The 71,467-nt window shown below is 44.0% G+C and overlaps 3 protein-coding genes across 5 annotated transcripts; 2 read left to right on the plus strand and 1 right to left on the minus strand.

The window, feature by feature from the left end:
• Positions 1-857: 857 nt before the first annotated feature.
• On the minus strand, positions 858-16,687 carry tmod2 (tropomodulin 2). Its single transcript, XM_070964342.1, has 10 exons — positions 16,576-16,687; positions 11,359-11,576; positions 10,096-10,252; positions 5,869-5,991; positions 5,461-5,535; positions 5,244-5,374; positions 5,047-5,154; positions 4,807-4,950; positions 3,620-3,764; positions 858-3,029 (listed from the first exon to the last, which is right to left on the minus strand). The coding sequence occupies exons 2-10, from the start codon at positions 11,482-11,484 to the stop codon at positions 2,998-3,000; spliced, it is 1,041 nt and encodes a 346-aa protein (XP_070820443.1). The 5' UTR covers positions 11,485-11,576; positions 16,576-16,687; the 3' UTR covers positions 858-2,997.
• Positions 16,688-18,712: 2,025 nt separating this feature from the next.
• On the plus strand, positions 18,713-29,011 carry leo1 (LEO1 homolog, Paf1/RNA polymerase II complex component). Its single transcript, XM_070969664.1, has 14 exons — positions 18,713-18,806; positions 20,167-20,315; positions 20,774-21,063; positions 22,504-22,712; positions 23,060-23,164; positions 23,288-23,379; positions 23,589-23,737; positions 23,983-24,067; positions 24,207-24,301; positions 24,408-24,542; positions 25,986-26,121; positions 27,755-27,947; positions 28,084-28,181; positions 28,470-29,011. Exons 1-14 carry the CDS (start codon positions 18,749-18,751, stop codon positions 28,581-28,583), a joined length of 1,908 nt encoding a protein of 635 aa, XP_070825765.1. The 5' UTR covers positions 18,713-18,748; the 3' UTR covers positions 28,584-29,011.
• A 21,111-nt stretch (positions 29,012-50,122) lies between these two features.
• Positions 50,123-65,178, plus strand: mapk6 (mitogen-activated protein kinase 6). 3 transcript variants are annotated; one of them, XM_070974960.1, is made up of 8 exons: positions 50,123-50,325; positions 54,343-55,240; positions 55,338-55,655; positions 60,985-61,129; positions 61,526-61,690; positions 61,826-62,021; positions 62,233-62,350; positions 62,743-65,178. In XM_070974960.1, exons 2-8 carry the CDS (start codon positions 55,004-55,006, stop codon positions 63,841-63,843), a joined length of 2,280 nt encoding a protein of 759 aa, XP_070831061.1. In that variant the 5' UTR covers positions 50,123-50,325; positions 54,343-55,003; the 3' UTR covers positions 63,844-65,178. The 3 variants fall into 3 exon arrangements, with proteins under 3 accessions (XP_070831061.1, XP_070831144.1, XP_070830978.1); XM_070975043.1 differs by lacking the exon at positions 50,123-50,325 and adding an exon at positions 51,768-52,374; XM_070974877.1 differs by lacking the exon at positions 50,123-50,325 and adding an exon at positions 53,415-53,534.
• The last annotated feature ends 6,289 nt before the right edge of the window (positions 65,179-71,467 follow it).

The following is a 71,467-nucleotide window of genomic DNA, read 5'->3' on the forward strand; positions in this document are numbered from 1 at the left end:
TTGCAGAGTCTGTCCTAGTCCAGCTCCACCTCTAGGTCCAGCCGCACCCCCAACCTTTACCCTAACCCTATGGGGGTTAGCTGGACCACACATCTGGCTCTGCAGGGAGCACTACTTGAAGTGTTTTGAACTAATGCTAGCAGCATGGTTCAGGCTGTCAGTCAGTCGACCACTTTGGTCCTAACTGAAACATCCGTGTCTGTGCAGACATTCGTTGTCCTCAGAAGACCAATCAGGTTGACATCGGTGTTTTCTAGCGCAACTACTGGATGGACTGCAGTGAAGTTTTGTAAATTCATGGTATGCAGGGGGTGCAGCCTGCTGATTTTGGTTATCCTCTGACTTTTCCTCCCCCGATACCAGCACAACTAATGGCATCCCTGTCAGCTCAGCTGTACTTTATGTTTATTGCTACTAGAAAATGTGACCATGCTAACATGCTAAGTAAGATAGCAAACGTTAAACATGCCATATATTAGTGTGTCATTGTTAGCATGCTGACATTAGCATTTAGCTGGGCTGCAGACTCAAGTCCAGTCTTGCTTTAAACGCTCTTCCCCTGCTGAACCCTCTGAGAGGGATCGAATTCTGAACGTTTATTACGCAGACAAGCACAGTTCAAATCTCTCATAATGTCAGAGACACAAAGGGCAAGATTTACTAATGCTTCTGAGCCTGTTTTTCCAGGTAACACATACTGCTCAAACATAGCCTCAGGTGCACCTCCATTCATTGCATATGCAATTAAAAGAATATAGTGGACAGATGGTGTGGTTTGTGTTCATCAAACTTGAATTTGAACTCCATGTTTACAATTATACATTTTTTAAAAAAGACAAAATGCAGAGAATAGTACATAGAGTATGTAAAAACATTTATTGTTGATGTTTTATATTAAGCAGTGCGTTTTGTGGTCTTGTGGTTGTATAATAGTACATATCCTGAAGTGGAGTACACGCCTGGGTTTTGATTTAAGGTACAAAAAAAAATCAGCAATGACTTGTGTAGATTTATGTGGCACACACATGAAAGAGTGTGTCGGAGTACATGTGTGCACTTTCAATTTGAGATGGCATCTTACAATTAAAACACATACAGTATTATGAATCACAGAATATTCCTAACGAGCCCGAGCAAAGAAGCAGTTTTCCAATTCAGCTGACCAGTAAAGCAAAGCAAAGGTTCAAGGAGAAATACCAGCAGATATGATCGTGGCAGAAGTACACAGATATAAAAAACGCCAAAGTACTGAACTCAGCCATCCAGCTCTTGTCCAAGGAATGTAGGGCTGTTAAGGTGAAAGAGCATTTTTGGTCGACAGAAGCATGATGTTCACAAATGATGACTTCATGCCAGTATATTGTTCCTATTACACATAAACAGTATATACAAGTTTCAAGTAACTCCTGATTTTGTCCTGTTACACTCATCTCGAGCAGGTCAGTGTACCTATGGAAGTCCAGTTTGAGGCACACGTCGGATTACGTCAGCTGTTACACAATGAATGACATGCTACTGCTGAGAGCCGAGTGAAAGGGCGTGAGGGAATGAAGGAAAGTTACGTTTCTACGATCTGTACAAGACCTTCGAGCTGGGAGATGTAGTTCATAGAAGCATTTCACGACCAGCTGCAACCTGAGGAGTTTCACACAAACTGTCTGCCAACTCTTCCTCGCATCTCCCTGAACGCCTCGCTGAACATTTTGCTATAAATGGTGCCCAAAAAATGCAAGAAAAAAACATAACGGCGAAAGCTAAAAAGGTCTAGATCAGTGTTGTTAACCCACAGGATGCTTTCCCAGACCTGTACACGAGGAAGCTGACAAACAATAACCATTATGTTCAATATTGATACTTGTTAGTCTTTGGCATGGTTACGCATCAGAAGAAACCCAGTACGTTCAGCCGAATTTTACAGCATGACATGTGAGAGCAGATCAAAGCCTCTTCAGTCTAGACTGGGGTTCATATCCTGTTCCTTTTACACTACAATCCCACTTTCACTTGAAACCCAGTTATAATTTCCTGTTAAGGGATAAAAGTGATAAGAATAACCAACATGAGATTTTGAACCGTAAGAAAACAAGATCTTTAGTTAGAATAAGACAGCAAAGTAATACAAAACATGATGCACTGATACTTAACAGTATTAAATTTATATAAGGGCCAGCATGAGCCAGCGTCTGTGCTTAGGCTGACTGCAGCATGAGGTCAGCACACACTTCACCGTTACACACACACCAGCCAGACACTCAAGCTGGCTTTACAAGGCAACTCCAATAAACAACACCTGCAAACCACCACGCAGATGGGATGCAAAACAACGTTACAACCAAGAGTTAGCTGGTTACAACTTATGTTACCTTAAGATAACTTCAGTTATCTCACAGTCAGACGCATTTTGCAGGCTAGCAGTCGTGGCTAAGTTATAGTCGTTCTGTACGCTGAATCCATCTTTCTAACCACAAATTCTGCTGGTTCGATACAGGAATACATCTGGAAGCTTAGACCTCAACTGTCTATGACAATAGAGGATACAGGTGTTTCTCGATGTTAGTTATTGTTTTTACGAAGCTGTTATTGTTGTTTCTGTCACTTGGTAATGTTCATTTTTTATTTCACAGGATTATAGCATAGTATAAAAGGAAAAAAGCAAGTAAAAAGTCTGGACAGATCATATAAAGGCTCAACAACAACAACAAAAAAAAAAAAAAAAAGAGGAGCAGCTGAAATGAAACGACTAAAAACTAATCAGATTTACACCTTCAACAACAACATAATAATAAACATAAGTATCCACATGTGAATGGGAGAGGGCAATTCCAGTTACTTCCCTTCTTCTCAGATGTATGTTCTGGTTGAGCGCGCCTTGCCCCACAGTTTGGCACAAGACTAAAGTTTCCACACAGTGAGATGAGACCAGGACATTGGCTGAAATTATTCCACACGGTGAGATGAAACAACAGGATTGGCTGGGAGTCGTGCTGGGCTCCGTCCCTACAGGTCGCCTTCCACTCGCTTCCTGCGGACTATAGGAAAAGGAGAATGACCGAAAAAACAAAGGACCCACAATCAATTGACTGACAAAGAATATTATAACTGCAAACATGCTTCACCACCTTCAACCTGCACAGGCCTGTTAGTTTATCATGAAAACACAAAGTGAGTCATCATGAGCTATGCGGTCAAGGTTGAGACTTGTTCCAACAGCGTGTGTCAGTGTGTGCAGAAAACAGGAAGTGAGATGTCGTCACTCTCAAAGCCGTACAGTCACACCGTGTCCGTCCCCACACTGTTAATGCGGTGAGTGCTCCATTCATACACTCTGATCAACACACGGACACACTTATAGCCACACGCATGCGTCACACCTGTGCTACCGCGACTCTGACAGGGCGAGGAGCTAAAAGAGAGGAGAGGTCGTCACTGTGGACTGACGGATTACGGAAAAAGGAACACACTGTCCAGGCAGGTGAACTGCTGAGACTGTCATGATTCAGAGAGAAACGTACCAGATGGAAGGTAACATGATGGGCGACAACTCCGCCAGCTTTAGCAAGTTTTAAGAAATCACAATTTAGCGTGTGTGTGCGTGCGTGCGTGCGTGTGCATATCATACCCAGGTCGTTGTTCTTGGTGATAGCTGCGGCGGCTCTGGAGCGCGGTCCTTGATGGGCGAAGTGATAGCCAAACTTCACTATGTTGTTGTTCTCTTCCAACATTTTAGCTATCTCCATCTCTACAGTAGTACCCAGCTGCTGCCTCTGAAACACACAGAGAAATATGCAGAGGTCAAGGTCTAACCATCAGGGTCACTTTGCTTTCACTTTGGTTCGTTTCAACTGGAAACTCAGGTCCTCTATGTCAGTGTTTCCCAACCACTGTGCCGCGGCACATAAGTGTGCTGTGAGAAATCATCAGGTGTGCCGTGGAAGATTATCCAATTTCACCTGATTGGTGCTCTAAGGCTTAGAGCACCAATCAGGTGAAATCTTCCTGTGTGTCTTTCTTCAATTCCTGCAAGAATATCAGCTTTGTGTTCAACTAAACAGACCCAGGTTTCACACTGAGTAAGTAAATTGAGACTAGATTTTCATTATATTTCAATAAATATACCTTTTATGACATTGCTGTTTGGTGGTGTGCCTTGTGATTTTTCTAATGTAAAATATGTGCCGTGGTTCAAAAAGGTTGGGAAACACTGCTCTATGTTTTATTCAGGCAGTGGTTTGTACTGGTTGGCATTTTCTTCAGCTGATGACAGGATTTTAAAAAAAAGTAGGACAACACATATCGGGCCAACAAAGTGTTGGCTGGTAATGTGGAATTTATATTATGAATTATTCTGATAAAGGAATTAATGCTGATACACAGAGCCGATAACACAAAGCCAAATTGTTCTCGTTGACCTTATAAAGGCAGCATCCACACGCTCCGGTTCAGCAGGTGGCGGTATTCGACCTTTAAAGTTGGTTTGTGATTCGCCAGAAGAGAAGAACAAGCGCAGCACGGTGTTGTCGCGCTCATGATGTCAAACTGCTTCACCTGGGTAGAGCCATGCAGTGTGGGCTAGAGAGCCAAACACGGCGATGGAGCGCTGAATCATCTCATCACCACATCCGAGTCTTTCTTACACTCAGGTGTGCAGAAACTACAGGTTCTGAACTTCTTTTTAAAATATAAAAATACTCTTTACCACTTTGATCTTTCATATCACTGGATTTGTCCTGAACTGTAGCCTCTGATCATGTCAGATCCTGTGTGTGCGTTTGCATGCATGTGCGTGTGTCACAAAGCATCCGGTACCTGGTTGTCTATCTTGACCTCTGTGATTGTGTCATTGTCCCGCAGCGCATCAACCAAAGCCTGTACCCCGGCCCCGGTGATGAAGTTGGACTCCAGGTTCAAACTTCGCAGCGTCTTGTTCTCCCGCAGCATGTCGCTGAACGCCTGCGAGGAGGAAAAACCGGGGAAATAAAGCAAAGATGTGACAGCGTGAAGACGTAAGGTGTGAACAAAGCCGTTAAAAAGCCGACTCCCTCTCACCAAAGCTACCGGGTCGTTGCTCCGTGTTGCTGCCATGCTGAACTTCTTGACGTGAGTGTTCTTCTCCATGGCTTTGGCGATGTCCTTCAGCGTGGGGATGGGAATGTTCTGAAAAACCAACAAAGAGACGCCGCCGTTGGTCTGGAGATATAAAACAGCACATACTGTACTGGGTACACACTCATGTTTGTGTTTACCTTAATGTTGTTGAGGTTGACCTCTGTTAGAGAGCTGTCATTGCTTTTTATCCTCTGCAGAGTTTCTTCTACGTTAGTTGGATTGGGAGGCTCATCAAACACTGGGTTCATCTTCTCCCCTTTGATCACATCTGGAAAAGACACACAGGCAGACGTCAACATGTTGAGCCCTCTGGGACCTTTGAATTAACAGACTGAATTATGTGATCCTACTTACTGTTGTAACCCTCTTTACTTCCAGTCCCATCATATGTCTGACTACTGGTGACCAGTGTGTGAACGCCCAGGATGGCTGCAAACAAAAGCAAACCTCAGACTCAGTGGCTGAAAGCACCAGGAAGTGAATGAACGGTAATCAAATCCAGGGGTCATAGCAGACATGCGGTGATGTTTCGCTCAGTGAGCTCTTTTATTCACCGCCCCCCATCCATCATCACACACAGAAAAGGAAAAACAGTCATGTGAAAGGAGCTTGTGTCTTACTGTCCCAGCAGAGAGGGGATCAGGCAGACTCAAAGTTACTCACAACCACAACACTGCATGTACAGCACACAAAGAAACCCTCATGCAGAGTAATGTTTTCACAGCCCTTCAGCTTCCCCAAAAGGTATTTATTCATTCTGACCTGCTAGATCACACAGCTCTGTATCTGTGGCGCTGGACAGGGCTTCCTCTAGCTCTGGGTCCAGGGTTGTGACTTCTTCCTGGCGTGTTTCTATTGGTTTCTGCTTGGGAATGAATATTTTACCTATGGAGACAGAAGGAAAGGACAGTGAGGAAAGGAGAGAAGGAGGCGAATCAGCATTCATAAAAATGGGCAGGCATGACTAAAACCCAGACGGAAGAAACAGGTACATGCAAGCCGTGTGGAGGTTTTATGAGATCTTACACAACCTCCAGTTTCTATAAAAAAATGTCCAACTGTTAACTGTTAATGTGGTTCATTATTCTCCTACAGCCATTCCTATCCTCTTCCCTTGTGCCTCAGTCATAAGACTGCATGACTGCCAAGTGCTGTGTGTGTGTGTGTGTGTGTGTGTGTGTGTGTGTGTGTGTGTGTGTGTGTGTGTGCGCGTGCGTGTGTATGTGTGCCTACAATCAATGGACACATTCCAAGATTTAAAAACAAAACGTATAATTAATATGCACAAATAAGTTTCTTTTCTTGGACATCAGACAGCACATTTCGCAGCAGGACCTATAAATGATCATCGCCCTTCTTTGCTCTTGAGCTTAAATCTCTCTTTTCAAGTTATTTCCACACCAGGCCTCGCTGTGTGTTACCCGGCTTGCTTACTTAAACCATTAAATGTTTTATTGTGTTTTCCGAGGCAACAGGAATCACCGCAGAACAAGTTGAAGAGATTTATTTTCACTTTTAGCGTATTTGTTTCTGTCAGAGTCGCACAGTCCTAATTAGATCAACTGTGAATGAGTGTTGTTAATGATAGAAAATGAAATTCTTATCTAGTAATAATCATAATGTTTCTGACGAGGAGTTGAAGTCTGAACAGAAACGTGCCGTTTCAATAAGGCCTGGCCTCCTGCTGTTTTACACAACTCTCTCCAACCAGCAGCGTTTCAGACAAGCTGAACTCAGTCCAGCCGTGAGTGTCTGACAACTACGGCATTTCCATGGTTACCAATCTAAAGGAAGAAACGGAAAGAGCGAAAGGAAGTCATGGAACAATGACTGGAGTCTAATCTAAACTGCACTGCTGAGGCAACCAACACTTACACTGGACAGGGAGACCATCCAGTGGGTGCCACTCGCTGCCTCGCCTTTCTGCATGCCTGTCGCCTTAAACAAAAACACCCCAAGAGCAGACCCTCCCCCTTCCCCTCCTTCTAGCTCAGGCAGGCAAGTCAAAATTGTTCAAGCTGGTCTCTAGTGGGGGGGCTCTGGCACTTCCTGAGAGCCAGTAAACAGTAAATACAGTCATGAGGCAGCATCCTGTGCCAGTCCCTCTGGAGCGACACTGAGCCCCTCAGCAAGCAAAAAGAAGACATGGCCAAAGTCCTGTCATCTGTATGATCCCACAGGAGCGTATATCATGGACTAAATGAGGAAAACACAACACTGTACAAACGCTGAAGGAAAATAGGCACGCCAATAACGCAGCATCTGCCTATAACGGGAGTATCAGATTGAGAAAATGCTTAGTCTCAAGGGCTTAAACTTGACACTCATGATCCATGAGGACGACTATGGATTCCATCAAAAAGATGGCATTTTTTCCAGTCGAGGCAACAGATTTCATCACTCACGGAAGCAACGCCTTAAGCATATTTAAATTTGATGTGACGAGTCATTCATCACCAGTTAGACACATAATACATCATCATGACGCTGTGCATGATTACTCGACAAAGTAGCGTCTGGGGTCTGGAAATGCTGCGATATATTTATGACCGATTCAGATGAGACAAGAAATATGAGCAACTCAAGACAGAATCATGTAAATGATCCCTCACTGCACAGGATAACTGTTCACATACAACTACAGCAAGGGAGTCTGTGAACTGTCACTGATGTTAACAATTAACTGTTGGCTTTTGTTTACTCTTACAAATAAGTTTGGCTAACCTGTGAGCTAATGCACCGCATGACCACATCACAGGAACTTACTTGTTGAGGTAATGATAGAAATGACGCCAAAACAAGAGCATCATGATGCAATAAACCAAGAAAAACCCTGTAAAATGAACTATTATTACATCTGGAACTGTAAAACTGAAGTGCACATTTACTGCTTTTGCGGTACCGGCCGTCTGTTAATGGCGGCTGCTTAATTGCGAATGCTTCAACACTGAAAGCAACTCATAAGAAAAAGTGAATAATGAAAGTGTGTGGTGCAGATCTGCTGTGTGTTTATTTGTGTTCATTGGTGCAACAGCCACACCCTTCACAGTAACCTCATCAAACAAGTTGTTTATCACACTTAAACAGCAGCATACCTTGAATGCTCCAATTAGTTTAACACCACATCTTCCTCTGCTCTGACACGTGATTTCTAAGCCACCTGTGCCCACTTTAAACCTTATACTGACAACGTGCACCTCTCAAAATACAATCACACCACACGTCTGCCTTTTCCGCAGGTAACTTCAACCACCGTCTAACCAGAACCTCTCGATGTTAATAATGAAAAAACCCCAAAGGAAATCTAGTTTGAACAGAGGGAATGAATAACGAAAACAGATGGATTACAGAAAAGCAATAAGAAGGGCTGACCCAATATAATAACATTTAAGTGGTTAAAAAAGGCTACAATGGTACTTAAGCCGGTTGTTTTCCTCTGAAATCATTTGCCACACGCACACTCATGACCACATTATCTATCAGCAGGGGGTGAGCAGAACAACGGGGAGAGAATCAGCTACATTCCACAGAACCACCGCAGTGATGTGAGTTTTCCATGTTGTCATAGGGCGCGCGCACGCACACGCACACACACACACACACACACACACACACACACACACACACACACACACACACACACACACACACACACACACACACACACACACACACACACACACACACACACACACACACACACACACACACACACACACACACACACACACACACACACACACAGCATAATTTGTAACAGGCCAGGGTTGGGTCAGAGGAAAGCTGTCAGTTCCATATATCTTCCTAGCGTCCAGATCTCTGGAGTTCCCAACCAAAGGAATTCCTCTGGATAAGGATTTATACGCAGAAATGTTTCTACTCTACTGTCTCTTTTCTCTTTTTTTTTCCATGTCATGCTATCACATAAACCATCTCCCTCTTCTCTCTTCCAGAAAGTGATTACGATAACCACAAGTGTGTCTTGAAGCGTGTTTGAAGAGAACTGGTTTCTCCTGAGAGATCAGGTTATTTTGGTTTTCGCAGCCACACTGATCCCATCTGGAGCAGCAGTGGGTGTTTATTTCATGTCGAAGTGAAAGGTGCCGCAGACATCTACAGTGTTGTGACAAGAATCCTCTGATTTATTCCCCATATCACAGACTGTTGTAATGATGCATCCCACATTCAGTGCCCTGTGTCTTTTCACTCCTTCAATGCCAATACTACTGGCACAGCTGCTCAAAAAGCCTTATTATATAACTGTGTGAGTATCACACACAGCCACATTCAACTGCTGTGTGTGTAAAGATTATTTTTATGGCATTAGGACTTTTTTTTGTACACCTGACAAACATCCACAGTTAGACCCACGGTATGCATCTTGAAATGCCAAACAAACACCTCAAAGTCAACTTCAGGAATCACTTGCATTCAAATAAGGCTTTAGGCCTGATTTGCAAAGTTTTGATAGGGAAAACCCTCAGACGTTTCACTGCATTAAATTATCAGCAAGATGAAACCTTGCCTCCCGCTTTGACACTCCCTTCCTCCTACCCCCGGTACAAACACACCTCCCCCTCACTGCTGTGTGTTGCATAAGAGCAGCCATGCATTAATAATACCTGCACAGACAGCTGAACGGTAATTACTGCTGTGTGTCTGTACTGCGGACACACCTCTGCTCTTTATCCCCCGAAAAATGCTTTACTGACACGCAAGAGGTGCTACTAATGTTACTGATGAGGCATGACACACTACACGTGTGACATTATGACCTCCATATTGGAATTTATTTCACTTGTCACAATCTCTTTGTCACATGTCTGTGTTGATCAGTAGAGGTTCGTTAAAAAACAGGATACCATACAACAATCAAAACAGCACCTGCAATCAACACTGCTACCAGTAAACCCAGGCTAATTTTAAGTTGACAAAACAGTCAATATTCATGTTAGAAGGCTGAACACACGCAGACAAACACACACACACCTTTTTTCTCCCCAGTGAAGGGCACTACATCATCTCTGTCCTTGTACTCCATGGCTTCCTTCTCCAGGTATTTGAGGAGGCTCTCCCTGTTGAATGATCCCGTCGCTTTCTTAGTCGTCTGGTCCTTCTGACGTAAGCCTGCTGGGAGAAGAGCATTCTAAGGAGAAAGAGACAAGGGGACACTTTAGACCTGACAGCTGATGAAGACTTAAACAAACTCACTATAGACTTGGATAAAGGGTAAATGCTAGATTAAGTTTTTGAAGCTGTATCTGTACCTGTCAGGGTGTCATGCAGCACAAAATACAGGTGGAGCAGTTGTCGGCCTCTCTTTGAAGGTACATGTACTGTGACATCACTTTTCCATCAATTTTCTCTAAGAAGGCTGTTCTGCTATGAACAATTACTCATAATTGTGTACTAGACAGAGATGGATTGCCTGTCTACTCCAAATGCTGGAGTGTTCCCAAACTAGTTTAACTTGATGAATGTCAACCGAGACAGCAGCAGCTTAAAAGACCAAAAATTAAAATTCAGCCAACAGTGGATCATTTGTTGGAGGTGAGAGAAAACCTGGAGAAGGTGAACGAACACATGTGAAAGGCTCGTCTGGCCGGCCTGTGTGCACCGCAGAAGCCAAATGCAATGGAATGAATCAAATTCTACTTTATCTATTTAATGACATGAGATCAACAGCTTAATATTTGGCCCACTGTCGCTGCCTGCTTCCTGTGAGCCTTTCCTGCGCGCCACCATGTAGGGTGATTTGTCTCACTCGGTTTGGATGGAATTTGAATAAAATGCCCAGGCGCCTGAGAGGGGGGGTTTCATTATACTCTTCAGCTCTACTGACAAATAAACACACAAACACTTGGCAGCCTGTTGACAGAGTCACTGCGGCTCAGACTCCCCCTTTAAATTATTTCCCCAACCACAGGGGCTGGGGACTGGGAGGTGCGGTTGAAGCATACAGAGGAAAAACCCACCCTTGGATCTGAATTTGTGACAGTCAATGCATTCGAGGATATTCAGCAGTGATGACATAGTGGTATGACATACTTTTTGGTGGATCCCCTTTCCCTTGAGTGGCTAAGATTGTATTTGAGAAAATAAAATAAGTTTTTCTGAGCTTTCATGAGCGCATACATTGCATTAAGTCTTTTATTTTTAAATTGGCCTCTCTTCCAAAAAACCCAGTTGTCACAGGAACTCCCTTTCCACTAAAGAGCCCTGGAGCTCCTCCAACCCTCATCAAGTCCTGACCTCAGGGTCCATCTCCTCGAGGGCCGTCTCCAGCTGTTTGAGCTCCTCCGCCGACAGTTTGTTGAGGATTTCATCTTCGTCGAGATCCTTGTACTTGTCCAGGTCCTTCTTGTACGACAGCGCCATGGTGCCGGCTATAGCTTGCTAAGCAACACTGAACAGCAGACCACAGCCACAGTTTGTCTCGGGCTCACTGCTCCAGACCAAGGGGAGGCTACCTGAAGACAAACAAGTACACAAAGGCACAAAAATAAACATTCACGACGATTGGGCAACAAAAGTCCTATTTATTTAGCTGACTGAAACAAAGCAATGTAATTAAATCTAAACTGAGATTCAACATTATCTCATCCCTGTGAAACAATAGTCGTCAAGAGTTGATCACAGCTGGCTGGATAATGAGGCTTTGCACTGAAGCAACACACAAACACACAGCTGGAACAAAGGAAGAACTTTCTCAGGCTCAGACGAAACATCTGACCGCTCCCTCGAGGATCACCAACAGCTCTTTGTGAATGCAATGCTTTGTGAATTTTCTAACGGATAGGAAAACGCACGTACATTATTTCCTTCTAAGGACTAAAAGCCTGAAAATAAAGCAAAGAGTAACAGCGGCAAGAAACACTGGAGTAAACTTTTAAGTCGATGCATGAGACAATATCACCACATTTACGATTAAATAAAGCTCAGATAAGCGCACGAGTTCGGGAGCGAGTGCGTATCCTGTCAAACTCAATGAAGAGGCTTCAGCCTTCAGTTCCCGCTCCCACGCCACCGTCTGAACACAAAATGACCTCATGATTTCCAGATACCCTGCAGGACTCCACAGCTGGTCTAAGTCCTAATCACTCTCACATACACTTCACTGTACGCACACTTAAAGCCTACTTTTCAAGCCTAATGGCTTGTTTGCGATATTCTCAAAACGTCTGTGTGTAACACAAAGCTGTGTGTTTGTGTAAATACAGAATCGGCACAAGTACTTACTTTCAGGAATATCTAATCGGTCTCCCCGATTCATGTCAGTTGTGAAATACAGCACCATCTCTACACTCTGTGACAGCAGGAAAAAAACGACTCTGTGCTTTAACTCTGTGGTTTAGCCAAGGATTCTTTAAACATTTAGTGCCATTTCCCCGGAGCTGCCTGAGTGATTTCTCCAGTTCAGAAGAGTCTGACAATGTGTCTCTCACACTGTTCAGTTCTGCCTCTCCACAATTCAGGATCTGTCCTGCACTAATCCTTCCCCTCACCTCCTCCATTAGACCTCTGCAACGGCACACATTCATTTCTGAAATGGTTATGAGAGTCACAGCAGGGGCATTTACAAGCCTGCGTGCCAGCAGATGAAGCTGGGCTCAAATGTCAGCACTGACGACTTTAATCAAAGCATATGACTATAATGATTTCCAATAATAATCTCACTCTAATGTTTTACTGAACAGCACTGCCATCAGATCCAGTAAAACAAGAGCCAGCACAGTAAAGTCCAGTTTATTGCTGCAGCAGGATATTATCACAGCGGACTGGGAGGGAGAAGATCATCCATTCAAGCTGCTGTGAAGCTAAACTAATGGCGCTACACGAGTAAGGTGATGAAACACTACAAATGGTTTTTAAAATCCAGCTCAAAAGGCAAAATCCTAAAACTTTCATTTATTTTAGGTCACAGAAGAAAACCCTGTGGGTGAAATGAACGCAGCATTACATTGGGGAACCAACATCCATCCACATAGGTGTTAACGTCCACAACAGCTGCCTGATCGTGGACCAGCACCAGGATTTGTTTCAGGAGATGTCATTACAAGCCTTTGCTCACATGTTGTGCAAAGGGGGGGGGGGGGTGGGGTGTTCATCTTTCATAATCAACACTGAGATGTCCAAAGACAGAAAAACATATGGAGGCTTTACTGTGATTATGATTACACCCCCCTTTACAGCTTGCCAGGTTTCCAGATCCTACAAACACATTTGAAAATGAAGACTGATATATTCTGCCACAAATACTCATGTCTAGCCACTGAGGGGTTATATAAAGATTGGTCTTGCCTCATATGAAGTTTGATTTATGACTTTCTTGGTCCTAATTTTGGTTAAACTACCCACACTAATTCTAAGATATGCAGAAGGAAATGATGGAATGGCGTTTCTGGCCAGGAACTGGAAAAAGCAGAGACCCCAGCCTGGGATAAGCGTTGCGTGACACACGTGTGCACACACACGCAAAGACACACACACATATAATGCTCTTATGACAAGATCAGCTGAAAATAACACCATTTACCAATCTGCTGTTCCTTCAAAAACACTTTACACTTCACTGGCATATAATGCAGCGCATTTAAAACAACAGCCACTGTTTCCGGTGAAGCCCAGTGCATTTGAGCGTACAGAGAGGAGAGTAATGGAGCATGCAGACAGGGATAATGATGGCAATGGGTGGGCCGAGGCAGAGACACTGAGAGGATCCATTAGTCCAATCTGATTGATTCCTTTCTCCTTCTCCTCTCTGCTAATCCTTCAAGACAACAACAGATGGCTCTGAGCCAATAATACTGCAAACCTGTCTGCACGCTACGCTCACCTTACACTTTCCTACGCTGACCCGTGCACTCAGGCTACAGCTGGGCCATAAACATATTACTGAGGACTGCACAAGGACGGAGCCACAAATATCATGGTTTAAGGTCACCTGACCTGGCCAGACGTTAAGTGCTTACTTTAAGTCCAGTTTGAAAGTACAAGTGACTACTCTATTGTATGTGTGACATAAAAGACCTAAAAAGCTAATGCATTCTTGTGAGAGTGCATTACCTTCAAAAACTTTTAGTAATTACTACTCTGGTTGTCTGACGAGATAATTTACAAGTAGGTCACAAGAACAATGTAAAATGAGGTTATACTAGCTAGGGATAAGAACAGCTTTCCTTCTTTCATGAGCAGAGTACTGACAAACTTCTTTTAGACATTAAGTCATAGAAAAGGGGAAGTGATATAAACGATATCGGTTCCTATCTTTGTCATCGCTACCTCGCATAACGCTAACCCATGTTTTTATGTGAAACGCTTGAACATGTTTCAGGTCACATAGCAAGGCTTGTCAAAAAGCAGTGCTGTTAAACAAACTGCAAGACCATTCGGGTCAATAAGCATGTGATATGATATCCTTGGCTTATATTATATAACCCTAAGTAGCTAAAAAATGCTAAATTTATCTACATTAAAGCGTAATTCTTGCAGTCAATATCCAGGTTGCCTGTGCTATTTCAGATCTCAAAGGCAGAGAAGAATAATCACAACTTGCAGGGCAGACATGAACAGGAAGCACTGATAGTTATTACATTATTATAGAGCACCACCCACTAAAAGACTATAGTTAGAATAACCCAGCTCTGCTACCCATGGGAAAAGAGTCTGCACTTCCTCCTCCCACCTACTCTCCTCCACTTTTATTCTCTACCCTTCTGTCTCTCCACCCTGTAGTTACTCAGTTCTCTTTTATCCTTTTCGTGTCCAGCCCCTGCCTGTGAGTGTCAGAAATGACAGAAAACAGATGGAAGGAGGGGGTAGAACCATAGGAGGGTCTGATCATGCTGTCTCTATATTTTCACCGTAATTAATAAACAAGTTGAAAAAACAAAGCTATAGGTGTCAGGGGAATGTGTTTAAATGTCTTTAAATAGTTAGAGTACAGATGTTTGACTATATCAGTGCATGCCAAATGGGCTTTTCCCCCCATATAACAGTCAATAAAACTATGTGTCAGAAAGGAAAAAATGTTGTTCATTCACTCAAATTTTCTGTGCCTTCATTTTCTTGTAAAGACCTGGCAAGGGCCAGACAGGAGGTGGGGTGTGTCTCTGACGAATACAGTTTCGAAGACCATACTCCCCTGTTTTAACAGCACACTCCGGACACACACTCCATTATTACATAATGAGAACTGACTTCAAGGAGTGCCCTGCCTTTCAGCTCAGCAAAGACTTACAAGGCCTACAGTGTGTATAACACCAGCTCAAGAAAGGTTGCTGCTTTTGTCAAAAGTTAAAAATAAGCCTCTATTCAGTACTGTAGGTGCATTATAACAAGAGTGAAAGTAGGTCCTCAGAGCCAGGTTTCACTCTCCACCGAAAGGTATGCAGATCAAACAAATCCTATCTGAGGAGAGTGTTTATCTGCAGCACTGTGCTGCACAAGGTGGTCCAGTAGGCCGTATCACCAAAAATGCCATATCAGCGGTCACCAAACCACATTGCTTTCAATACCTGCTTCACCTGCCTTCAGACTTCGAGGGCAAACCACACTTCCCTAAACAGGCGTCCTCCTCAGGATTGGACCACACCCTTCATTCACCACTGAGCCCTGCTGGTCAAACCACCTTTGTCAACAAACACATAAACTCTCAGATTAGCTCTTGAACAAGGAGTGTGTCAGTAGACTCACTGACTCAGGTACTCTGACCTCGCACCTATCTATTACACTGCTGCTAAGAGCACAGCCTTTCACTAACCCACCACACTGGGATGAGTCATCCCACCCAAAGTATGTCCTTAAAAACACTGAAACTCTTGTCTTAGTCAAACAGACAAACACTGATGGGATTAATGTCCTATTTGTATTGTAATGTCTGGGTATGGGCAGCGGAGATTAAATCAGTCCATACAATTAATTAGCAATCCTCCTTTAAAGGAAAACAATTAACCGAACAGAGATCAGACTCATTAAAGGATACTTACATAAGCCATAAAATGACAAATCGCACTGTAACACTTATATACATAGAGTATGTTATGCTCCTTTGTAGCTGCCCTGACTGAAATAGTTTCATCCATCTCCTGTGGACATAGCGGGCTACGGAACGGCGTTAGCTAACTCGCTCTTGACATGTTTATGATTATCACGCTGACCGTAAACAAGTTGGTCGTGACTATCGTCGCCCTGCGAGCGGTACCACGCCTCAGTGAAGAAATAGTTAAAGGCAGTTAAAACGGTTTATGGGACGCTGACTTTGGTAACTAAGCTACATTTCTCGGATGCAGTAACACCACGCGAAATAGCCCAGGCATGTAGCAGCTAATATGCTAACCTTTGCAGTTGAGTCAAGTTGCTAGCCGTTTAGCCAACACATGCAAGTGACAGTGTGTAAAACAGTACCGTAACCGTGAGCACGTTCACTGAACTGATATTCTAATTCCAAAAAGCTTTCTATTTCCTTACCTGAGGCGAATGGGACCTAACTGAGAAACCTCCGAATAATGCCAGTCTTCCCAATGAATGCGATGTCTTCAGTGGTTGATTTCTCACTCGGTCCAAGGGCGGTAACACAGGAAGAGAGAGCCAGGGCACTCTCTGAGTGGCGTCTGATTGGACCAATAGACAGAGAGGCTGCCGGGCGTGAACCAATAGTGCGAACAACCCGCCCTTTTATTTAGAAGAACCAATCACATGCGATAATTGGAAGAAAAATAAAATAAAATAAAGATATACTGGCCACTAGTAGTTTAATCTAGCATATTTTCACTGTTTCAGAAAATAGTTTATAGGCTTGCTGTGAACTAAAGTTGGAGTACAAAAGTATGCAGAATGGCTCTTTTCAGAATAATGTATATTATATTATTGGACTCTAATTATAAAGTCCTTTTATCACTTTTCAGATGGTAAAGATGGGGCTAATTTTAATTACTTAATATCCTGCTGGGTATCCTAACTTATAAAAAATACATCACAATTTATTGGTTGATTTATATTTTGTATTATTAATCTGAATCTGCAAGGTAACTAGTAGCTAATGCTAATCAAAGAATCGCAGTGAAGTAAAAAGTACACACATGCACACAAAAGCCAAAACTGACACAGAGTTTTCTGCCTTGTGTCTCCTTTTACATAGAAAACTAAAACATCTTTCTTTCTTTCACACAAACACACATTGTGTAGGCGCCACTACAAACCTGCCCTTACTCTGGATAGTGATGTTAGAGGAGAGAGCTCATCCTCTTTTTACTACACTGTGTTACACAATAGTAGAGATAGAATTTCACGTTTCTCTCGGTTCATACAGCATGTGCACTGTAACAGGATGCCTTGCATGTAACACAGAAACTTTGGCAAGGGATGTGGGTGCCGAAACATACAGTATGTCAGCAACCTGTTGCTGAAATCAAATGAACGATAGTAATCAGCTAAAGGGGTTGAAATGTACTGAGAGGAAAACTAATTTACCGCCGCTTGAAACCATTTACATCAGAGATAAAACTTTGTAGCTTACAGCAGATCTCTATTCATGTGTCAGTGTATATTGGTTGAAGGGTGAGGCAGGTTTATTGCAGGGTAACGGAGAACTTGGCAGCATGGTTTATCTTCTGTGGCGTTGGAAGACAAACCAATCCCTGCAATCTTCAAGGATAAGAGGGTATAATTATTGGATGGATGGGTGGTAGCTGATTCAGGTGGCTGTCCAGAGACAGCTGCCCTGTAATATGGCAGGCATATTATAGACTTTTACAGCTTAGCCTTCCATGGGTTTGGGAAAACTGAGGCTCATTCTTTCAGTAACTGCCAAGTGAAACACCAGTAAAGGCTGAGCTTACATCAGCGGTCATATGGCTCCCAGCGCTGACACTGGATGACTGGAAATAATTAAGAATATACCAAAGAAGGACTGGAAGGAAATGACAATAAAGCTACAGACAAAAGTGTGCTTTAAAAGACAAAAACTACAACATCCTTGTAGCATTCCTGGTGGAACTGTTATACTCATAAGTCTGTCTTTAGTTACTCATTTATGATTTTTTTTTTTTTTTTTAATAATCTTCTACGTAATCACAATAAGAATGCAGTAATATTTCTATTGTGAACCATAGCGTCGCTTCACACTGCTGCTACTGATACACATCATCATCACATTATCCCATGATACGTGTGCCAATACATAATCAATTACATTCAAATTTTGCTGAAAGAAATAATCAAAAAAATGAAATAAAAAGGGACAGCCAAGTTTTAACTGTAACCATGAATTTTTCACTCATTGGATGTGAGGTGTACTGCTTCATTTTGAACTGTATAATACTTTACAAATGTCACGAATTACTGAAGCTATGTGGATTTTTGGCTGCTTATTTATGCTTATTTTGGCTGCTTATTTATACATTCCTATACATAGGAAAATATACAGGGGAGAAAAACATTTCTCAAACATGAAATCATTCATTTATAAGAGCTTTTCATGCTGAGACAACCAGGCCATGAGTTTACCGTGGTGTATTCCGCCTCCTTGTGGCTGTTAACGCTCACTGCATCAGCATGTCCGCCCCAGCTTGAACTCGGAAACAAAACCTTCAACGCCAGCAATCACTTCCTGTGGGTCACGTTTTACCACAGTTTGGAAGAAATGGCGGACATGGATGAATTGTTCGGGAGTGATGGAGACAGCGACAATGACCAGCGAGGTAACGACGTCTTTCAACCATTGAAAGTCTTATTCATGTACGAAGTTATCAAAGTTGGCAAAGTTAGCTTATTAGTGTGTCCTGCTGCACAGTCAAAGCAGAAATAGTCTTTTCCCGGACGGTGGTCGAGAAAAGTGGAACCTGAACGTTACATTACACTAATTTGTCTCAGTTATATGCATGATCAGGATACTTTCTAAACACTTTCTAAACAAACGTGTACAAGTAGTACACGTTTGTTCTATTCTTCATTTAGCAAGTTAGCTTTTTTGTTTGCTAGCTAACTAGCGTTAACAAGCTAACTTAAATAACATGTTCGTGAAAGGGATGAATCTCTGATTTGGTTAGCTGAGCTGGGTGCCGATATAACTAATGATTGCAATAACATTACAGTATTTCTCAAGCACATGTTCTGATCAGTTATTAGCGTTATTGTGCGTGAAAACAACGTTCAGAATGCTTAAATCGTGTTTTCAGGTTTGATTTAAATTAGCTGCTAGCTAGCTGATGCCAGTCAGTGCATCATTGTCACCAACATGAAATTTCCTTATGCACAGTTCAGCAACGTTAGCTACACCTGTTCAGTGTGAGAGAGTTTAAATTTTGTGTTTCCCTATTCAGTTAGCCATAACAGTACTTTAAGATAATAACCTAATCTCTGTGTAGTCTAGTAACAGTGTCGTTCAAATGCCATGCTATTAAAACACAACTTAGTGCCGTAAAATAGTTATTCAAAAGTTTCTTAACGTGCACATATCCAGTATGTAGCTTAGTTTTAATATGTGCTCAGGTGGGCAATATGGACAAAATCCTTTACAGCAGCATATCATTTTTCTTCTTGATACACTGTCAGTGGCCACTTGCATTACAATACAGCTGAGCAACTTTTACATAGATACCAATGTTGAGTTTTGATCAGCGCTGTCAGTGAGGCACTCATTTAACTATGTGTTTATTATTGAGGTTGTACTTTGCAGTGGCATTGTCAGCATAATGCAGTCCAGGAAAACACATTCAAAGTAAACTAAAATCTAAACCTCCGCCACAGACTTACTGGCCCTTCACATCCTGCCGTCTGTTTGGCTGCACACTTGTCTGGGATATTGTCCCTTGCAGCAGTACTGCTGGGCAAATATTTTGGCATTATGACAGAATCAGACTACTTAAATTGATTAAATATTCATGTTTGAAAGGTTCTGAGAGTTGCCTGGCATATTTGGAAAGAGAGGATTTACACATCGGTGCATTAATACTGTGGTAGTACATGAATAAGTTCATTAATAAATGAATCTTAGAGAAATGTGTAAAGCAATCTGTACCGCATGCCAGAAGAAAAACGGTCTGCTTTATTGTGTTTCAGAGTCTGGCTCTGGCTCCGGTTCAGACTCAGAGCAGGAGAGACCCCGATCCGCCAGCAACGCCTCAGGCAGCGGCAGCGACAGTGAGAGGGAACGGGATGATGATGATGAAGAGGACGGCCAGGAGGCAGGAAAACCCAGTATGAATAAGGTCTGTGCTTGTGTTTGGCTGGTAACAAAACAATGTAGATGTAAGTCTCGCAGTGCAAGAGTAGACAACAGACAAACATGCCCATGTCATATTCATCGTAGCTGCTGTTTAGCCCACATCCAACAACATGCAAGTCAAATGCTGCTTCAGCTCATAAAAACAGGTACAGAAGGCCTTAATTAAAGTAAAATAATTAACCCGCTTAATAACAATAGTAAAAGTAAGATAAAAGTAAGAATGAAAATACAAAACAGACTTCTGAAAAACATAATATGGAACATGTGTTGCAAAATTCTAAGATGAAATGTTAAAAAATGGGTTAAATAACAGGTATCACATGAGTAGAAGTGTCTAGTTTTTTTCCCCAGCTGCATATTAACCCAACCTTTTTATGCATTTAGTAATGATGACAGTTTGCACATCAGCTAAACTTACTCACCTTTCTTCCTCCCTGATAGGAGCTGTTTGGAGATGATAGCGAGGATGAGCAACACAGTCAGCACAGCGGCAGCGACAACCAGTCCGAACGGTCGGGGAACCAGTCGGACGCCAGCATGCACTCAGACCAGGGGGACAACGATCACTCTGATGCAGAGCAGCACAGCAGCTCGGAGCACGGCCATCGAGATGAGGATGAAGACGAGGAGGACGGGGGCCACCGTTCAGACGGAGGAAGCCCGGCCGGCAGCGGGATGTCCGGGCCGGGGAGCCCTCACTCTGAGAGGGGCAGTGTCCGTTCAGACAGAAGGTATGCCAGCACACCTGAAATAGCTTGAGATGATTGAATTATGTTTTCATTAGTGTATAGTCATGTGAAACCAAGAATCAGGATGATTTCTTCACATCTACAGAGGGAGCAGGTCCTCTTCCATGAAGCCTGCCGTGTTTCTACAGTAGCCCAGAATGGACAAACCAAGCACTGGCTCTAGAGAGCACTTAGTGTTTTTTACGTTACCTGAAGGCCACCATAGGTTCTCCTACATGCTTGGAAGGGGAGGATGAGGGGAGGCCTATTCAGCTGGTTGCAATCTGCCACCTCACCACTAGGTGTCACCAGATCCCACAGACTGGACCTTTAAATATGCACAGATATGTTTTAATTCACATGGTGACACAATGAAATCTGAAATCTGTTGACATTTTATTTATGTGGCACTTTTTGACATACAGACTTACAAAGTGCCTGACGCACGCAAAGATGACAATGTGTTAATGAATAAGGTAAAAAATACGTTACAATATAAAACACAGCACAACTGTCAGTTAGTCTAGTCCTCAGTAACCTTTGCTTTTTTGTCACTTTTGTTAAACTTGTTTCTTATAAGGTTTGATCTCATTATCTGATGAAAACCAGAGGTTGACTCATTAAGAATGCAGCTTTGCCCAAAGCGCCCGGTCTGTTGGTATAATGGTATCAATCGAATGGGTACATCCAGATCAATTCTAATGCAGAATTAAATAAAATTCATTTCGATGCTAATGTGAAGCATTTTTATGTCATCAAATACATGCCAAAATGAATCAGTCAGTAAGTCAGCTGCTCGGGTCTTTGATGTATACTGAGCTGTTTTTATCATTGCGTATGGCTTTTAGCTAGTTAGCTCGCTAGTTTTAGATTGAAGCTCCAATTGCTGCTTTAAATAAACCTGCAGTCTAGCGGAAACATCAGTGTTCCCCATACATTACATACTTGCCGCGCTACAGTTTCACGCCACCGTCCCCCTGCATATAACTGACACACACACACACACACACACACACACACACACACACACACTCACGATCTCACCAAGTCCTGACTGTACTCTGCGGTGTAGTCCTGACATGACGCTGCAAAGGACACTGAACTGGTGCATTGGGGGGAAAAAAGCAGCCTATAATATTTGGTCTCCTCTTTTCTGTCAAAGAAAATAAAGATTTTGGTAATTCTTTATGTTTAAAACTACATTTTAATCCTGTCTATTCATCAACAATATTGCACGTTGATGCAGTCACAGTTAGCGTTTAATGACGTTGGTGCTGTTTCGTCATCGTCTCGTTTCAGTCGTGGGAAAAAAGGTTATTGACCAACATGATTAGTGATAGTTTACTGAACTAAGTTAACACTAATGTGATTGCACCATAAACTACCCAGCCCGTGTTGTTGTTTTGAGACACTTTGTGGTCATTTCTGTTTGATTTGAACCAGTGTGCACAGTGATCCTGGCACTCCGCAGTCGGGCCCGGGCACCCCTCACTCTGACGGAGAAGCTTCTGGCAGGGAGAACCAGTCAGATGACGAGAAGTGGGACAGAGGGGCGAAGAGCGACCAGTCAGAGGATGAGGAGGAGAAACGTCATTACTCCGATGAAGAGAGAGAGAACTCTGATGACGAGGGGCCGAGGAACAGGAAGTCAGGTACGCCCAGGCTCTGGTGTTAAACATGGAGGAAGTATTGGGCACGAACTGCATCGTGAGCCAGCCGTCTGGGTTAATCTCGACACGTTAGATTTTGTGGAAGAGGATTAGGGCCATATGTGAAAATTTTATCCTGCGCTCTGAGGTTAATCCCAGAACTCAGAGATTAATACGAGCTTAATTTTCCTCTTGGGCTTTTTGCACGTGGTAATGATCCCTTTTCATTCACTGTCGGATGTCTTCATGTGAACTAGCTTATGCTAAAGGTATAGGGCACATGATTATGCTAATGCTGCCGTGTGGAAATCATACTGTTTTCATCTCCTGTCGTGATTTTTTTTTTGCAGGGTCTGCAAAGGGCAGCGATAGTGAAGATGATTTCCTCAGACAGAAAAACAAAGCGAAAGACGCCTCCGATTCCGATTCAGACAGTGATATTGGAAGAAAGAAACGTAAGAAACCAAGATATTTCTACTGGAAGCCTGAACTCGTTGAGTTTTGATTTTATTAAATACAGCTGTTTTTTATTGCACTTAGGTACTTTAAAGTACTCCCTCTTCCGTCCTATTTTACAGCAAAGACTGCAGCAGATGACCTGTTTGGAGAGGCTGACGACATCTCTTCAGACAGCGATGCAGAGAAGCCTCCGACCCCGGGCCAGCCCCTGGTATCTGTTTGACCTCTCGCTCTCTGCCTCTTGCCTCCACTGATCATCGAGCCTCTTTAATTGTGCCAAGTCCTTTTTACAAGAGTTCCTAAATCTCTTTTTCTCGGAGCCTCTCGCTAAGCCTCTCTGAGCTGATCCCTGTTATCATGGGTCATTGAATCATACAGTGTTTTTTGAAATGTTCTCTTCCTCTCTCTGTGTGTGTCCAGGACACAGAGGATGGGATGGAGGGGGAGCAGGCAGAAGAGGAGCCTGCCCCAGAAACTCGCATTGAAGTAGAAATCCCAAAAGTCAGCACAGACCTGGGATCTGACCTTTATTTTGTCAAGCTGCCCAACTTCCTGTCTGTGGAGCCCAGGTCAGAACCTTGGCACCGTCAATAAATATGGAATAAACGCATCATTGTACTTGAAGTGAAATGTTTAAAACAGATAAAAATTACAAAAAAGACGATGAGGAAACACTTTGAATAGACATTAAAGAGCTTATACTTAAGTTTTCTGCGTAGAGTTCAGCTAAACATGTTGGGTCTTAATGACCATAAAGCCCCTATTTAACCTAAAAAGATATTTATTTAGATTTCCATTCAATCTCCTTTTATAGGCCCTTTGATCCTCAGTACTATGAGGATGAATTTGAGGATGAAGAAATGCTGGATGAAGAGGGACGGACCAGGCTCAAGCTGAAGGTATGCAGTCCAGTTCATGTGTGTGCATGTGGAGAAAATATATAAGTGTAAGTCAAGAGTATGCAGTGCTCATCAGTACACTTGGGGGCTGGTTTTGTTATCGAGAGAGTGACCAGAGTTTATTCTTTCTGTGTCACAGGTGGAGAATACGATTCGGTGGAGAGTCAAGAGAGACGAGGAGGGAAATGAGGCACGAGAGAGCAATGCACGCATCGTCAAATGGTCCGACGGCAGGTGTGTATTACGTCAGGCCGAATGTTGCAGTCATTAACGCCGTGAACAGGACGTGCTCTGTACTTTCCGTGCTTTTTAAATGCCTTTTATTTTTTTCTTGCCACAGCATGTCCCTCCACCTGGGGAACGAAGTGTTTGATGTTTACAAAGCGCCTCTCCAGGGAGACCACAACCACTTGTTCATTCGACAGGGCACAGGACTGCAGGGACAGGCTGTGTTCAAAACCAAGCTCACATTCAGGTAGTACTGTAACATGCCATTGTTGCGCTGGTGACAGGCTGCTATTAAGACCCGAGTTTCACACCGACTGAGTTGCCAGGGATACTCCTCCTCTGTCTGGCTCTCTGACAGCTGTGCATGCACTGAATAAGCCCCAGGCTGCCTCTTAATTCCAAACAACAACAATAGCAGCCTTCATTCAAGCTCCATTCAGAAATGTACTCTATGCTGTAAGTCCCTAGATCACATTGTACAAGCTGCCCAGGTTTCTCCCAATAAGACGTAAGCTTCTTATCACCCCCCAAGTCCACCTGGATGTTCTGTCTTCTCAGACCACATGGGTCTAGTAGGACACTGGCCAAAGCTGCTTTAATGCACAACGAACGGCCCTCCACGCTGCACATTACCATTAGTTTGGATTGAGTATTATCATCAGAGGAGAGTTTTGATGAGGATTAGGGCCGAAGCTGCTCAGGGTACAAGCGGTTAGGACTCATTGTTTTTGTTTTAAAGAGGAGCTTTGGGCAACTTCACAAAAACACTCGAGCAAGATGGATTCAGAGTTACGGCTTAGTCTGTTAATGCTCAGCTTGCTAAACAACAACAAAAATATTTAGAAACGAGACACATGCATGCTCTCATTCACAGCAACGTTTTTGTGCTTCCATAGGCTTCTAGTGGTCGCAGGGCAGGATCGTGAATCAGTTAAAGGTTAAATCATCAACACGTTTTAACAAATGTGTTGCAAAAAATATCTCTAATGTGACAAAAGAGCTTTGTGTGTGTGATAATTTAGGGAGTTTTTTTCTCGCTGCGTGAAACTAGGCCATTTTTATTAGAAGATGACGAAGCTGAGGCAGCAGTAAATGATGGTATCTATGCAGGCAAAAGCAGTAACATGCTGATTCCACTGAAACAGCTGTGATACCAAAACATCAAACAGGCTGTTCATAAAAACAGTGGCGAGGCTGAGGATCGACTGGTTGGGTGAATGTAGGTGTGTGATGTTTAAAGGTGCCCCGTGGAGTTTTTCTGCAAGCAGTTAATGTTTGCTTTCTCTGCAGAAAAACACTGTGTGCGTGCTTGAGTTTGAACATGTTGAATGAATTTCCTTCCACACAAAACAGCTGCTTTTTTGAATATAAATGTACATGCTTTATGTCTGTGTTTGCTAGCTAGCTTTCTTCCCCTGTCTCATTGATAAACCATTGTTTTTATTGCTTTGCTGTTAAGCTAAGCTGTCACCAACTATCAATCACTGGAGGAGCGTGAAACAGTTGGCAGGAATATGCATCACATGGCCTGCGTGCATGAGATGGAAAGACAATTAAGCTTTTCTAGTAAATTACCCCCCAAAAAAAGAAAAAAATGAAGATGGAAATCCAAGAAAGCGTGAAATTGTCTTCATATTTGAAGGAATTATTCAGTAAAAAGCACTGACAGGGTGGTCTTGTCTGTTTCCAGGCCCCACTCCACAGACAGCGCCACCCACAGGAAGATGACCCTGTCTCTGGCTGACCGCTGCTCCAAGACGCAGAAGATCAGAATCCTCCCCATGGCGGGGCGAGATCCTGAGTCGCATCGCAACGAAATGATCAAGGTAACACGCTCTGTCCATCTGCGCTGTGGTGTTTGTCTCTCCTCAGCCGTGTCTGAGAATACTTCTGTTACCCCAGAGATGCAGAAGATGGGAGCGCAGGGGGTCGCATGAGGCCAGCTGTTAACACGCATCATGCCTGGTTACATAAAGACATAACCTGATGTGCTTACATAATGAGGTCACGCGGTCGCCCGTGGAGTGGAAATAGTGTCAGCAAGTCTGGGGAAGGGGGGCGGGCGGTTGTGTATCAACTGTCAACTCAAACAAGTCCTGCTGATGGCATAGTTTATAGTTTCACTGTGCTCAGCGCTCACCTGAGCCGGTGTGACAACCTGGTGAAGACGTGCAGCGCTGTTGATTTTAGAAACACAAGCTTGATCTCAAGTGTTCTTGCGTGCCAGATTTTCCTCATACCCACATGTTCACATGCTTTGCACTCATCACTTTTCATGTCAGCATAGTCTAACTTCTGCATGGTCTGTGACTTCACGTAAAGAGTAAAATACAAAAAACAGAGCTACACGTGCTTTCCTCATCATTTGCAGTTGGACTTGCCAGGTGCATTTGTACTGGCATGAAAGTACAACAGAAGGTTAAGCAATTTGTTGTTTTTTTGTTTGTTTTTCATCGGACATCTTAATTAGGACTGAAAAGAGCCAATAAAGCAGCTTTTTCTTCAAAAGTACAGCTTATTCAGCTGGGGGATGACTTGACACGGGTTTGGCTAGCTAGCTGTAGCTAATTGGCAGCCAAAATCGACAGATGGAGAAGGGTAAATTAAAAAAAAAAAAAAAGAAAATTTGTGGTCTTTGACAATGGAATGTTGTGTTCTAAGGTTTTATTGCTTGATGATACTCTGATGATTCATTATTCCCAGATCTGTCAGACCAGGGCTTCACGCTGCTCGAACCCTTTGATTTACAGTGTATTTTCAGAATTAGATGCATCCCACGTGCTTCCAGCATCTCGAGCTTGACTGCAGCCTCAGAACTTTAACTCTAACCCCACTCTCCCTCTTCTGTCCTTTCTCCACCGTGAGCCGGGTACTTTAGTACTTTAGTAATCCCAGGAGGAAGTTGCTTTGTTACTGCAGTCGTGTTACATCAATCACAAAACAATGAGCAGGATGAGAGCACTCGAGGAGGTAGATGCGAAACAAAGTAGAGTAAAAACCATAAATAGCAGACTGACCTCTGAGAAAAGGAACAGAACAGCTTGTTCCAAGTTTTATATGAATTTATTACTCATTTATACACTGATGGCACACGTAGTGTTTAATTAATGCTGACTAATATCTAAACAATAGTTGAACCTCATTATACAAAATGTCCTGTATAATCATTAATCTCATGTTTGATAAAAGAAAAAACGTTTTAGTTGATAACAAAAAAAACTGAACTGCAGCCTGAAAATGATGCAAAGAGCTTCCCGAAAAAGTTCTTTAAAGACATAACTGACCGAACCTGTTTACCTGGTCTCTGATATTAAGCTCTTTGTGGACGGCTGACTGCATCCTACCTCTCCAGCACCCATCACTGAAGCACCGTACGGTGAATTTTAAAATGAACCAGCTGGGAAACGTCATATCTAACTTGAAGCTTAACATAATTCCCACCGGCGTCTCTCCTGGCAGAAAGAGGAGGAGCGGCTGCGAGCTTCCATCCGCAGAGAGTCCCAGCAGAGGAGGATGAGGGAGAAGCAGCACCAGAGAGGCCTGAGCAGCAGTTACCTGGAGCCCGACCGCTACGATGACGAGGAGGAGGGCGAGGAAGCCATCAGCCTGGCAGCCATCAAGAGCAAATACAAGGGAGGAGGAGGCCTGAGAGGTGAGGACGACTGGATATTATATGTACCACAGCTACTTTCCCTTTTTACTCCCTCCCACAAGTTAGACTGCTTTTGTGAAGTCACTGAGGTCTAATGAAGATCTCTTTTTTTCTGTTCCCTCTCTACCCAATCCAGAGGAGCGAGCGAGGATCTACTCATCAGACAGCGATGAAGGCTCTGACGACGACAAGGCCCAGAGGCTAATGAAGGCCAAGAAGCTCGACAGTGATGAGGTGAGTGTAGTATCCTGCTGGACCAACAGGGGGCAGCGTGATGCAGGACACTGTGCAGGCTAAAAAACGCCAACTTGCCACATTACCCACATGTGAACTGAACACGGCGGCAGAAACTACGAGTCCTTTTTAAAGAACAAACATACAGCTGTGCTGCCGCCACAAATAAAAGTGCAACTGTAACGTGACGAACTGAAAGTACGGAGAAGCCGTACAGAACGTCTGCTGCGGTCAGCATGGCTGACACTCCATACCAGAGCGTCACCTCTCCTCCTCTGTTCTGTGCAGGAGGGCGAGGGATCGGGCAAGAGAAAGGCAGAGGACGACGAAGAAATGTCCACCAAGAAGGCCAAGAAGTATGTCATCAGCGACGAAGAGGAGGAGGAAGACGACGACGAATAATTCACTTTTTTTTTAATCATTCCACTGTATTATCAGTGCTCAGCCCGCATGGTGTATAAACAGCCATATTTTGGTTTTGTAGATTTTCTTAAGACCTGTGTGTGTGTGTGTGTGTGTGTGTGTGTGTGTGTGTGTGTGTGTGTCTGTGTGTGTCTGTGTGTGTGTGTGTGTGTGTCTGTGTGTGTCTGTGTGATTGTGAGTTTGCTTGTTTATGTTGTGTACAGCAGAGGTGAGGAATAAAGAAATGGTTCTCTTATGTAACCAAAGCTTCCCAAGCCCCTTTATCTTTTTTACCATTATGATTCATATGCATGAATCACACTGTTGTGAGATTATGAAACGCACTGCTTAGTCCGGTTTCCAAACAAAGAGGAGGTTAATGGGATATGTGTTGTAGGTTGATTTGAGATTAAATTGGGTACACGGTGTGACGCCTGCCCTGTGCTCTTTCCCTCACTCACGTAAGAAAGCCCAGCATTGACCAGTGTTTCATCAGCGTACCAGTTTAGCTTTGAAGTTCATGCAGTTCATGTGGATGAAAAAGTGCCCTCAGGGAAAGAACTGGCGAGGGTTTCCGAGGGACTGGCGTTGAAAGAACCAACTAAACCCACCTGAGAGTCAAGAGATTAGGGGATTTGGGAATTGAGACAAAGGAGCTGTAGGACTGCGAGAGGTCCAGCCCAGAGGAAAGGGAAGGAGAAGGGGCATCGCTAGGAGTAAGAACCAGCTGACCACACCTCTGCCAAACGTCCACAACTTAAAGACACTGCTACAGGATGATGATTGGTCAGCTGTCAAGCCCATGTCTTACAGGGTTTTGACAAGCGCTTGTTAGCTTTCCAATCAAGGACCATGATGGAAATAAGTGCATAGCTTTACTGGTTTTATCCTCAACTACTCAGATTATATTCCTGACCTGCTGTATTTACCTTCTAAACCAAAATGAGGGTTCACAGCTCTCAAATGAATTTCACAAACGTGCTAACGTGGAAGCTAAGATAAAATGTTCATCTGGGCTTAGCATGCTAACATTGGCTAATTAGCATGTCATAGTCCTCCAGGAACCATAAATATCAGTACAAAATGTGCAATATGGCATTTCATGGTGATATCTAATGAGATATTTCTGGATGTCTGGATCAAAGTGGCGGGCTGGACATTGCCATCTGTGTAGCTACACCACTAGTGCTAAAAGTGGATGATGTGAGCATATTGATAACAGGGAAAAAAAACAAAAAAAAAAACAGTTTTGTGTCTTGTCAATATCAGCTTTCTTTTTCTACATGATTCAGCTTGATAAAACCACAATAAACAGTGTTTGGTGACATTATTTAGAATTTACTCAGCAGTTTGCACATTATGTAACATGTAGAAATAATTTTTTCTTAATATTAATGTTATCATTCTGGCCTTTGTCATCCAGCCAAACCGTCTTTCCGGTTCAAAGCAGCCATATAATGAAAAACATGTATGATAGGATATTGGAGGAGCCTCATAAAGCACTTCAATCCAGTCAGGTGCGTCAGACCTGCAGATGTTACTGAGCGAGTGAGCTCGCTGAGTTATTGTGATTGGATCCCCTTTGAGCCACAGTGAGAAGGGAATGTCGAGAACAACAGTCCTGGTTACTGATTCAAGTTCATCAGCCAGAATGACGCACGCACACACACACAGGAGCATTTAGCTCGGTTCCCAGAGATAGATAACAACCCTCGAATCCGACCTCTCCCCCGGCCCTCTCCAGACAAAACTGGCTGTAGCCACCCTGAATACAAAACTGGTAAAACGCTAACCAAGTGATTAAGTAAGACTTACATAAATCGGCTGCATTCTCTCTCTTGGAAACGGCCTCTCTGTGCCACACACACACACACACACACACACACACTGTTTTGACACAGCCATAGACTACTGTCAGGACAGTGAGACGTATCAAACAGCTCTTGAATGCTGTTCTCACGGGTGTGAGAGAGGTTCTGTCAGGACAGCGGCGTTTAGAAAGAAGCCTTTGCCGTTTTGTAAAGTGTTTGGAATCAGGGAACACTTCCCTGACATTTCATAATGAAGCTGCTCGGTAGAAATGAGGTTATTGTGTGACTAAACCGCTCATTGCTGAGGGCGACTTGTACCCAGCAGCATTCGCTTTTCTATCAGTTCCTCAAAGCAGGCCTGTGTGTTTCTGCAGATGCCTGAACATGCGTGTTTTCCACCGCAGTGAGTAGAAACTGTGCCTCCCTTGTGCAGCGCATGCTAAGCTGTATGTAGTGCATGCTGTAAATGTTTAATGCTGCTTCATGCAAATGTTGTTGCCCTGAAAGAGAGTGTCGTCAGTCGTGGTGTGCTGCGTTATCTCAGACTGCAGTGGGTTATGTAAACCCAGTTCCACACAGTAAGGAGTGGGGAGGGGAGGGGATGAGAGAGGAGAGGGGGAGGCACTGCTACACACCGTCAGCACTCACTGAAGGGGGATGAGGCAGAGGGGAGGGCTGCAGCATTTCACCCTTCTTTTTTGTTCCCCCCCCCCCCCCCCCCCTCCATCTAGTCTTTCTCTCTGTATCACTTGTTTGTCCCGGGTTACCCCGTCTCCCCACCGTCCATCCTGAACCTGGACTGCAATGTCACATTTTCTGCACAGACAGCCGCAAAAGCAGAGCAGAAGGGGTGTGCTTTCTATTCCTGGAGGCTTGCGGTCACACTCACCGATGCATGGCTGTGTCGCTTGAACAAACTCTGGTGTCACTCAGGGGTAACATGGCCACCGTTCTGCCAATTAGGCCCGAGGGGAGGCAGCGGCTGGGTCGGTATTAGACCAGGTGCTTCTCGAAGTAAACTGGGATGTGTTTTCATCAGTCTCAGCCTCCTGTTTCTCAGCCAGCACTGACGCCCTGGTTGACCTAGGTGTGTGTGTGTGTGTATACAGATACCACACGTGTATACCTGTTTTGACTGGATGCTCAGATAATGTGTTTGATGCTGGAGCGGTGTTAGTTTGGAGAGAGGAGACTCCTTCACAGCACTTTGAGGCATTTATTGAAGCAGTACATCAAACTCTGTATCCCCTCCCGGTCCGGGGACAGACAACATGCTGACCCTCTATATGAAATTTGTTAACAAGCTTTATTCACACTCTTCTTCTTCTTCTTCTTTCTCTATTTGGATTGAAGATACCTGCTTAATTTTGCACTTTGACAATAAGAAATGTTAATGTCTAACTGAAGTCTCGGTCCCTGCAGACCCTCTTCAGAGAGGAAGTGGTGCTGACTGAAAATGGATACTCTATTATGATTGGAAAGTTATTGTCCGGCTCTTTTTTTCTCTCTGCTGGAAGCACGGAAAAATCACAAGCCTTTTGCACTAGACTTACAATATATTATTGTTTCTGGAGTTTCTTCTGTGCAGTTTCCCTTTAATTTCACAGATTTGGTCCAAATATTTCCAGGAGATACACAGATTTTAGGAGGAATCCTTGCTGTGAAACACTGGGTTTATTTTCTGTCTGTGATCTGTCCTTTGTTCACTTAATTCAGCTCTGTTAATTTTACAAACTACCTCAATAACCCTGACTGTATTTCACTGCTCAGTGCCCTTTAGCCCTGTCTCAGTATGTCCCTTCCCCCTGCTGCTGCTTATATAAGAGGCTAATAAATAAAATAGAAACACAATACTCTACTCACACCACGGGAAGCTCAAACACTCCCACATGACACAGGCCTAGAGGCCGAGGGTCTTAGCGGGAACATTTTCCCTTACGCACAAGCAGGTGTGCATTATTCACACACACATTCACACGAGTACGACTGTTACACTTCAGTTTCTTTTTTTTCTGACCTCAACGATTTGGGTCAGCCTGTTCTGCCGAAGGACCGCGGCTTAATCTGTAAACAACGGGTTACCTTCAACTGTAAGCTGCTCTGCGCACAGATTACACTTTTCCAAAAACAGACAAAAACACACACACACACACACACACACACACACACACACACACACACACACACACACACACACACACACACAAGGTGACAGTCTGTGGCTCAGCCTCTCCAGAGCCAGGGTCACTCTTCTACCTCATTAAACACAAGAAGTACTTTGTCCCCCAAATGTGCTATTAATAACTGTCACTATCTGCAGTATCTACCTACCTACTGCAGTGGTTCTCAAAGTGGGGTCCAGGGACCCCCAGGGGTCTTTGAGGGGCAAAAAGAAGAGTAACTGATTTTAACTATTCCATGCATTTTGGGTTTCATACACTTTTTGTAATAAAACATTAAAAGCAAAACTAATGAAGTATTGAAGGATTCTGGGATACTTCTGATCAAATGAGGGTCTGTGGTCTAATTTATGTCAGTTTCGGGGTTTCTGACGTGAAAAAGTCTGAGAACCTGCTGAGTCTATGTGCCATCCAACCAGCCTGTGCTATATGTGATATTTCATGTTGTGATTTCAGTGCCTAAATGAAAAAACAAGTCATCTCAGGTGGCCAGACTTTCCTCCACAGCTCTGAGCTGCAGTGAGTAAAGGATAGTAATTACTGGCTTGGCGTCCTCTTAAAAGGGTTGACCTGTGTTCTGCGGTCCATGTGGACAACCATTTTTGAGTCCAGGTTCAGGTGAACCCACACACATAACATGGTCACTAAGTACTGTACTTAAGTGAGCGTTCTGAAATGTTTGTACTTTTCTTGAGTATTTCCTTTTCATGTTACTTTATACTTTCACTCCACTATACTTCAGCTGGAAATATTACACTTTTTGGCTTCTTGTTGGGGCCCCTTGTCATGTCACAGATGCCTGAGTCCTTCTCAAATGGTTTCATTTAAACAGCTTTAGGTCTGAAGAGGTGAAATTATCCATTCGTTCACACAGATCAGCGAAAAGTCCAAAACATCAATGCAAATCTGTGTCGCAGAACATCTTTTGTTTGTTTTTTGTTTAACCCTTAATCACCTCATCTTGTGACAAACTAGAGGGGGCAAGACCTCTCGTTTGTCATTAAAACTAGCTGCACCATGACCTGCTAATACAGTAAAACGCTGCTCACACATTTATGAATCGGCATAAACATTCTGATGTGCTGTGAGGTATATCGATAATCAGTCATTTTTCAGCAGAGCAAGTACTTTTGCTTTGATCTTTGATGTACATTCGGCTCAGAATACTTCTGTACTTTTATTTCAGTAAGGAATCTCAATACTTCTTCCATCTCCTGGCTGCTCAGTGAGAAATGGTTAACACAGGACGTGCAATTACACACACACACACTAAACATAATGGGACACAGTTCAGTGTCATGTCTGCATCTTGTGTAAACAGCTTCACATGGGGGACGTCATGAGACATCAGGCTTGCATAAAAGGGTCCCTCATGGGTCAGCTCCACGTTAGCAATACATGGCTTATCGGCTATAAAATGGTATGATTGAAAAACATTTCCACTTTGCAATAAGCCATGCAGTAATGTGGGTAATTTGCCTTGAAGAGGCTTCATCCAGAGGGTAGGAGGTCAAAAAGTGTCTGATTGGTCGGCCTGATGAACCCCTTCCCCCACAGCTTTCCCCTATTTTCCCTTTAAGCAGTTTCCATTTAACGCTGTCTGACAGTATCATGTATATTCTTTATCAGCTTGTAGCAACTGTTTATTGAAACAACCTAATTTTACGCTGAGTGAAATGTTCACAACCAGGACTCCATGTTTTCTATGGCTGCACTATTCCTTAAGATAGAGATGTTATCAGTGTCATGCTTGCAGAGTTTTATGCATTTCATTTTCTCAAGTTTACAAGGGAACAAAGTAAGCCAACTAGTCTATAGGCTTTTAAGCTTAAATATGGACACTGGTACACCTGATCCCTGACATCCCTGAAAAGCAGTGTTGTATTGAGTGTGTTATTCTGGTGAGATCAATTTTGAGTTTGCTGACCGGACCGTGGGCCGGTGGGTGAGGGTTAAGGGGTTTGAGAGCAGAGAAAGCAGAGGATACGCGCAAACCATAGGTTCGATGTACTGGGCACAGGGGGAACGGTGACAACCAGGAGGTGAAGAAAAGAGAGAAGAAGAGTTTTGTGGAAGAGAGCAGGGGATGGGGAAAAGGTGCTGAGGTCAGGTGTGGGCCGAGAGCTCGCCCAGTTTCCTCGGGCCTGTGGTATTTCAGAGCCCGGTGCGACTCACAGTACATTACACCCTACTTCTGACCTTCAGTTACCTAACCAGCCTACCAGCAGCAAGCCAAGCACTCTCTCTCTCTCTCTCTCTCTCTCTCTCTCTCTCTGTCTCTCTCTCTCATCTACCTCCTGTCTCTCCACCCTGATTGGATGAGGCGAAGCATTTGGAGCAGGACAATGCATAACTGTCTTTGCATTTGTACATACTTTAATTGAGTGATCATTTCAGTGTAATTGATTCCTGCCTGGAAACCAGCTTCTGATTTCTGCCTAATTTGGGAAACAACGTTTTTACAGGCTTTTCTTTCTGCTTGTGTCCCAGCAGTTTTCAGAGTTACAGATTATATTTAAAGTCCTGGATGTCAGAGCAACAGAGGGCAAGACGTTGTTAGCATTTGATTCGATTAGCTTTCATTTGTCACTAATTTGATGCCACAATGGCATCATGTCCCCCACTCCTCGGGAACAAATCTAAAACTATGAGGTACCACAGCAAACCGTGACGGGTTTTTTCCATCATCACTGGTCACACGGCGCCGCCGGGGAACATTACATCCCCTTGGGGACACTTTTATTTAGATGGCTGTTTTGATTCGCTGATGATTGATCATCTGGCCTCTGTTGTCTTTATCTTCTCTGGAGTCTGCAGTTATGAAATCACCCTGCAGTGGACTGCTGAGAGTGGTGCTGCAGAGAGAGAGAGAGAGAGAGAGAGAGAGAGAGAGAGAGAGAGAGAGAGAGAGAGAGAGAGAGATGGTTTCTGCTGAAGCTAACACCTTTCCCCTGCTCAAAACAGGCCCCCGACAGAGTGGGAATTACAAAATCTGGTTATGATTTTAAGTGTGTGTGTGTGTGTGTGTGTGTGTGTGTGTGTGTGTGTGTGTGTGTGTGTGTGTGTGTGTGTGTGTGTGTGTGTGTGTGTGTAAATCTGTTTCCAGCCACATTGTGAAGGCTCTTCTTCCTTATGGGGACAAAGCACAAGTCCTCATAATGTAAATCATTAAACGTGAGGGTGAAGGTTCGGGTTAAGGTTGATATAAGGGTAGGGGCGCCCCTGTAGCTCAGTTGGTAGGGTGCGCACCCCATGTATTGAGGCTGTCAGCCCTCTGCAGTGGCCGCAGGCTCGACTCGACTGCGTGTCGCCCCCTCTCCCTCTGCCCCCTTTCCTATCGCACCTTCAGTTGTCTCTATCATAAAGGCTAAAAAGCCCAAATAATAATTAAAAAAAAGGTTAACATAAGAGTTAATTATGGTGGTGGTTAGAGTCAGGCTCCAGGAAATGAATGCAAGTCTGTGTGATGTCCCCAAAAGGGATGGAAATTCCCATCTGCAGTTTCCAGGTAACAGTGTAATAGTTGCTTTCAGCTTATTACCAGTTTCCCCACGCTGACCTCATTTCTCCCTTACTCCCTCAGAGGTCTCCATATGTTTGCTGCAGCAGTGGATTTGTGCGGGGTGTTTACGGTGTGCAGCTTCTCTTCGCTGTAAATGTTTCATAAACAGCATCCTAAAGCCGGAAGCTGCTGCTTATGTAATGCCCTATACTGTGCAAGGAAAGCAGAGCAGACATGTTGGGAATGTGCGCCGACGTGTCTTGTTGCAAAGCTGAATTACCCCTGGGGCCTGACTGGAGCTCTGATCAGCCCTTTGGCCCTATCATTCACTCCCTGAATTCACTCCACTTCCTTTTCCTTCTGTCTTTCTCTGTGGTTTCTTGGAACTTTTCACCCATCCCGACCCCCGTAGCCCTGTCTGCCCCACTCCCCGCGCTCTTGTTTGAGCAGGTAAACAGGCTGGCAGGAAGAGCACAGATCCCATCCATGTGTGCCAAATAGACACGTCCACTTGTCCATCCGCCCCTTTTCCATGACTGCAAATCATTATCACCATGGATACTTCCACAAATAGAGCATCAGTTGAATGAGAACACCCGGTGCATTAGAGAGAGGCCAAAGGCACAAATACACACACACACACACACACACACACACACACACACACACACACACACACACACACACACACACACACACACTCATGTCAAACCTGGAGCGAGGGGACAATGGTCTGTCCTGCTGGGTAGCCTCTATTCAAGGCTCCACACAAGCTCAGTCTGACCCACTTTCAGTCTCCTTAACTGTGACATAGCAGATAAGTGCAAGCACAGAGGAAAATATACTTGAATGACTGAAGTGTCCAAACTGGGTCACGGCTGAAGTAGAATTTGTCGAAAACAATAAAAGTTGTTCAAAGTCCATTTTTCTTGCAAGAACTGAATGGACCATGGAAACGAATGAAGCAAGGACATGAGACTGCACTTTGTTAGAGCAATTCACCATCAGTGATGCAGAGGATCCATTCAGCTCCTTTGAGCTCAACGTGCGATCAAAATAATCTATTATTTGTACAGTGCTTAATATTCAATTCTATGTAGTCTGCTTCATTTGCTTAACTTTCAAGAAAATTGCAGTTGTCCTAATATGTCCACTTTGTTCCATACTGGCGGGCAGCCGACCTGTAGATGGCTGCAGGGAGCACAACCTCTGGTAACGCTTTAATCAGTTAAGAGGATTGATCTGTGAGGTTACATACCTTTGTGGAGGGATTTTCTCTTTCAACATCATATTAACAATCACAGCTCAGCCCATTAAGATGCACACACACACACACACACACACACACACACACACACGCTGCAGACATTTCGCTGGGAGCAAAATGTATATTGCGCTAATGGAAGAATGAGAGGGAGCCAGAAATCTACATCTGTGCAGAGGAGAGATGAAATCATGTAAATACATCATGAGAAAAGACTAAACCGTGAAGTAATTAAATCGTCTTTACCTGCCTTTACCTGGGACAGCTAGGCAGATTGTAAAGCCGCTTGAGGCAAACGTACGATTTGTGATACTGGGCTTTATAAATAAAGTTTGCATTAGATTAAAAGCTAGTTTGCAGCCATGAAGGAGGCTTCAAACTGAACAACATGAACATGACAGGGCTGTAAGGCATTGATGAAAACTCCTGTGTTGTTTATTTAAATAATTTGGGTGTTTTGTGAATTTTCTGTTCTGCACTTGATTGTTCTGCACTTCCTCATTTGAGGTATTTGTACTTTACCTGAGTATTTCCATGTTTTGCTCCTTTATACTTTATAACAAGGTGAAACTTTATTGAAACCCACAAACTGCCCATCAGTTAAAGTAATTAAAATTGAACACTGAGGTGATGAACACATGAATGCACCGATAATGATAATCCAATAATACAGTATAATAGACATCATTCTGAAATGGACCGTTTTAGATGGGACTTTTAATCATTTCTGACATTTTGATGCCAGCACTTTTGAATTTTCACTTAAGGAAACATTTGAATGTCTTACTTTTACTTGTAACTGAGACAAGAGCCAAGTACTTCTTCCACCATTGCTGAAAACTCCCTGTTTTACTTTTATGAAACCTGCACTTAAGCTTCATCTAAAATGTTCTGGAAAGAAAGAGTTTTAAAAATAAAAGTTTTAAAAATGATCAAACTGTAGAAGAGTGTGTAATCCAACCAATCAAAAAGTATGAAATCCCCCAAATTAGATCGAAAAGGTTTTCACCCGACAGCGATATGATGCGCTGTTATTGATTAAGCTCCTTAACATAATGATAATGTATACAGACCTAACACTGTAGCAGCAATAGCTTGAATTATTCCTAATTTATTAATAAATTCTGAAAGGAAGCATTCGTCACCATTCTGACCTTTTAGATTTTATTGCTAAGACTTGTTTACTTTTTCATGCAGTGTTGAATGCAGGACTCGTAAAAGTGACTGACTGACTGACTTACTGAATTAACAAATGTCAGCAGGCTCTGTTGCATGCTGGGAGGTCTAGTCCCCATCTTAGTGAGGAATCCCCACAGCGAGCCTGCAGGGGAAGAGCGGCACATTCCACCGAGGACTCAGAATCCACGCTAGAGCCGGAGACTTCCTCGTTCTTTAAAATTAAACCCACTGAACTAAACCTACTGCTTCGCTTTGATAGACAGCACAATCATCTCTGTGTGAAGCTCGCTCGCGTGTTTATTATTTCGTTTATGGCCTTTAAGAGCTAAGGCAACAGACGGGCACACTGGACCAGGGTCACATCTATGAGTCTATCGTCTGTTCGTCCTCAGATCACTCTTACTTTTGCTGCTCTGTGCGAGTATTGATCCCTTCATGGTCATGCGGACAACATGATGTGCTGCAGGTCATCACCCTATGCAACCTCTCATCTATGCTATCTATGCCAGCACGATGTACATAGAGAGGCATTAAAAATAGGCTTCTCCATAAGGGTGGTTTTGGTCCTCAGAAAGGCTGTTATGAAAGACGCAGCCCCACCATTCATACCCCAAACAGTCTTTTCCCCTCTATCCTCTCCTCTGCTCTGGATGATAAATCTTTTCCTCACTCTGAAAAAGCTCTGTTGTTTGTTTCATGCCTGTTGTCTTTTTGCTGTAGCACACTGTGTTAAGTCACCTTGAAACCGAAACTCACAAAAGCTAACGCCTCCTCTCCTTGGCCTGTTACCAGATTAATCAGATAGACCGCATTCCTGTTGGTCGTGACATGTCTCCTCGGTTAAAAACCTCCTCCTCCCCCATGAAAACATCTCATTAGTTTCCCCGGGCCTTTCTCCCTCTTCTGCTTCACTGTCTATGTTTCTTTTGTGTCAACCTGTCTGACAAGCGGTCGGTAATTCTGCTTCACTGTACCTCTCAGAATAACTCGATTCTCCCGGTTCTTACAGTATGTAGGCTAAAGGTTCTCAAGCACTGAGTCTGCCAGGAGAGCGAAGCAGTGCTGTAGTAGACTGTAGGAGCTGGGGGGCCACATGGCTGTGGGAGATGAAAGTGTCTGCTATATCAGCACATGTGGGAACATGTGCGCTCAGAGCAGAGAAAGAAATGAGTCTCGCACACTGACGCTACATTTCACCGGCCTGTCACACGTTACTGGATGTCATGTTGTTTTATTGTTGGTCTGATGAAGCTGAGAGGTTTAAAGGAGATGTACGGTTTAGCACATTCGAGGAGCTCTGTTGGCCACATACTGAGCGTAATAAGGTGTGTAGGTGTGCTGCAGAATGAATTGTTATCTTTTTGTCTCTTTTGTCACTTTAACTTTTCATCGCTGTCCTGTGAAAAACACTCATCTTTAAATGGTTTACTTCGCATTTGATGAAAAGACAGTGGAAGAAGTATTCGGATCATTTAAGTACTAATACCACACTGTGGAAATACTCCACTACAAGTAAACCTTACTTTAGTAAAAGTATGCAAGTATGATCAGTAAGATTTTTAGAAAGTTCAAAACTCATTCTGCAGATGATTTTTGATGATGATGTATGATATTTTTGGATTCATAATACTGCTGCATGAATGTGTATGTTGCATCTTACTGCTGTTAATGTTCAAGGTTGCACACATTTTAACTACTTTATGTACAACAACACATCATATTATATAAGATCATCATATATTTGTTGTGTTGTTGTCCTGTGAGAACCACGTACTATCCAAAAAAAGTCATCTTTTCATGAGCTCAGAAAATCAGCTCATTCAGCTTTGTAACAATGCAATTTCCAGCTCATCTAAGAGGATTTTAAATGGTTTAATTTAAGAAGGTGGAGAGTTTTCTCATCCCACTAACGAACACTAAATCCTTCAGTTGATCAGAACATTGACAGGAAAGATCTAAAAAAAAACTGTAATCTGAAAAGTAACTCGTGACTGAGGCTGTTAGACAATTGTGATGGAGTGAAAAGTAAACCATTTGCCTCAAAGTTGTACTTCAGTACAACTTCAGTATTCAGTATTCTCCCACTATTTTTCCTTCGATTAAACAAAAATGCCATTTTAAGCACTGAATACAGTAAAACACAGTGATGTATTCTTAATGAAACCATACCAAGTTCACTGCTTGTTGAATTTCACCCTCCAAAAACGTCATTCTTACATTAAGTGAGAATTATAAGATTGTTTTCAGTTTTCAGTAAAAAAAATGTGCCGCTTTTCTTCCCCCTACTGTTCAGACATTTGTTTTTTGTAAAACTTCAACATCTTCTTTAAACTTGAACAAGATCCAAACCACACAGTAGAAGCCACAGACAGCTGAATCCCTGTGTATCGCTGCCTCGGCATGAAAGTTTCTGCTGGAGGAAGAGAAATGGAGAGAGGGTGAGGTGGAATCAGGGAACATTGGTACAAAAACATTATGTGCTGAAATCTGATGTGTTCAGCTCATTTTTAGCACTGACAGGCTTACAGCTGCAAGCTCCTTGGTGATGGGGATCTGAGGATCAAGTGCTTTGCTCAAAGGCACTTTATTAGGAGCTGCTGGCACTTTTGCTGTTTTGCTCGTTTTGATGATATTGCGTAAGTCATCAAATACAGAATTGCACCGCTAAAACAAGAATGCCTCCTTAAAAAATGGTTAACCTTATGAGCAGAGGCAGGAATAACTGACAAAGACCTACTTGTGGAAGTGATCAAACAGACCATTCATAGAAACTGCATTTGTTTCAGTACAATAATAACCCAAGACACTCCACCTTTGGGTACAAGCGAGATGAGTGTTGTGTAATATATCTTGAACAAGGCGAAATCAGTTTCATTTAATGACTTAGGATGAACATTCAGTTATCAAGACAAGCTTCAAAACTGCAAAATGCCTCCCATGTATGACAAGTTTGATACAGCAGGCCATCGGGAATGCACAGAGATGCCAGGGGCCGACCTTTGGCTAAAGGGTCATTTTAGAAGATGTGACCAAAAATTTCCACCAGAGATATTCAGAAAAGCCACCAAAGATACCGAGTAATACATTGAGGCCATGTACGTGTGTGAAAGCTTTAAACGTTGTGAGCGTGACCTACGCGACGTCTGTGTATGTCGAACAAAACCCAAACAGCTGTTTTTCTGTTTTATTACACTTTAAAAGACATAAACCAGCACAGCGTGGTCACGTAGCCATTTTGCTTCGAGACATAAGATGCTGTGCTGTCTGTTCTGATACTGTTGCCTTATATAACTGACCTCTGAAGCCTTCGGTGCAGCTTCACGACATCACCATAGGTTTGTCTGCATTGCGTTAAGGGCAGAGTGTGTACTGAAATGTGTGTGTACTGCGCCTGATTGTGTTTAGTGAGGCTGCGGTACATAATGTTCTGTCTGTCATGGATGCAGCACGCTTCACTATGTGTGAGTAACACGTGGGAGACGTTCCGCTTGGTTGAGCACACGAACCTGATGGGCAGAGAGGATGGCGAAGGCTTAGCAGCAGATGTTAGACCACTGCTGCACACTTTGCAGCTCTGCTTCCTTATCAGTAAGTAAGGCACATTCACAGACTCACTGCCTGTGTGTGTGTGTGTCTGTGAAGCCCCAAGTGTCACAGCCGAAAGCAAATCAGCGCACAGGTCGGCCTGGAGGGAGGACTCCTGTTTGTCTGCATCTGCACAGAAGAGGCAAACCTTCTGTATTCACCTCAGTCTCTGTTGTCTCTCATACTGCATGCCATGTTTGGCCCTCAGGTCCTCATTAGCGCTCCTGAGGAAGAATTCCCATAACACACCCTGGTGTATCAACACAGTCGCACATGTTGATACATTGCATGGACTGTATTCATAGTTCAAGCACTGCTTTAGAAATCCATCCACCATGTGTCCTTTCTTTCATTTAAATATTGCCAATATTGCTTTCCTGTGCCCCGTTTTCACTTAGTAAAATAAGAACATGTCCAATCATACACAGATAGCTTGGAGACAGAAAAGAAAACTTGAACCACATTTATAGACTTTGGTGAACTATATTGAGACGCATCTTTCACAAATGTATTTTCAGTGGTGAGGGATACATATTTAGATTTGTCTTCACATGGTGAAGCAATAGTGAGAAGTGTTTGACATGCACAAAGGACAGTTTGCATTTACACATATAACCAATACTCAGAAATAGGGTGTGTGTGTGTGTGTGTGTATGTATTCTAGTACTAAACCTGCAATAACTGTTTTTCTAAGTTTTTCTAAGAGTAAACAAGCTGCGAACAAGTTAAGTTTATGTTAAGTGTGCGTTAGCAAGCATTTACCCATTTACACATGCAGCAGACACAGAGCAGCATTAGCATTCATTTGAAACTGCAGGTTTGTCTGTCGTTTGGTGCTGAGCGGGTAGCGTGCAGTAAGGTTTTCTGAGCTTTTCTGTCAAAAACAGCTGCTTGATGCCGTCGAAAAACAACTATGACAGCTGTGATAGGGAGCCAAAGCGATGCAGCTACAGGTCGGAAAATCAAAGCAATGAACTGAAAGATGCTGAAAAGCTCCTCTGAGCTGAGGGGAACTGCAGAGTTGTGTGATGGCCCGTCCTCCACCATATGAGCATTGCTTGTACTTACAAGTTATTTTTGTATGTGCTGTGTTCCGACCTCACCTTTGGGCAACACTCACGCTGCCCAAAGGTTGCAGCCCAGAAACGTCCCAATTACTGCAAAATAATGAGTCTCCATGTTGTTTTTAGGAAAATCCAATGTAGTATACCTTTAATGCTCAAAATTGTAGAGATGCTCTTCTGCTGCTGTCTAGTTACAACATATCCGTGGACATAAGGACAAAGGATGTAATCAAATTCTTACTGAATCGAATGTAGAACAAATTAATCTGGTCACAAAATGGAAATGTTACAACGATTTCTTTATGTGTCTTTACAAAGTGAAGATTTGCATCTTTCTTTTCACACTGGCACTTTCCCTTTATAATTTATCCATTAAACTTGTCTCTAGGCCACAGGTGCTCCCTTGTCCCATGAAAGTGATTATTGCGATTTTTTTTTTTTTTTCATGCAGTCTATGAGAACAGTGCGCACACAGAAGCAGCAGCCTTGCTAACAAAGCCTCGGGCCCCAACCCAGAAGAAAAGCTAAATGGAGTTTTCTTGTTCACCTTTCAAATTTGATAGCATACCAATATACGCAAACAAGCCATACTCATTTCCCTCTGCGGAGTTTGACAATACCATAAGCAGCTGATCATTTGGATGAAACATGTACCTATTATCTTGCGATGTCAACGATCTCAGAAATAAAGGAAGAAATGGAGCAGATGATGAAACGCTGAACCTGAAAGCGTCACTCTTGGCAATTTGCATGTGTACCTGAACGTGTAGCAAGTAATCATCATTCTGGACAGGGAATTTCCCTCCGTCTGTTTGTGCTTTCTGCATTAAATTCAGCTGCCACTCCGCATCAGACACTGCTGCTGCTCTGCTCTCCTCTGCAGTTCGAAAAGGAACACAGCCCACAGATTTCAGCTGCTCACGCATGACTAAGACCAGTTATGCAATTAAACTGAAACAGCCATTGATTTCACTCTTATCTGGCCTGATGCACAACAGCTATTGGATTCTGCTGACCTAATCAAGCCTATTCTTCCTGTCATAGGGATCAATGTTGCACTGTATTCTTATTCAACCCTATTTTAGATGAATTAAGTTTATATAATACTAATTTGTAACAGCAAAATCTAACCTGGAGTCAGATTTTGTTGCTTTTGGACAGAGTCTTTATGCTAAACTAAAGCGCTGGCTGCAGTCTTATATTGAAGGGACAGTGAGTGGCATTAATCTACCTATCTGAGTCTCAGAAAAGAGTTAAAAAGGAGACAGATTCTTGAGCTAAATGCAGAGAAGAAGCAGAATGTTTCTAATTGCTCTCATCTAGATGAAAATGTTACGCTGCTGAGTGTCTGAGGGGTACAAAACTCAGTCCTGGCTTGTCGCCTTGGCCTGTCTGTGGCACTGGATTTATCTGAAAGCACACGGTCATCCATTCATTACCAGCTATAATTAGAACACATCCGTGCAAGCTTGTCCACACACACACACAAATACACACAAACCCAGTGCATCGATCTGTCTCATCGTTACTGGAGCATTTACGCTATGACATCACAGGAGGTGTGTTCATTTCGACAGAAAGAGAGATGGTTCGGTATGATATATGGGGGTGGGTGGAGCAGGGGCCCCTCTGTCATTTACCCTTATGTAACAGCCGGAGTATAATACAATCCCTCTATCCCAAATTCTGATGATCTCTTAAAGGGATTTTTAGGGGTAACTCGGCAGCAGCCAATCTCCCAGTCTAATCCTTCCTGATAGGAGTTATGTAGGCTGCAAAGAAGTGTTCAACAGATGCAAAGAATCCCATTTAATTTTTTATATCTTTTTGAAATTATGCAATATATGCCTCAGCAGTGCAGAGGAGAAGAGATGAACTGAACTGCAATGACCCATCCACCAAAACGCCGCTCCAACCTATCATCCCACACAAGAGTGTACTGTGGAGCATGTAGTGCAGCTGGGAAAACAAGTACGCACATAAACACACACTCGCACACACAAGTCTCCAGATTACCCACTGAACACACACCTCAGTTGGTCTGCGAGCTGTAGCACTCCTTGGTACAGGATTACATGTTTTTTTGCAAAACAAACCTGAGTTCAGTGTCCCCTGGCAGAGGAAGGATGCAGTGCAGTCAACCTGCAACAACAGCAATGTGTTTTTCCACGTCCCCTCCTCTCACACCATGCTGTCGGAGTGCAGGTTAATGATTGGTGCTTTACACAGGCCAAGACAAGTCACATTTCTTTTCAAAGCCGTGTTATATGGTCACCAGCGACCAAACCCTAACATGTCTTTAAAGGATTCATCCCAGATAAGGACCCTCGGCATTTTTCCGACAGGTGGCCAGTGATGTCAGCCCAGAGATGTGTAGATAGCCAATCCAGGCAGAGCACTGTGAGACCCTTTTACCCAATAATTTGTATGCAGGGGTGGGCAGATCGCAGTGACAGCTTGCCTAAGCCAGGCCAAGATTGGCCAGACAGGCTACCCATTAGACCTGCCACTCTTCTGATAGAACTGAACATTGTGTGCTTTTCTCCTGCTCGTGTGCTGCATCGATCCGCAGTGACAGAGCCAATGCAGGGAGGCTAAGGAAGCAGGGCAGCGAGAGCAGCTGCAGCAGCTATTCACTGGCTGCTGCTACAATTAAAAGACAGGCCTGACTCCATGCTGGTAATCTTAATACTGCTGGCTGGTGTGTGCTTCACAGGCTCACTATTACCACCATCCACTCTGTGGTCCTCCTGAGTTTAGCTGATGGGAAACAGAGAAGGGATGGAGGCCGACACGCTGAGCAATTTGTGTGAGTTTCAGGTTCGGCCCTGATCAGTGTGTGATTAATAGAGAGCGCTGCTGTTCTGCTCCTGTTACAAACACTCTGAGAGAAGAGGGCAATCAATCCTATACATGCTGCTGCTGCTGTGGCCTGATGTGAGATAAGACTCTCGATGCTGCGGCTGTCTGGGACTGGAGAGAGCTGCCAAAAGTCAACGAATGGACACGTGGAAATGGAGGAGGAAATGTGTGCGAGGAGCGATAAACGGAATATTACATAATTGTTGAAAACTGGGTGGGAACAGCGTCATGACCTCGACACAATTGCAGATATAAGCTCGGTTTCACAAAGCACAAACACCAGTGTTTACATGCAAACATACAATTAGCCATCCACTGACACAACACACATAGATAATTAATAGGAAAAACACCTGATACAGGATAAAGCAGCCTGAGGGAGACAAACACAGGAGTTATGAAATATGTTCAGACAGCAGAGTGCTGATAATGATAACACAGGATGTCCTTGATCCTATTTGAAACCCAAATATTATGAGAAATAAGACCTTGTAGACAGTAAAAAGAGAGTGAGAGGGCAGAGAGGTACTGTGATAATATTAGTACACATCTAGATAGCACATATCGTAGACGGCATTTCAAATTGCAGCCCTGTCATATCAATCAGTCCCTCCCTCGCTCTATTGTAATGCTGAGGACGGTTTGTTCTTGGTGTGATTATCAAAATTTTATGATCTCCTTCAGACATTGAACAGTGAGCTCCTCCAGGATTTGTTCCACGGTTATTGTGGAAGAAGAAATAGCCAGCTTTCAACTTTGACCCAATCTTTATGGTTTTATTACCCTAAGAAGGAAATCAAAAATTTCCACTGAACTGTCATATCTTTATAGAAGGGACTCACCCACGACTGTAAGACTTTTTGTTCAGATTCGTTATCTAATCAGAATTTTAGGTTGTTTAAGGGATTTATTTCAATCCTTTACAAAAGGGCAACCTCCTGCTTCAGACAGTAGAAGATTTCTTCTTAGTAACACCTGAGGATGATAGAGAGCATGTGTATAAGGCTTGCCACCATGCATAAGTAACATTTAAAGAATCGTGAACTAGAGGCAAAGCATGCTGTAAGGTTATTCCAGTTGTCTAAATGTGTGCTGGCAAACTTCCCTAGACTAATTAAGACTACATCTAAATTTACACCAGCTTAATTCACAGTTATGCCATCCAAAAACACCCTGCCGAGATCGGCAAAATTTGGCCGGGACAGTGACTTTGATGACCTGTTTGTGATCTGACACTGTTCACTAGTATTAAACACACAAACACCTTTACGGGTGGAAGGTTTCTGTATTAGTCCTGTTAAGAAACCTCCAGATTCCAGAGCTTCTGATCCTCTTACATCACCACCAAACATCCAGTTTTATCTCTGACCCCATACAAACAACTCCAATCACATCAAACACACAGCACACAATACACACAATACCTCTGCCAGATCACGTAATCATTTGTCTGCAGAATATCCAGAGAACTGTCTTTTTTTAAAAGCGTTCATCTGAGGGCGAGGAGCAGGCAAAACAGGTTACATCACATCATAAAAAGGATGGCTCACACCCCAAACGCACACACAAAGATACACAAACAGAGCCCTGTAGGTCCGAGGCTCCACTCGCAGATGGTGAGAGGACAGCAAAGCAAAGGCAGATGGTCCTCTCGTCTCCTCTCTTCTCGCTTTCCCAGCTTCCAAGTGCAATTATGCATGCTGGACGCTGGTAAAAGCAGGTCAAAGATTCGAGATCTGAAGCCATGCTGATAATTGGATTCTTGGCATCCCTCAAAATGTGCCTTTAATGCAAAGACGTTTAATTCTGACCTACTCTTTGGGTGTATGAATAGGCTCGATGTACCCCTTCATTAGCCTGTTAATTTAGAATACAAAATTACTACCAAGCACCATTCAGCAATATTTGCAAATGATTTGAAAAGGGGGTGTGAGGTAGTGCGCATGCCTCACAGCAAGAAGATCGCCGGTTCGATTCCTGGGTTGGGCCTTTCTGTGTGAAGTTTGCATGTTCTTCCCGTGCATGCGTGGGTTCTCTCCAGGTACTCCGGCTTCCTCCCACAGACCAAAAACATGCTCATTAGGTTAATTGGTGACTCTAAATTGCCCCTAGGTGTGGTTGTGTGTATGTGCCCTGCGATCGGCTAGCGACCGGTCCAGGGTGTACCCCGCCTCCCGCCGAGATAGGCTCCGGCCCCCCCGCGACCCCGAAAGGGATCAGCGGCATAGAAAATGGATGGATGGATGGATTTGAAAAGGGACCCGAGCGCAGAGGAAGACTGTTGCTGCTCCAACTTCTGTTCTTTGCATTAATATGTTGATCAGCCTGTCAACATTGCAGACCTTCCTCAGGAAAGCTGTGCATCACCCCAAAGAGAAAAAGGCTCATTCCAGGCCAGTGGTGGCACTACTGTGCATTATGTAATACTGTCATGTCCCACTAACACTGTACCCTCAGGGTAAATCATTCAAACAACTGAATGAGATCCCATCTGTCCTGCACAGGGGCATCATTATTATGCAGGAATGTGTGTGGATTTACTTCTTTATACACTAATCTTGTCTTAACTTTGAGCGGCGGTGTGTGAACGTCCTCGGCGCTGACGCAGGAGGAGAGGAACATCCTGGAACAGAAAGCAGTGCAATGAGACAGCCAGTTCACTGTGAGTTAATGATATTCATGGGTTAAATTTGAGGCGAGGACCAGAGAGGTTCTGAAATGAATCAATCAGAACACAAAAAGGTCATCTGAGCCGTTCGGGATAGCATTGTGAGCCATCACCTGCACCGTAGATCAATCCACAAATGGATGCCATTATGTAAACATATTTGCCCCCTGCACTGGAGACACAACCACGGCGGGGAAAATGTGCCAACACTTTCTCTGTGCAGGCCTCTTTCACAACACTGTGAAATACCTGAGTTGCGTGGCTACTGGTGTGAGCAGGGTTTGCTGGATAACACAGCTCCTGTAAGGGTCAAATGGACACTGATATTAACAGGGTTGCAAGAATTTATTCCCTGTCTTGAGCCGCTCTGAACCTTGGCTTCAACCAGTGAGACTGTTATATAACAGCAGACACTGTATGGAAAATAGCAAAAGTATCAGAGATCAGTATTGTTCAGTGTAGCTGCCATATTGCCTCTGTAAGGTGTGTTATGTAATGGTCCCTCACTGTACTCATTCAGGGTAATCAGTGATTAATTAATTAATGGTGTTTATCAGCCGAGTACAGCATTGGCCCATAAAGGCTTTCCTTTGAGTGATTACCTAGATTCCTCCTAGAGTCACAGTGGATTCATATAGTGGCAAGCCCACACAAACACACAGGTGTACGCTGCAGGCATCGTAAAATCATCAGTTAAATCATTTCTTGGGTAGAATTCGTGAGAAGAGAGCAGTCAGGGGAAAAGCAGAACACCGGCAAACAGCACAAAACCCACAGCCCTGATTTCCTCATACGTCCATTCAGATATTTTGATAACACACACCAGCTCCAGACCCTGCAGCGGTCTGGTTTAAATATCAAACAAATACACATGCACGCATTTCCTTACAGTCCAAACATGCCAGTCTGTCAAGATACCAGCAGCCGAGCAGATCAAGACGGAGGAGGGAGTCCTGCCAGCAGGGCCAGTCTCGCAGGCAGAGAGTGGCAGACGCCATGTGGATGAGAGAGGATGCAGGTTCTCCAGAGGGGCTCTTCTCCGGTATTTGTGGTCACTGATACTGATCATTACAGCAAGCAATAAAACAAAAAGACCCCCCTTCTTATCATGAATAATCAGAAATCACCAAAACTGGATTTGCAAAGGTCACACCCAGAAACAGGAATATATTTCAGCGCAGGCTACAAAGGATAAGTTCTGTTTCTGCTTGGACTGGACCAAAAAACATGAAGAAATACGATTTAGGAGCTGATCTGAAAATAAGAGGGGGGAAAAAAGAGTTGGAAAATAGAGAGACAGAGCAAAGTGGTGGCAGTGGACTCTACTGGTGGTGGGTCTGACACTGACAGGCCATGCCATACACAGAGCAGTCTCCTCCCCTCTCTGGCCTGGCCTATATTAACTGTCCATGGAGCTCCACCTCACAAGCAGAGGCACATGGAGTAGGATAACACACCGCCAAAGCTCTGAGAATACATTCACATACCCACACATGTAAAGGGAGATACTGGACAGCGCTCCACCTGTCGAACTCGCAGGGTTGGATGTACAGTAGAAGTTCACCTGGTTGGACTATTAACTTCTGTACCATGTTGCTCCGGACATCTCAGGAGGTTTTCAGCATCGGTAAGTGGCAAGATTTCATTTTCCACAAAGTGCAAGCAGACATGAATGTAATTTTTTTTAGTGATGTTGAAGATCATTTCTGTTTTTACCTAGAATTTAGCCAAAAAATTCAACAAGGAGAACAGGTGAAGTGTTAAAAAAATGTGATATGTCTTATGTCACAGTGAGCCAGGGGACGTTGATAGTGCCGAGACGCTCTCAGATGCTCCATATAGGTGAAAGTTTAAGTGTGGACAAGTGTGTGAAAGTGTCAGAGTCATACTGCTATCACCAGCAAATGAACATGGGTAAAGAGCGTGTGCGTTGCTGAGGTCCTCACAGGGGATACTCAGCAAATAAAACCCTTGGATTGCAACAGTGTGGTGTTTGTTTTGGGCCACAGAGCGTTACAGCACAGACAGGAATAGATGGCACTTCTATCTCAACTTAATTACATGGCACAATGAGTTGATGTCAACTGTTTGTCTCATGATGTAACAAGGGAGGCCTGCAGCAGAGGCTACCCTGGTGGAGACACATTGTTAGAGACTGGAAAACAAATAACAGAGGAGGAAGACTTCTTTTGATCCGTCTTCCCCAGATTATCTTCTGTAGGGTGAGACACGGTCGTGCAGCATTACCTTCTGCCCTCCATTCATGTACAGCAATAGAGCAAAGTGCACTCATGGGGCAAGCAAGTGTCAATACCTTATCTCTAAAATCTGATGTTCAATCATTAATGTTAGCTTTAATCTTGTGCCCAGTCTTATGAAAGCAGTCCAGAGGCCAGTGAGAGGGAATCATATTCTCAAGAATGTACTCTAATGAAAGCAACTTTTAAGTTGGAGACAGTGCACCCCTCAGGAGGAGGACATTGGGTCAAATCAGGCAACATCCGTGGTACTGAAGTGCCTCAGAGGAGGGAGAGATTGAACTAGCGTGACCTCTGACCTTAGCGCAGAGGAGTGGAATCAAAACGTGGATGAACAAAGTGACGTTTCAGCGTGATTTACTAAAGATTCACTGTAAACCTACAATGAACAAAAATGAAAGTAGTTTCATTCATGTTTCTTTTGAAAAATACTTAAATGCAGTAGCATAGTCTACACTATATTTCAGCAAACCAAAAAAAAATAATTGAAGGCTCTATACTGCACCAATGCCATCTTTTCTCCGTGTCTATAAAATATAGCTGATTATATGAGATACTGTATTATATGACAGCTCATTCATAACCACTAGCATCATAAAATGAGAGTTCATATGAAAGGCTTAGGTCGTGCATCGCTCCCTCGGACTAATAATCCAGACAATGGCCCAAATCGCTCTCGGAGTCTGTCGCATCCCGCTCAGTCCGCATGCAGGTCCTGTTCTCCATCGCAGAGCCCATCCCGGCCTGTGAGAGGCATCTGCATTCTCGGGCACATGGGCTCTCACATGGTCTGCCTGCGGATGCTGATGTAGACTGCTGCGGCTGATGCTGCTGCCTGCCCGCCCATCCGCCCCTCCGTTCATTCACAGCATCAACACTGTAGGAGAGAGAGAACCAGGCGCTGTGGGACGCCGACCGCAGTCTGAAAGACGGATATAAACAGAGAAAAATAGTGCCTTCGTGCTAATCTTGACTTTGTTTTGCTCGGGATGTGTAAGCCTCATGGAGATCAGCTATGAGGGCGGACTTCTAGGAGAGAAACACCCTGCGCATCTCTGTGCCAGATGGACTTTCTTTAAATCCGCAAGCCGCAGTGAGTGAACTGTCCCGGCGGTTTTTCTCACTGACGCGACTAATGCAACTCCCGCGTGCCATAATCTGAAAACAGCATTAATTCCCATCAAAGGGGAAAACAAAGAGGGAAAACAAAACGTGGAGCAATCCGCAAAACAACAGCTTATTCGCAAGGAAGGCACGAAAAACAAACGCATGGATAAAAAAACAGTAGAAAGCCTGTGAGGAGTCTTTTCAGGCAGATAGGTCTGCATTTTCTGGTGGCTAGACTCAGTTTTTGAGGAATTTGAAAAGTGTAATAAACAACAAATAGAAGGAAGAAAACGCTGAGCTCTCTAATTCAGGTAAGATGAAAGTCATAGTCTGCAGCATGTTTGTTGGATGTTTTCATCTCTCCTTGGATAGGCAATAAAATGAGTGTTATTTTCCCCATCCTTTGTCATTGGCCAGATTATTTAATTTACATGTTAGGAGGCAGCAAAAATCCAAGCCGTGACAGCAAAAATCTTATAATAGTCTTTCTTTACATGTTGTTTCTACTGAAAGGCTATTAGATTTTTCCTAATTCGTGACTGTGGTTGAACATTGTTTTGAAGGCTACACATAAAGACGACAGACAGTATTCTTGTTTACTGCGTGCATTACTGCCCTTTGTGCAGCGCTGTTATCGTTTCATCCATAAACCTCTAAATACACAGCTGGATTTTGAAATTGCCGCTGTCACGTGATCTCCAGCTTCCAACACATATTTTGAATGACTCCCGCTGCTTTCAAGTACTGCTCGGAGTCCCAGATCTAATAACGACTGGCTCCGGAGTGCGCTCTGTTCCTGACATAGACTACAATATCTCATATATTACAGTAACAAGACTCTCATTAGTCTGCATTGTACCTGCACAAAGTAGCGTAGTTTGTGGCTTTTGTTTTCTTTCTTTATTTCTTTATTTATTTATTTATTTATTTACATAGAATGAACACTTCAGCCATGATTTGTTGACATATCACGAGGATCAAATCCATGCAAATCATGTATCTTACCATATATTTGTATTACATTTTTAAGAATATTTACAAGAATAACAAAGGCATTACAAGGAGACAGACAAAAAGAAGTACAAACACGAGAATAAGTAAATATAAATATGTGAATCAATTAAAATATATGCATTTAATAATAATAATAATAATAATAATAATAATAATAATAATAATAATAATAATAATAATAATAATAATAATAATCGTTTTTGTAATAGATCTAAAACCCCTGAACATAACCGCAAACTTCCACTTGAGCAGAGTAACCGTGAAGGGTACTTACCATAGTAGGGATGTTTCCGACGGTCAGGGAAGGCAGCCCCGTGACGTCAAATCTGGCTCCCATAACGCTGCCCAGCCTCAATGGCGATTGCAACACATCCGAGGCAGTCGGCAGCGGAGCGCAGTCAAACCTCGTCTAGGTTTGATTGAAGATATAAAGAAACTAATGCGACGAGTAAGGACTGTAAGTAATTTCTTATATGACTATTGTGACAATACCCCATCTTATATAATTTTACTGTAAACTGGCGGCAGTTTTTGCCGTTTAACCGACATCGGCTTTGTGCTGCCGTAGCGCAGCAGAGCTGTTACCACGTAGTCAGAAGCCTCCGCCAACAACGGCTCCTTTGTTCGAGCTATCGGCGGGTTTCGCTCCAGGGTTATGTTTGATATTCACGAAGCAGGCAGCGTATCGGAACCTCTGTCTTTCATGTATAATCTGATTTATGTGTGTGTTACGGGTGGCCATGGCTGTGTGACAAATTAAAACCTAGCGGGTCTGTCAGCAGCGTGTCATCTCGCCGTTTGGCTTCCTTTCGTGGCTCTTTTCCGCCACTCAGACTCAGACGGCGAAGGCCAAAAATAGGCGGTATGAACACGAAGCTAAAACTCAGAATAGCCGCTGTTTTCTGTCCGAAATGTTGGATACGGAAAGCCTACTCGCGGATGCGAATATTAGCTAAATGTGTGTGTTATCTCAAAATTTGATCGATACCCAGAAACCGGACTGGCAGGCACTTAAAGCGGGCGGGGGAGGGCTCGGTTTCCATCATTGACGCCACATTTAAACTAAAGCTGGTGACTGAGACGGTTTGTTGTTTGTCTGCTGCTTGTGTGAAATCCCCATCAAATTTTCCACCGTGTGAACGACGAGACGTGATTGAAATATCCTCGATCGGTGGGTTATTTTGTGGAAATGTCACCTCTTTAAATGACGGACTTGAAACTCTATTTTTCTTACCTTTTTTTGCTCTGTTTTTCTTGTCTTCCAGGTTATACCCAATTAAGATGGAGGATAGTTTTGATTGCGACTGTGGCGAGCTTGAGCCACCTGATCATTGAGGGTGGAAGATTACTTTGAAGACTTAAAGGCCAGACTCATTTCAGTTTTTTAGATCAGGTGACTTGACAGGAAAATTATACAGACCGTTAAATATTAAAAAAAAAGACAAAAAATCCGTGCATTTAGGCACATTTCATATGAAGCTGCTCAGGACCAGTCATACACTGAATGTATCTGCACTGTAAGGATGCAACTACGTGCTTTTATAGTTTAACATAGTCTCAGTGCTTTTTAATTGGCCCCATTCCAGCCCATTCCATCGCAGTCTGTTAACACTAGTCTACCAAGAACTGTTTAATTAAACATATCCACACATCCAGGATTGGAGAAGGAGTTAAATGCTTACATTTTCTCTCCTTATTCAAAATGGAAAGAAAGTTTGACGACACATTCGCGCCCCGCATCTGACAGTGACGGCTAGACAGGGGGGACTGGGTAGCCATCTGTGCAGGGGTCAGTTCGCTCAGCCTCTGAGGCAGTGGGGGGATTGTCCGATAGAGTCCTCTGTCGGTGTTAAAGTTGGACTGGAGACAGGCCAGAGACCAAACAGAGTCAGCCGCAGCTCGGCGTAGACGCCCCAAACAGTCGTCATGGCAGAGAAGTTTGAGTCCCTGATGAACATCCACGGCTTTGACCTGGGCTCTCGCTACATGGACTTGAAGCCGCTCGGCTACGGAGGGAACGGCCTCGTGTTCTCGGCAGTAGACACCGACTGTGACAAGCGTGTTGCTGTGAAGAAAATTATCTTGACCGACCCGCAGAGTGTGAAGCACGCCCTGCGGGAAATCAAGATTATCAGACGCCTCGACCACGACAACATTGTCAAGGTAATTCGCAAGGATTGCGCCCCAAGTAGCAGAGAGAATTTATCTGATTTTGTGGGGTTGAAAGTGAACAGGATGAAATGTGTTTCTGTGTCGGCAGGTGTTTGAGACACTGGGCCCCAACGGGCGCAGGCTAACGGAGGATGTGGTGTCCCTGACAGAGGTCAACTCGGTCTACATTGTGCAGGAGTACATGGAGACAGACCTGTGTCAGCTGCTGGAGAGGGGTCTTCTGTCTGAGGGCCACGCCAGGCTCTTCATGTACCAGCTCCTCAGGGGCCTTAAGTACATCCACTCTGCCAACGTGCTGCACCGCGACCTCAAGCCCGCCAACCTGTTTGTCAACACAGAGGACCTGGTACTGAAGATCGGGGACTTTGGGCTGGCCCGCATCATGGACCCCCACTACTCTCACAAGGTAGGGCTCAGTCTCTTGAGTAGTTGTTGTGGAAAATTTGGAGTATGATTTTAATGAGGTTTTGCGATGAGCAGGTGCTGCAGAGACTTGAGTTCTAAGGTGAGCAATCGTAACAGTTTTGCCCTAAAGATGAGTGGTTTGTTGCTGTGACACGTGAAGTTTAGGTAATTGGCCAGTTATGCACCGCTCCCCAGGGTGACACAGCTTCACAGCAGGAAGTAAACAAGACGGGATGTGGTTCCTTGAGGTAACGCCTGTTTCCCCTGTGAGGCTTTGGAAAACACAACCCTGGGAACGAGCCTTTTTCCATTTTCAAGTGTATACAATTAGAAGTGTAAGCGGGCTGGACTCCAAGCCTAAATATACAAATGAGTGGGTTCGTGATAATGTGGCTCAACAAAGAGGAAGATAATCCACATTCCCAGGTGAAAAAAGAAAAACAGCAAATGTTTGGATGCAGCATGCTCATTGCAGGCGCAGTTCAGCCTTGAGCCTTCGTCAGCTTCTAATGATAATGTCGTGGGCTCGAGGCTACAGCGGATCTGTTATGGACATGCTGCATTAAAATATGTAGGGATTTATTTATATCTGAGAGGGTGTGTTTTCCCCTCTGTTCCATTTGTAGGAGGGCATTACTCCAGTTACGCATTTACGTAAAATCAAGAAAATAGGGCATCAGATAAGGCGGTTTTCTCTGTGTTGCAGGTTTTTTCCGTGCTTCTCGTCAGATGCTGGTGTAATTTGAGCCTGGAAATTAAAAGCCAAATGTTGAACGTACACATTTTAATGCTCTCTATAAACCTGTATTTTGTTTTGCAGAGCAGTGTTATGGTAGCAATAAAGTAGGTTGCTTTTATCTTTAGTATGAGAGGAGTATAGATTACGGGCTAATTGTAACCACGTGGAAGGCCTCTATTGCCCTTGTGTGTTTCTGTCACCTTATAAAGGGATGAGGGAATTCCAGTCGAAGGCCATATGGTGGTGTGTGGTGAGGAAATCTAGGCTGGAAAGTCTCTCTCCCTCTCTTTCTGTGTAGCTGCTGGATCTCCACAGAGCACTGAGGCAGTCAGATGCTAACACGTGTCTCAGATTAGTCATCGGTGGGTCTGAAGTGGGCTCACGTGATGTGATCCCTCTGGCTGGCACTGCCTCATTCATATCCTTTACCCAGCCAGGATCTTGCCACATCATACACCACTCTGAGACAGTCTTACACACTTGTTTACCCGAACTGCTCATTTCTAGCTCACCACCACTACTATGCTTTAGTAGTTCTGCTTTCTCACATGAGTCATATCGACAGCGGAGACAATAGGTCTTTCTGCACGCGGAAGAGGAAAGCAACGGCTCATGTTTGCCTGGAAGAAGTGAGCATTTCTCACTCAGTTCGGTCACTGCAGCCACCCACCCAGTGTTACCGCACTCCTCCCTTGCTACAGGGTTTGCCATGTGGCCTTTTTCCCCTCTACATAAGCAGTTTTTCCTGATGGGAAGCATGCAGGCAAGAGGGTATTGAAAAGCTGCTTGACTGGGGTCAGCTCTCTTGCGTTTGGGTATTGTCCGCTGTAGTACTGCAGCAGACTGCTGCTGCTGCCGAGTTTTTGTCAAGGGTACAAACGCTGTCGTCATTTTGTCAGACTGACTTTTAATAGGCTTTGACCCCGCTCCCCTTTCCAAACGGCGTTGCTGTGTTTTGTTTGTCTCTCCTAAGATAACAGTGGTGTGGTGGGGGGAGGGTGGACACTGATACCCCAACCAGCCACTTTTTCATGGCACCTACAGTCATCTGATTGAGTGTGTGCGCGCACACGTCGGGCGTTTCAGGTCAAAATGAACTCATCACCCTCACACGACTGCGGTGCCCAATGGAGTGTGGAGGCGTCTAAAAAAACAGTTGGTTTCAGTGTTGGCCAGACATTAGGGCAGAATCACTGGGGGCAAATGTGCTTTCACAACCACGCTCTACTTCTAGTAGACTGGGTGAGTCGGAGCAGCTGGGTGGCTGAGTGCATGTTATTTGAATAGCGTTGTTTCTAAATAAAGAAGCGCTCTTCTTCAGTGATCTTCAGTTTCTGGCGCAGTTTCAGCAGTGAGCTATCTAGATTCATGCGTAGCGAAGGCACGATGCATTTGTTTCACCTTTTCCTCCCACATTCCTGCTTTTTTTGCTTTGGTTGGGCTAATTAAAAACATAACTCCTCATGATTCCTTTCAGGCTTTTCTGAATCCAGCATGGCTTTGTTTTTAAGCGTGCTGTATAACGCTTACCAAGTGCCCCTTTGCTGTCCCTCCATTGTTATGAGAAAGCAAGTTGTTTCTGCCCGTGTGAACCTAAAGACCGGCCCTCATGGTGGCCCTGGATCAAGAATGACAAGAATTCACGTGCACTCGTCCAACATCTCCAACCCGGATTCCCCTCCTTTTCCCTGCCAGCTCTTTGTCTCATTGTGGGAGCCTTGCTCAGGGCCTTGTTGGAAGCTGATGTAAAGCCTGTGTTCATTTCCAGTTGCAGCTCACCCTTTTAACAAGACAAAGAAGGAACACTGTGAATATAAGACCCAACCATTTTTGTTTGGCTGTGCTTAAGCAAGCTGTTTTTGGTTTTAAGCGACACTAGCTGAGGCTGTAAACTACCCCAGGATAGTGGAATGCATTTAACATGTGCCTTAACTCAATAATGTCACATCTGCTCAGTGTGGCAACACTTGATCTTTAGCAGTGAAATCCAGTGTAGTTTTCAGGTCACATCATCTTAATAACAAGTAATTTACTCGATAGAGAGGTAGAGTAGAAGTGCAAGGGAAAGTTGATGGTCTGTTTGCATTGTACTCTAAGTCAAAGCAGTTGCATGTAGTCTAAGATAATCTATGAAAACCCTGGCATGTAGGATCTTGTGTCTGCTTGTGGCTCACTATAAAGCTGAGTAAAGTTTGATGTTGTAGAGATAATAACCCGTAAGTTTCCAGGAATGTTACAAGAAGAGGGCGGGGATGAAGGGTTCACAGAGGTCCTGTCTCCCCGCACAAGCACAGCTCTGCTCCAAACCACAACTGCAAGAACACACACACACACACACACACACACACACACACACACACACACACACACACACACACACACGCACACACACACACACACACACACACACACACACACACACACATCTGACCCAATTATTCAGCCAGCAGCAGCCCTGTCTGGCACCAGATTTCACAGGATCTAACAAGAAAAATGCTGGGGAGTCAACTTAAGGCTTAATGATTTTCAGGGAGGTGGTTTCGCTTACTTTTCCAGAGCCTAAAAAGATCTGCAGTCTCTTGCAGCTAATAGTAGTTTAATCATAGTCTTCAAGGAGCAAAAGTAGCAGAAATTATGGTGATCAGCTATAAACCAAGTTGAAATAGATTGTTTATCCATTAATGCCGTTCATATATCTAATGTGTTGTGAGACTGCAGTGAAGCTCCACTCACTCTGCATGAGACTGAAACACATTCAGTGGTAGCGAGGAAGTGTATGATTTCAGTCACTGGCTCGTGTGAGGCAGCATCAGCCACCTTTTACTGACATCTGGTTGGACTTGCTAAAGGTCGCTGTGACTAACAGCAGTCAGACCCACTGAGGAGCCTGTTATGAGTCATTAAATGTCAGGCCGGTCTGATCTAGTTCAGGTGGTTAAATTATTCTGCCAGAGGTGCCAGAGGTACTGCTGGTGCTTCGATGGCCATGCGTCCACCTTTGTGACGATTGCCTCACTTAGATCAGTTAAAGCAAAGAGGCGAGGTGAAATGATCACCTCGTGTCCTCAGCTTGTAGGCAATCTCTAATCTGCTCCCTTTAGTTCAGAGTCCATCAGACACAGAGCTGTCCTTGCGCAATGACCCGACACTCTTCGGAGCTAGCCTAATCTACATCTCTGTAGCAGTGCTCTGCTAAAACTGGTAGCGTTTATATCACCACATTTAAATAGGTCAGATGATTTCCTGGCTGTTTCTGAGTGAGTGCTGGACAACCTTGCCCATTTCAGGCAGTAGGTGTGACCTGTCAATATGTATTGTTACCTTGTATTTCCCCTTAGCTTCTTTACAAGCTTCCCGGTGAAAGCCCCTGCCAGACCGGTTACCTGCAAGGAGTTCTAACCAAAATTTTTTAAAATCATGTCGTGATAATGGCAACACTCAGGCTTGTTGACGCCATATCGTTCCACACATCAGCAACAAGCCAAAATAAATATGTAACATTGCTGCTGGTTACGCGGTGGAGGACCTGGTTCCAAAAAGGGCGGTGCAGAGGTGGTTTGGTTACAAAGGATCTGATGTACAACAAGTCACAGTAACATGTCAAGACAGTAGCACCCAGTAGAGGACGAGGGGATCCAAAAATCCCACAAGAGCTCAGCAGCAGTTCACCAAAACACCCTGAAATATCGTGATATTACTTTAGGTCGTGTTGCCGGCCTCTGAGTCTACAGTGTGTCATTTATAGGCCTATCAAAACAAGAGCACGCAGAGAGCAGTGATACCCTCCAGGATAGAGTGACATTAAGGATATGTGGCCAACTTAGGGCAGAAACAGGAGCCTGGCTCAGTGGCGCGCCGACCATTTTGGTCTCGCAACAAACTACCACTGCATGTGGGGGAGTGGGAGGGCAGCGAGGGTGTTGGTTTACCACCTCCCCTCCCCCAATGTCCCAGTGTATACACACACACAGGCACAGGTCAGTTTCCTTTTTGTTCAGTGTCCTCCTGCCCCTGTTAGTAGTCGGGCCCTGCGTGAGAGCAGAGTGCAGATTGGTGTCATTGGTGTGTCACTGGTGAGTGGAGTGTGTGGCAGCAGGGGATTATCCTGCTCTCTCAGACTGCTGACAGGGCCCGCACGTGTCTGATCTCCCCCCTTTCATCTGTCTTTTCTCTCTGGGTTCTTTGTCTCCGGGCTGTGTTGCGTACGTGACCAGCACAGAGTAGGTCCACCAAGGAGACGGCGCAGGGTTGGGAAGTTTAGCACGGACCAGCAGGCAGGGTTGGCTGTCGGACAGCAGTGTTAGAGGCACATGAAGTCAAGTTAATCACATTTGTCTGTTACTGAGTGAAGAAGCGGATTTTAGGGCCTCTTATCTGAATGAACCAAACATGAGGACGCAGCAGTCCATAATAATATAATGATAAACTTGATTTGTACGGCACCTTTCATACAGGAATTGCAGCTCAATGTGCTTTACAAGAACAAGTGTAGTATTTGGAAAAATATGTTTGTGAGTCATAGTTTCCTACACTTTTTTTAAAGTCTTTTTTTTCCAGATTCCCACTAAATATGTCCTGTCTCCTAACACAGGGCCATCTCTCTGAAGGCCTGGTCACCAAATGGTACAGATCTCCTCGCCTGCTGCTCTCTCCAAACAACTACACCAAAGCCATCGACATGTGGGCTGCTGGCTGCATTTTCGCTGAGATGCTCACGGGGAAAACCCTCTTTGCTGGTAAATGTTGACTCTCATATGTGTGACTAACTCATATGCAAACACACCAGCAAGCAGCCTTTGAAGCCTGTCAGGTGACTGATGAGGTAAATGTGGAGCACAGGTCCAGTGAGATATATTGATCCTGCCAGTCAACATGTTTTTGTTCAGAACAGACAGAGTGGGTCAGCTTTTACTGTCCTTATTGCTCTACTTTCCAAATCCAGCTAGAGCAGGGAGAGACTAAGTGTTCTTGTTGAAACTGCCTTGAGCTGAACACAAGGCAAATAACGTCTCTGTTCTCATGATCTGCCGGCTTCAGTCTCGCTCAAAACAAACTCGCTCAGTCAGGCAGAGGCTGGATGTTGTGTAACTCTCCTAAGAAAGCGCCTGATGTTCGCTCGCCCCGTCTTTCAGGAGCCCATGAACTGGAGCAGATGCAGCTGATCCTGGAGTCCATCCCCGTGCTGCGAGAGGAAGACCGTCAAGAGCTCCACAGCGTCATCCCCGTCTTCATCCGCAACGACATGTCCAAGCCTCACACGCCATTGGCCAAGCTGCTTCCTGACGTCAGTCCCCAGGGTCAGTACTACTTGTGTGTTTACTCAGAAGCACTCGCATGTACACAGACCAAAGGTGGGAGGTCAGGGTCGTATCTCTCATGCGTCACACAGCATGTTTCCTACTTGATAATGTCATTGTCCTCCGTCTCTGCAGCCCTGGATTTCCTGGAGAAGATCCTGACCTTTAACCCCATGGATCGTCTGACTGCAGAGGAGGCTCTGGCCCACCCCTACATGGCTGACTACTCCTTCCCCCTAGACGAGCCTGTCTCTCTGCACCCCTTCCACATCGAGGATGAAGTAGATGATATCCTCCTCATGGACCAGAGCCACAGCCACACCTGGGACAGGTATGCTCGCTCACTTATTCCCTCTCAAACACCATATTTGTCCTCGTTTGAGCTCAGTTTCAGTGGACAATCTTTAACTTTGCTCTCTTATAACTAAGCAGTAAAAATGTGGATATATAGCTCACCTGGCCATGGTTTTCTGATTTGGCTTAGAGTCACGTTCTGCCTCTGTGTCGGTGTTCTTACGTCTCTGTCTCTCATACTCTATCAGGTATCACGAGAGCCAGTTGTCAGAGGCTGACTGGCACTTGCACAGCACCCACGACCCAGACGAAGTTCAGGTTGACCCGAGGGCCCTCTCTGATGTAACGGACGAGGAGGAGGTCCAGGTGTGTTTTGAAGTCTTTTAAACAATACTCCTTCACAAAACAAAGCACGTTTTCCGGCTGAATTTCACACCTCCACACCCCACTCCACCCCCACAGTGCTGTGTGAGTGCGATGGGTTCAGTTACTCATTTCTGATCTAAAAATACATTTTGAATGTTGACGGATGAGAGCTGTGTGAAAATGTGCTTCCTAAATGGGAGGATGCATAGTTCAAGTATTGAATTGCTTTAAAAATATTGCGTAGCAAATAGAAAATAGCTTTCAGTGTTGTAAACTAAAGCTGAAACAAGAAATTTCAGTGTATAGGGATAATGCCTCTTGCTCCTCACAGACTTAAGTTTACATTTTGATGAGATTTCAAAGGCTAAATGGCGGCTGTTGTCTGTTTCCAGGTGGATCCTCGCAAATATGCTGATGGAGATCGGGAGAAGTTCCTGGATGAGCCGTCCTTTGACTACTCCACTCTGTTCCTGCCAGAGCGATCCTGGCAGGACGACGACCACCACGAGAACAAGTACTGTGACTTGCAGTGTAGCCACACCTGTAACTACAAGGCGGTGTCACCCTCCTACCTGGACAACCTCATCTGGAGGGACAGTGAAGTCAACCACTACTACGAGCCCAAGCTCATCATCGACCTCTCCAACTGGAAGGAGCAGCAGAGCAAGGAGAAGGCCGACCGCAAGGCCAAGAGCAAGTGCGAGAAGAACGGGCTGGTGAAGGCACAGATCGCGCTGAAGGAGGCAGAGAAGACCCAGAGTCCGGTGGAGAAGGACCGAGAGCAGGAGAAACACCAGACAGAGAAGCCTCAAAGCCAGCAGAACCAAGGCTTTGACTTCGACTCCTTCATCGCCAGCACCATCAAACTGAGCCTGCAGCCGGAGCCCTGTCAGGAGGTGGCCCTGCTCAACGAGGTGGGCCTCCTGAACGAGCTCAACTCCTCCGTCTCCCAGCTGGAGGCTCCCCGCTCAGGCTCCATGTCCAAGTCCATAAGTCAGGAGAAGGAGGAGAAGTGCCTGGTAAACCTCGCCCAGCTGGGCGGAGGAGGGCTGGGGGTCGTCGGCGGCGACGGCGGCGCCTGGCCCGCTCAGCCCTGGGAGAGCTTCGGCTCCGGGGAGCGAGTCGAGGAGAACGGCTGCTTGATAGACGAAGCGTGCTGGGACATTCGCAAAGAGGACCACCTCCAGAAGGAGAGCACTTACACCAGCTACCTGGACCGCCTGTTCAGTCGGAAGGAGGAGGGGGTCGGAGAGACTGTGGCCGGCTCGGAGACGGAGCCCTCGGAGGTGAGAGAGCTGGACGAGACCTTCCTCGGCAGGAACACAGAGATTGTGCTCAACGTGCAGCTGGACTCTCTGGCCCTGCCCGGCTTTGACGGCGCCGATGACTTGCCTCTAAAATCCATCCAGGCGTCCCTCACCCCCTGCGCTGTCAGATGCTCGCCACAAATCGCCCACAAAACGTACAGCAGCATCTTCAAGCATCTTAATTAAAGAAATATATATCCTCCCTCACAGTGCAGAATCTAGGCAGTTTTGTTTTTATGTTTTTTTTTTTTAATAATATGGTATATTATTGTACTTGAATCATTTCATACCTTTTTTTATTATGGTTACTTTTAATTAGTTTTTTTTTTTAAGAGTTGAGAAGGGTGATTTATTATATTCAAGGAGTTTTGGTCATCACTCTGAGCCTTGATCACCAGGCCTTCATGGGTTAATGTCTACGCCCTCATTGCTTAACTGGCACGCCACTCGCACACTTAAGTACTGTAGACGAACAGAGAGCGGGGGAGAATCGGTTAAAAGAAAGTCGGATGGTCGGAGAGGAGTTCTGATCGAAGAGGTGAGGTTCGGCTGTTCGGTGTGACAGAAGGAAGGATGGTGGACCTAACATTGCTGTAGGCGTTTAAAGTGCTTTCAAACACCCTGTCCTGGGATGGGATACAACAGAAAAAATGGGATGGGATGTCCTTTTTTTAAAAAAATATTTTTCTTTTATGACTTTTTTCCCCCCTCCGAAGAAAGCTTCCCTAATAACCCTTTCATACTGTAAATCTGACACATGATGCCAGCAGCAACCATTATCGTAGGCGTTAATGTAAATGTGTTATCTACCTCAAGGTAACAGCCGCGAGAGACACTCGAAGCCGCACTAGTGCTTTACACACATGACCATCCTCATACCATGAAATGAAGTGGTCGCGTAGATGAAATCTGTCTCACTTTTGCATTTAACATAGTGAGGTGTTTCAGTAATCATTATTTATTTCTAGCAGATGTGCGATATTTATTTTATCAAAATGTGTTATTTCAATGTGATTCTTGAAGATCGGGGAGTTGGACAGACTTCCGTTTTCATTTCGGCACTATATGGGCGTGTAAGTGTTCCTTTTGTTTCACGGTAGGATGCAAATTCATCTGTTCTAAAAGAAGTCGAGGCTTTCCATTTTCCACCAATATTGTCCATATGGATATCATTCTTTTTGTTCTTTTTTTTTATTTATAGGTGCGTTCTGTCTTTAGTGGAAAAAAAACTGCTTTCTGGTTTAAAGAGGCGCCTAAAAGTCTTAATTTTTTATCTAAATGTAATGTAAAAAATTGCGTGCATGGAGGCAAGAGAAAGGTACATTAAAGTAAAGTCAATGGTGAGTATAATGTACATCAGTTTTAATTGTACGTTTTTTGTTAAATTTCTATGTACTTTTTCCAGGCAAGCATGATGAATTAGGTTAAGGTGTAGCATGTAGAACACTTATGGACTTTTTTTTGGTAATCATTGGTTCCCCTGTTCTACAAAATATCTCAAAATAAAATTACTGGCAAAGAGTTGGTCCTGCGTCTGTCCTTTCTTTTTCGGGGGATGACTCTGACCTCACACACTGAGTTAAACAGTGTTTTTATAACTTGAAGTTTGTTTGACCGCACAGCCACAAGATCCCTGTCGGTGGAGGAGAACTGCTGACTGCGGCGCCGCCACCTCTAGACTCACACTTTTAATGTTTAAGTAGGCAGACTAAATTACACTGAGTGCTGGGGACACACGCTTTGAATCATCAGCTAAATGTAGCTCTGACTCAGGCCTCCATATATCAGCGCTGCTGGCTTGGTACACAGGTTCCCACCTGCCTTTGCACGTAAAACAAGCAGGATTACACGTGTACACTCGTCTTTTCGGCTGCAACATTTAGCTTGTTCTGCAATACTGACATTTCCCTGTCAAGGAAATGGGTGTAGAAACGCAGTATGTCACCATTTCATGTTCCCTCACAGGCAGCTTTAATGTACAGATTTCCTAACTTCTCTAAAAGTAGAAAAGGGACAGGACCCGACGAGGCGATCGCATCAGGAAAGTAATGGATTCCTGCAGGCTGTGCCGACATTGTCAACGTGACGCTGAATTTTGGGATGAGTCACAGTACAGTGTCGCGTTTTTTACAATTTAGTGTCTAATTTACTTAAAAGCATATACCCTCGAGGTCTCCTGTGATACATAATCCCTAAATATTGACACAGTCTGATATTTTGGAGATGAAATCTCGTGAAATAGTCTGCTTCTTATTATACTTAATATACTTGTATACTTAAAAATACCCAATAACAAGTAAAAGGTGCTGCATTAAAGGCATACTTGTCTTGAGTATAAAAGTACTCATTTAGAGCATTTTAAGAAGTATTATTATTGATGCGTCGACGTGCGAGCAGCATTAATGTAGCTGTTCAGAGTGGGGCCAATCTCATGGTGGGTACTTTCATCTACATAATGTCTAATTTTATGACTGCATGTTTTGTATTTAAAGTACAAGTACCAGAGAAACTCCAGTACAGTGCTGGAGTCAATGTACCAACCTCTTAAAAAGTAAATGTTTTGCCACATGAGCCAAACTGGTTGAGAGCTGGTTTATGATGCGCATGATTCTCTGTCCAGACCAGAGGTCCATTCAAACAGCTCTAACCTTACAGGAAGTGAAACGCTGCGGTACAAAGGTTGGTTGTCTGGCTCTAATCAGCTGCAGCTGGACGCAGTGTTTTTTCACCACTGCTACCTCCTGCTGGGGAAAATTAGGCCAGCTATGTGTTGTTATCCTGCTCTTTTGGTAACAGTGCAGTACAACCCTCAGCTGCAGTGACTAAACCCGCTTTGTGCCAAGGGGTAGAGCAAAACGGCTGTCTAAAGACTAAATGTAGGTCAAAATCAAATTGGGCTATTTTCACAGTTTTGGCTCCGACCGCCTCACAGGTCCCGGTCCACTGATTTAAATGTCTGCCTCTCTGCTCTGGCGTCAACGCTCGCATCAACACCACGCAGGCTTCCTCCTCACCTCCCCGTTGTGAGACAAACATCCTCCATCCTCCCTCAGCTTCGTACCTCATCTGCAACTTCAGCATTGAGCTTTTCCTACTGTCTTGCACCTACATTACATTCACCACTTTTTCATACTTCCTCCTCATCCTTCACCCTCTGAGGTCTCCCCTGAGATCCCGGGCCTGTCAGGTGTTGTCAGGTTAAAAATAAAACCCAGGAACGCCAGGATAAGCAGCTCAACTCAACCCCTCCCCATCAGCTGACAGTAGCTTAACGCATCACCTACTAATTCAAGGTCGCAAATGCAATTCTCTTTCCTGGAAGGCCAATTAAAACTCAGTGTTGGAGCTTTCAACAAAGACCAGGAACTCTTTAAGCTTCCACAGGACATCTTCCAGTGGAAAGCACTGAAATAACTTGTATAGATGTGACAACCTGCTTGGAATAGGTCTCGAGTACATGTGGAGACAAAGCACAAGCCTCCAATAGTTATCTGCTCCAACTTGAGGCTGCTCATTATGGCTCCTCAGTGTCAGAATGTGTGTCCATATTCAGCCTGGAGTTGTGCACAGTGCTGGATCCTAAAGTTAGAACACAAAGTGCCTTTATAAATAGACATCAGCTCTCGGGGACCTGCGCTTTGAATGCTTCAACCACTGCCAAAGTTGCACAGCGTCCTGACAGCTGACACCAGATCAGTGTATCATTTTATACGGCTTCTTAGCAACGTACGGTTTTGACGTCAGAGTAATAAATTCAGCGTTCTCTAGAGAATCCTCACAGGAGTGCAAACACAACAGGCTGCTGTTTTCATCCCGCACATTCACAAAATGAAGCCTGCAATGACCTTTAGCCCAGCCTGAGAGGGAACGCGAGAGTGCTCTGCAGCTTTGGGGAAGCTCGGAACGGCGATGATCGATACTGTTATGATAAAATTGATCAAAGGACAAAGTGAGAATAATGTGAGGGGGACGCATGTAGTGCCGATTCTGCAGAGGATCATCACATGAATCTGCAGCTCCCTTTGTCTTTATGGAGCTTTAAAGGTCCAGTGTGTAGCGTTTAGGAGGATCTATGTTGAGAAATGGAGTATAATATTCATTGGTTATACACTGGCTTTGAGGATCACCTTTATCACCGTTTGCAGCCAACATACAGTGAGTTGAGGGGTCTTCAATTGGTGCTGCTAGATACCACTAAACACACACTCACATCCCAACATGTTCACTGAAGGAGTTTGTGTTTGCAGTATTTGATTCCCCCTCTCCGCACTGGCTGTGAAGAGCCTTCCTAATGCAATTTCAGTGTAAGAAATCGGGGAAAGGAAACGTCTGGGGAAACACAAAAAGGGGAACACTGTTATTTTGGAAGATGCCCACTTGATTTGGCTAATTCAGACTTCTGAAGCCTCACATTAGCTTTAGCCAAACATCATTTTTGCAGTCAGGACTGGATTTTGTTCCCCGTTCTTACATTGAAATCACATTAGGAGGAGATGCTTTGCAGCCAGCAGGGACAGCAGGAATGAGTACAGAGGGATGAAGTCGAGAAAAGATATTATTTTAAAGCCGTAAGTAACTCTGGAAGTGTGACCAGCTTGAAAGAAATGCATTAGTCCTCAGTTAGATGTAAGTACTCTGGAGCTGATTTGATAAACAACGGTGGCTAACACGGGCAATTTGTGCCCTCATTCAAAGGAAATCATCCTAAAAGCTTATTAATATTCATAATGTCCCTTTCACACAATGTTCCCCCCGCTCGCAGAGCAGCAGCAGCTGTTCAGCACATTTATGCAGAGACGTGCAATTCAGCTGAAGAGTTTCCATCATGAAAGATTTCTGCTTTGCAAACAAATGGAAACCCGCAAACACGGTGTGCTTCTTCTCTTGTTCAATCAAAATGTTGTACTGTGCCTATAACTTATTATGTCAAGTCACATACTGTGAATTGATTTGCTTCCCCCCCACCACGCACACAAGCTCGAAGGACACACGAGACTCTCCTCAGGAGGAATCATCTGACGTGTGTTAGACAGATTTTAGAGCATGTCAATTGATCTCATCCATGATCAATTACACAGCCCGGAGAAACGATTCTGCTCTGTTTGTGTAGTTCGCTGTCTGCTCTCTCTTCGGGCTGCTGCTACTTTGGGATATTTCAGAATCTGAACATTGAATTGCAAAGTTTTGGATTGGTAATTTTCGTGGTTTGAGTCTGTTCTTAGATTGTTTTTAGGATAAAATCCTCACTATTATTAACTGAAAATGTTATCCAAGAGTTCTATTATCTGTTTGTTTCATTCTGAGTCTGTTGCACATTTTGTTTGTAACTCATAAAATCTCTTCCTCTGCAACATAATGTCTTGTATTATTGTTCTTCATGTAAGCAGCATCAATACTGAGTGACATACATTTAATTGAATTGTTGCCATGGAGGCTTTCAGGGTTCTGTACTTACATTTCAGACAGATAAACGTGTCTGGGATCACTGTTCTGCAACCAGGAAATGGTCTCAGGTCTACAGGTGTTTGTGAGGATAACTCATAAGTCTACAGACAGACTTATGAGTTATCCTCACAAGAAGGAAGCCCGCTCATATTCCCACCACCGCAACATTTCCAAGTTACCCTTTTTCAAGACGAAGGTGTTTCCACTTTCACTCTTAAAATGCAGATATATCAGTTTCGGACAGAGGCACAGACGCACAGCTGATGCAGATATATCAAACTATTCTACAGCCGGTGGCGCACAGCTCTCACAGGTAGCATTATGTATTTTTCCACAGACCTTCAGGGAGACGCCACAGCTGCGATTAGAACTGCAGGTTCACACGTATCTAACAGTCACACTGGCGTATTTTGCTTGTTTATTCATATTTATTTATACAGCTCATGAATTAGTGAACATCCTGGCACCAGAGCACAGCAGCGAAGAGGTGAAGACAATTTGTTCCTCATAACAGATCAAGTGTGTGTGGGTATAAATAATCCTGCAGTACCACAGTGCAGGGAAGCGAACAGCATCAGCACTTATGGGTGCTCTGCAAAACTCAGTAATTCAATGTTCTTGCTGAGTCTTCGAAATGAAATTTGAATTTATGGAGGACGCAAATAGCTGCTTGTGTGCTTAATGCATATAATGAGAAGTTGCGGGGAGAATTCCCCCAGTCAGTATGTAGCCAAGGTAAGACCGAGCGGGACAAGATGTCATTACAAGAAGTCCCTGTGGTGTGTGTGTGTGTGTGTGTGTGTGTGTGTGTGTGTGTGTGTGTGTGTGTGTGTGTGTGTGTGTGTGTGTGTGTGTGTGTGTGTGATTAGTCAGACAAACTTGTGACTTTTCACAGGTTATTAGCAGAGGAAATGAAGACACGTCAGCAATGATGTTTCACTTCTCCTGACACTTCATCAGATTTGCTCTCAGGGAGTAAAACATGCAAATAACATTTACCGAGTCAGTTTCATTTTTGAGTGTCTCCATTTTATGCTACCTTGTTCCTCTTTTTCATAGTGTTGCTGATGCTATCTTAATGGCGACACGACCACAGTTTTCTTTTCTGTGCAGAAAAGCACTCCAAAGTCTATTCTGAGTTAGTCCCATCAAGTGAGTGTCCTCCAAAGTCTTTTCAGGCAGAAATGTCCTCTGTGTTTCCTCTGAAAGCACTCCATGAAAAGGCATAACTTCATCTGTCTTCAAGCAGTTCTCGCTGTGAGGTATTCAGAGCTCTTAAACTTGAGAAGAAATCAAGATTAAACTGCTCCTGAATGCGCGATTGCTGCATGAAATAATGTGTTTTTTCCACACGCAGAGCGAGACAGCAATCTTATTCCACTTTACTTTCCCTCACATACACAGAAGACTAAAGCGTCTTCTGAAGGCTACACTTCAATGCACGAGCTTTAGTGAGCTTTGCAGAGGTCCACAAGTGTGGAATCAGACAGATAACACCGTAAAAACATTATTATCTGTGCGTCTTTCAAAAAGAGCTTACGGCAGCGTTTAACACTAAAATATATTAAACCCTAAACCGCTGGAGACTTCGAAACTAGTTACTCTACTTAAAATCCTTTGACTGCTCTGTTATTTCCTCTTACCATGTGTCTCTATTTAATGCATCTTACCTGTTTAATCAGTGTTTAGACTGATGGAATGAACATCCTGGGACCTGTAAGTAGTAAAGGATTTAGTTTAGGTTTAAGTTTAGGGTCTTTGGTTAGTCTTAGGTGTTTTGTAGGCTGTAAATGTTGCAAATGTAAATGTTTAGTTAACATTTTTTAATCTTATTTACTTAGCGTCTGGGCCATTATTCTCAAGCTTCAGATAGCTTATCAGGGTGTCCGATTCCACATATCTGCATTATGTCTTACATGATTGTACTTGTCTTTTAACCGTTTTGTGAATAAACTGACCTAAAAAAAAAAAAGGAGTAAAGCATCCAGCAGAGAAGCCTGTCAAAAACCCCCTAGAGCTCCGAACGTTTCATCACTGAACGTTCTTGTGTTTGTCCATTTGCTTTCCAGAGAACAGAAGCAATTGACAGAAAAACAACCAGCGTGGGGCTTCTGCGTTTTCTGACTCATCAACAAGTAGTTTCACCAACGGAGCATCGAAAGCAAAAACAGCTCAGGTGCTGAAATAGTGTTTTCAGGAGATAATTTGAGTGGTGCTGTATTGCAAACCATCGCCTACATACATATCACTTGAGACTCCTCCGTGCAATAACATCAACACCTTTGTATTTTCTTATTCATTGTGTGGGTGACATGAACTGGCCACTTCACAGCAAGCACATCCTGTAACGGTGGAGACTGGGTGA

The sequence above is a fragment of the Chaetodon trifascialis genome, chromosome 1 (assembly GCF_039877785.1).
Source record: "Chaetodon trifascialis isolate fChaTrf1 chromosome 1, fChaTrf1.hap1, whole genome shotgun sequence".
In the NCBI taxonomy this organism is placed as follows: Eukaryota; Metazoa; Chordata; class Actinopteri; order Chaetodontiformes; family Chaetodontidae; genus Chaetodon; species Chaetodon trifascialis.

Coding starts and splice junctions, on each gene's coding strand:
- mapk6 (XM_070974960.1), top strand. CDS start 55,004: ATGGCAGAGAAGTTTGAGTCCCTGATGAACATCCACGGCTTTGACCTG. Junction 55,656..60,984: donor ACCCCCACTACTCTCACAAG/GTAGGGCTCAGT, acceptor CTCCTAACACAG/GGCCATCTCTCTGAAGGCCT. Junction 61,130..61,525: donor GGGGAAAACCCTCTTTGCTG/GTAAATGTTGAC, acceptor CCCGTCTTTCAG/GAGCCCATGAACTGGAGCAG.
- tmod2 (XM_070964342.1), bottom strand. CDS start 11,484: ATGGCGCTGTCGTACAAGAAGGACCTGGACAAGTACAAGGATCTCGAC. Junction 5,155..5,243: donor TCAACCTCAACAACATTAAG/GTAAACACAAAC, acceptor TTGGTTTTTCAG/AACATTCCCATCCCCACGCT. Junction 3,765..4,806: donor AGGTCAAGATAGACAACCAG/GTACCGGATGCT, acceptor TGTGTGTTTCAG/AGGCAGCAGCTGGGTACTAC.
- leo1 (XM_070969664.1), top strand. CDS start 18,749: ATGGCGGACATGGATGAATTGTTCGGGAGTGATGGAGACAGCGACAAT. Junction 21,064..22,503: donor AGTGTCCGTTCAGACAGAAG/GTATGCCAGCAC, acceptor GATTTGAACCAG/TGTGCACAGTGATCCTGGCA. Junction 22,713..23,059: donor GCCGAGGAACAGGAAGTCAG/GTACGCCCAGGC, acceptor TTTTTTTTGCAG/GGTCTGCAAAGGGCAGCGAT.